The sequence below is a fragment of the Rhinolophus sinicus genome, linkage group LG02, assembly GCF_036562045.2.
Source record: "Rhinolophus sinicus isolate RSC01 linkage group LG02, ASM3656204v1, whole genome shotgun sequence".
NCBI classification, from domain to species: domain Eukaryota; kingdom Metazoa; phylum Chordata; class Mammalia; order Chiroptera; family Rhinolophidae; genus Rhinolophus; species Rhinolophus sinicus.
The window spans coordinates 85,697,472-85,769,560 of NC_133752.1; the positions used below are offsets into that span (position 1 = coordinate 85,697,472).

The 72,089-nt window shown below is 41.0% G+C and overlaps 1 protein-coding gene and 1 pseudogene across 3 annotated transcripts; one reads left to right on the plus strand and one right to left on the minus strand.

Annotated features, from left to right (window-relative positions):
* Window positions 1-543: 543 nt before the first annotated feature.
* MAP3K8 (mitogen-activated protein kinase kinase kinase 8) lies at window positions 544-22,984 on the plus strand. 3 transcript variants are annotated; one of them, XM_019731551.2, is made up of 8 exons: window positions 544-918; window positions 5,005-5,363; window positions 11,599-11,766; window positions 14,034-14,295; window positions 15,738-15,844; window positions 19,766-19,918; window positions 20,631-20,877; window positions 21,831-22,984. In XM_019731551.2, exons 2-8 carry the CDS (start codon window positions 5,028-5,030, stop codon window positions 21,959-21,961), a joined length of 1,404 nt encoding a protein of 467 aa, XP_019587110.1. In that variant the 5' UTR covers window positions 544-918; window positions 5,005-5,027; the 3' UTR covers window positions 21,962-22,984. The 3 variants fall into 3 exon arrangements, with proteins under 3 accessions (XP_019587110.1, XP_019587111.1, XP_019587112.1); XM_019731552.2 differs by lacking the exon at window positions 544-918 and adding an exon at window positions 1,172-1,275; XM_019731553.2 differs by lacking the exon at window positions 544-918 and adding an exon at window positions 1,191-1,323 and having other exon boundaries at window positions 21,831-22,815.
* Window positions 22,985-25,541: 2,557 nt separating this feature from the next.
* Window positions 25,542-26,383, minus strand: LOC109447286 (large ribosomal subunit protein eL6; annotated as a pseudogene).
* Between the last annotated feature and the right edge of the window lie 45,706 nt (window positions 26,384-72,089).

Consider the following 72,089-nt stretch of genomic DNA (forward strand, 5'->3'; position numbering starts at 1 on the left):
CCAGCCCCCCTCCAGGTGCTCGCCCCTCAGGTTCCCGCCTAGCCTGCGGCAGCCTCTCCAGAATCTTTAAACCCGAGTGCGTGGTGAGGACCACGGATAGTGGCACTCTGTGTGTGTAGATCTAGACCAGAATCTGGGACCGGTTTGAGAAGGCCAGACGCTCACTGTGCCTCCTGCAGCCCTGCAGAGACAGCACGCCGCGTCTCTGTCCCCTAGTGGCGTGGTGGCGCGGGAAAGGGCCGGGCCTGGGGCACCTGAGTAGCGCCGAGGGCGCGAGCGCATTAGGAAATACGATCTTTCTCCGGGGACAGGGAAGGGGTGCGGAGACACGGTAGTTCTTTCCAACTCCGCCATTGGGGCGCCCTCTACCACCAGGTTTTCCGGTCCCTAGGTCCAAAGGAAAATTCAAAGGTGTTCCAGGCCCTCGACTACTTTTCCGGCTCCGATAGTGGGGCGATCCCGACGCCAGCGCTCTGCCTAGTCCCCTCCCGGGGCGGCGCTCGCTCCTCCCTCATCTCGCCTTCAGCTCCGCCCGGGTGCCCCGAGGGCAGACGGGGGGGGGGGGGAGGACGGAATTTCCCAGCGCGGGGGCTCCGGCTTCCCCGCAATTCTTTCTGTTTACGGAGAGAAAGGGGAAATGGAAAAGGCGGGGAGGCGGCGGCTAGTGTCCGCGGCGCCACCCTTCGACCGGCTCAGACGCCGTGAGTCAGGGGCCGACGAGGGTGGCCCGGGCTCGCTCGTCCGCTCTGGTCGGGACGACGCGCCACGCTCTGGGGCCTGTCGCCCTGGCTCCAGCCTCTGCCACTGCTGGACCTTGGGGCCCGGGCGCGCCGGGCTCGGGAGGGCCAGCCGCCCGCTACACGCCGAGCTGTTGCGGGACCGCAGCTGTACGGCCTGCGGGGCGAGCGGAGGCCGCAGGTAACCCAGAGTTCGGGGGCTCAGGGGTGTCTTTCAGGTCTCAGCCCTCCTGGGTGCTGAAAGGGAGGGTGCCCCCGGCAGGGGGGAGACTCCGGGGTTCGAGAGGGTGGGGGCGTGCGGGCCGCCCGCTAGGCTGCGCTTCCGTCCTTCGTGCGGGTCGCGGCTGCTGCCAGCACAGCTGGAAAGCACCTTGCGCAAGGGTCTCACGCGGTGTGGACTCGCGACTCCGCCCCCTTCCTCCTCCTTCCTGGATCCCCAGCGCACCAGCAGTGCTGGGCCGGGCAGTGCGCGGGGAAGCAGGGACCCGTGTCACCGGGTACGCCGCCGGGGCGGCTGCACTCTCCCTGCCATCACCGGGTGAGTGCACCTCAGAGGCTGGGGGTCCCGCTGCCGCTTTCCTAAATGGTGGGCGCTTTTATAATTTACGAACCCTATAAAAACCTTCTTAGCCGTGAGGAATTGGAGGAAGAGGGTGGTGGTGGGTATGGGGGGGGGGGAGGTGGGGGTAAGGGGTGGTGGTGGTGATGGCAGAGCAGAGAGCCTTTTGAATAGCTGAAACTTAATTTCATGCTTATAACCCAGACGCTGTTCTGTGACTAAAGGGTGATTATAGCAGAACACAAATGCTGGGCTTTTGGTCTGAGAATATTAGAGGAGAAAAAGTTATTTCACAGACGTTTCCCTGTGGTAATGCGATATCAAGACTCCGGAATTCTTTTACCGGTAGTTCTAGGTGGAGAACAGGCTTAGAAGGCAGCGCCCCGTGCACTGAGCTTGTCCCAGAAGTTTACAGGGAAGGCCACGAGCTGTCTTTAAGAGAAACTTTGCAATGCCGGTATTTCACTTTTGGAAAGACAAACTTTGATCCAGAATACAGTACTCCTGATAAGAACAGGGAAAGAAACACGAATACAGCTGATTTACCTATCTGTGGCCTGAGTCTTATGTATTTGCCAAGTAGAAAATTAATCTGATTTCAGCAGATACCACCGCCCCCACAACTTTGATGGATTGAGTCTGTGTGCACTACTTCTGGCAGATGACCCTTAAGAACTTTGTCCCATAAGGAAAGTGTGATGGTCGTGGCATCTGGAGGTTTTGAAGCAGAGTGGCTGTGCTGCTATACAGCTAGAGTACATCCTTGTGGGGCTTTTTGAAAACACAAAATATGATAAGAGATGTGCCCCGAGGGGCAATGTACTGTTTTGGGAGAAAAATCTTTTGGGTGGGAAGTAACACAGGCATGATCATCTTTTGTTAGGCAGAAACTGATGCCTGTGATGTTGGCCATTTTCATTCAGACTTGCTCGGAAACTCAAATTTTGTTTGTGTAGATGGAAGTAGCAAAGCATATGACATTGATGTTTAGGAATAGGATTTCCTCTTGGTTTTATTGCTGATTTCTGAAATAATTTGAAGCAAATAGTTTTGACTGTGTTTGCCCATCTCTCCATTTCTAAAATTGGCATAGTCGTTTTGTTAAGAAGTAGGAATTTTATGAGGATTTTTATTGTAAACTGCATGTGGAAGGGTCTTTATTGCTAAAGTAGAATATAATCCACACTTTTTGCAATCTACACTTTTTCTACTGGGTACTGATAGTGAATAACTCAGAAATCATTAGCATATTGTTTACTTAGGCTTGAAAGTACTGAGGCTCTTTGCAGGGGCATTTAGTGGGCAGACTGGTTGGTCATCAAGGTTGCTTCAGGAGCACTGCTTTGCCTGAGAGGAGCCCTGCGTTGCTAAGGAATTATGCAGGGCTCTGAAGACTGTCTCAGTCCTCCACCTCCCCTGCCTTCCTTCCCTGCCTCCCTTCCTCCCCCATCCCCCTCGTGCCCTGCCCCACAGCACAGTTTAGGGGTATGTGTATTGAACCTCTTACTTAGATTTTACATATTAATACTTGAGACTTGCTGCAGGATTTAAAAACCATAACCTGTCTTTCCTCTCTGGGTCAGCTGACTGACTAGTAAACTATATAGACTTTTTCCTCTCCTTCTTGAGTCATATTACTACTGGGAAGTTGTTTGCTCTCTAGTCAGCCATTTGATAATTAAGTCCAGCAGCCTTGGAACTTTCCAGCCAGTGGGGTCCTAAATCAGGCTATTTTTGTTTTAACTTCTGTTTTTCAGTAAATTCTACAAGTAGAAACTGCAACTAAATGGCTCGATGAAACCTAAGTCAATGTTCCTCCCTTACCATGAGACATTCCTTTCATAACTGAACACTTCAAGAGCTTGAATCTCAATCTCTCTCAAAAGTGTACAAGATCTCTGAGAGGGAGCTGTCTTTGCTCTCTAGTTGTAACTGTAGTGATAACAGCCATCAAAGCATTTCATAGGTTTCTGCCTTTTTTCTTTGTCTCTTGTTGTAGATACAATCTTTAAAACCCTACTGTGTCAAGAAGCCGGGGGAATAGGTAGCCACATTTCATTTGCAGATAAGAAAGGAGGCCTAATGCAGTATCTGCAAAGGCAGGTGTCTGACTCAGTCTTTGTCTCTTTTATGCACACAATAGCAACTACAAATGACACAGCTTATTTACTGTGCACAAGACACTGCACTGAGCATCTTATGTACATGAACTCCTTTAATCCTTACAACCACCCTATGAGGTAGGTGCTGTTATGATTCCATTTAACAGACGGGAGAAGTTGAGGTGCAGAGAGGCTAAGGTACTTGTCCAAGATCATGCAGCTAGTAAAAAACGGTCCAAGATTTGATCCCAAGAAGTGTTGAGTCTAGATGGGATGTCAGACTGCAGGATGCTAGATTGCTTGCTTGAGACGCAATTCATACATCAGAAAATGAATGTCAAGTACATTAAGGACACTGAATGACGTGGTTCTTCTCGCAAATGAAATTCACTCAGAGGCCAGTGGCTGGACGGTGAGTTGCTGGATGTTCTGAGGTGGAACATTTCCTGGAGCCTCCTACTGGGGCTCCAGGTTGATCAAAGCCTTGGCTTTTAGCACTGACTGTTGAATGTGTTAAAGATGTGTGCTTTTAAGGACCTAAAACATCTTTCAGGATGTGCTTTCAGGAGCACAATAGTTTAAGTAGACATACATGCCTCCAAATTCTCTTAGGTCTCTTAAATTTTTTTTATCTTTAATTCTTTGGACTATAGTTCTGAAATCCTGAGCATCATTTTTCATCCTTGGTTTTCCCTTCTTTTTCTCACTTACAAGTCCCGAGGTTTAGCCCCTGATTTATATATAAGAACTGAAATACAATTGTGGCTAATGTAGTTAGTTGGCCTTCCTTATGATAGTAAGTAATTGGATCTTGCTTATGGTAGATTTGGCTTTCCTGGCCTCTTTCTAAGGCCACAACTTTTAGAAAGTCATTGATCTTATGTTAAATTAACCTTCTTGGAACCTTGAGATGTATGTTTTGTACTATAAAAACTTCTGGTCTCAAGAGAGGACAGCTGATTCACAGGTTAAATGAATCTTCCCCTTTCTCATACTCATTGCTGGCGGAAGGAGGATTTGAGGCTGTCCCCTGTCTAAACGTTTAACTCATTTGCATCAGAATTATTCCTGAACCTTGCTCTAGCATCATCAGTTTGCTTAAATTCAAATCCATTTTACATGCTTCTGTCTTCAGGACCGGAATTTTATGTGCCAAGTTAGCTCCTAAATTTGGCAAAGTATTTCTTTTGCTTCAAAGGCACCCAAGGCAGAGAAGCCACAGAGACCCATATGGGGAGGGTTGCCCCCTTGAGGGAGCAGCATGGTTGGAAGCTCAAGATTCCTGAGCTGCTCTTATTCGTGTTTATGTTTAGTGAAAGTTTGTTTACAGTGTCTATGGCTGCTGCCACCAACTCAGCCAGTAAGTGAGTAAGGAGTAAGTCGTCTGGATCTCAGGTTTCCCCTCTGCAAAGTGAGCAGGATGGACTAAATGTTATCTAAGGTCTCTTCACTGTCTGTCAACTTGAATTCACACACCCTGTAGACACAGAGACCTCATTTTTTAAACAAAGGCATTTAGAAGCCCAGTCGTTTTATGTCAGTTTCCCATTGATTTCAAATACAAATACAAATATAGTAAACATAGTATTTGTGTTTTCTTTTGCAGACTCTCTAGACAGTACCACAGTAATGGAGTACATGAGCACTGGAAGTGACAATAAAGAAGAAATCGATTTATTAATTAAACATTTGAACGTGTCCGATGTAATAGACATTATGGAAAATCTTTACGCCAGTGAAGAGCCCGCGGTTTATGAACCCAATCTAAGGACCATGTGTCAAGACAGTAATCAAAACGAGGAGCGTTCAGAGTCCCTGCTGCTCAGTGGCCAAGAAGTACCTTTGTTGTCATCCGTCAGATATGGAACCGTCGAGGATTTGCTTGCTTTTGCAAACCATATATCCAATGCCACAAAACATTTTTATGGACACCGACGACAAGAATCTGGGATTTTGTTAAATATGGTATGTTTTTTCCTGATCAGTTGAGTGCTGTGTGTTCAACTTTACCCCTGCAGCTTCATTTAATGCAGAGTGGCCTTTGAACTTGGTTTAGACTGGCTGCCAGGTATGATTTTTTAAAATGTAGTGTCTGTAAGAATCACCTTCATGTTTACCATGTAAATAGAGTCTTCTTTAAAAGTTCCATTTAAAGAATTTTAGTAGTAATTCTCCAAATGGGGAAGGAAGAAGAATGTATTTTAATTTAATAATTCATAGAAAGCTCGCTCATCAATTAGGCAGAAGAGAAAGGCTTAATGAGAATCCTTCATCTGAGAGGGGAATAAAGACTTTGCCTTTAATTAATATTTTTGAAAGCTGATTTCTTTGCTCCTCTCTTGTCGCATTTGGAAATGTTACAATATCACTACTGGCTAAATTCAATTTTTGCAGAAATGTAATCTGTAAGCAGTAAATAGCTATCTGCAGATTCACTCTCTTTAATTGGCAAAGTATGAATGACAAATGACATATGTGCTTAGTCATCCCAAGTATGCAAATAATCCAAAATATCGTGACAACATTTTGTTGCCACGGTAGGAGATCAGGTGATGTGCTTAGGATGTGTTTGAGAGTCTCTCCATCTCTTAGTATGTCAAAGGTGAGCACAGGTGAGGTGCTGGCTAAAGGTGATCTAATTTTTTAAAAAGAACAATTTATGAAGGAGTAGGTGGTAACTTGCAAAACATGTTTCTCCATGAAAGTGACTCCCTTGCCTTTGGTGCATCTAAATAGCACAATGGCTAATGTGGAAAGAAGGTCAGTGCTAAACAGTAAAAAGTTTGGACAAAGTACTTAATTATTTTGGTTTTTTTGCATACCACATTCACTCAATTCAAAACAACACAGTAATTTAGGTCAGCTATGTAGTGAGTTGTTTTGTTAGAAGCCAGTTGTGTACAGCTGGAGCTCAATTTGGAGCAAGGTTATGTTTTGCATAGTTGTATGACTTGCTTTGGTCTGGATCTACCAAACTGTACTTAATCCTTGACGAAGTACTTTACCTTGAGAATGTTACTTCTGTTTATACATGGGAAGTAAACATTTTCACTAGAAACAATACCTGATTTTCTTAGCTAAACTATAGCTGAAGGACGCTGGTTCAAAATAATATATATGTCTATAATGACAAACATAATTGTTAATGTATTTCTCTTTTCTTAAACATGTTTATTTGTTAAAATGGAAATTTTAAAGGAAAACATGCAGAATAGACAAATTATTCTTGTTTATAAATATGTAGAGACTTACGTATCTTTACCCTGGTCCATCAGACTGATGACTGATGGGTCATAGAACTTCATTGGGAATATAGAGAAGGGAATTCAGGGAAATTTAAGGAGTGCAAAGAAATAGCTTCCTAAAGGTTTTAGTAAAACAAAAACCAAACAACAAACAAAAAACTAAGACATTAAAAGGAAGTGAAAATTTTACATCAGCCAAGGGTAAGAGTGAAATGTTGTCAGTTCCTGCCGTGGAACCTGTGCTCTATAAATGAACAAAGGCAAATTTAGGAGAAAATTTAAGAATAGCACACATCATAAGGCAGAGATCTTGAAAACTTCAAAAAGCTTTTTATTTTAAAAATGATCAAGAATATCAAATATAAAGAAGACTTAAAAACAGAACAGAATAACAAGAAAACCTTAAAATCCCCAGGACAAATCAGCCCAGTGACTGATGACTCTGAGGGGCATAGCTGACTTCCCGTCACTGACTTTAAGGATCAGATACATCTCTGCGACTGCTGATAACCTCATGCAGCTCTGTGTTTCATATATAATGGCATGGGAATTATATCTTTTCATCCCTGATCATAGCTAGTCGGAGACAAGATGATACAGGAGGCAAGGTTTGCTTTGAGCTCCCTTTCATCCTCACACCGTGGTCTCCTTGGAACCATCCTGGGGTCCAGACCTTTCTCTTCCCATGATCCTCCTCCTAAAACCTTACCAAAACCTTTCTCTCCTGGGCTTCATTTGCTGCTCTCTGTCTCTCTGCTTTACAAAATGACAGCTGATTTTCTACCAAACGCGCTGATTCCATGCTGAAATCTCTCGCTGAACTGTATCTACATGTGGACCAGATGCTTTCATTTGAGTAGTTCATTTGCTCGACGTAGCTTGAATATCCACAGTGTATCAGGTGCTTGTGCAGGTGTTAGAGATACAGTATTGAAGAGTTTGTGCCCTCTGGTATCTTACTGCCTGGTGAATGCAGGAGACGAGTAAACAAGCAATTATAATACAGTGTGGAACGTGCCAAGACAACTAAGCTGTGATAGCTGTGGGACCAGTCAGGCAGGGTACTTCCCATAACCATGACGGTGGGTAGGGGGGACAGGAGATTGTCAGAGAGGCTTCCAAAGCGAGTTGATGGCCAAGTTATTGAGTGAGAGTCAGCCAGATGAAGCGGGTGGGGAGCACAGCGTGTTCCAAGTGAGGAGAATAGCATGTGCGAATGCCTGGAGGCCTAGGGACATGGTGTGTCCCAGGCAACCAACTACCCAAACACCTGTGGAGTTAATTAGTTAATTGGGGGGAAGACCAGGAATGACAAAGATATCCTGAAGCATAGGCATGTTAAATGGTGTTCTCTCTGTGTGCGTGCAAGTGTATGCTCTTTTCTTAAAAGTAATGTTACGTCAAGATTCCACCAACTTCCAGCAGGACCTGGGGAAGAAACTTTAGGAGACTAATGTAGGGATTGCTTTGTGTAAGAGTGCTACCAGTTATGTATAATCTAGACCAGTTCATAACCTGAGCTGGGGATGAACCCTTAAACCGGGTTCTGAACACTCAAATCTTTGGTGATTATACGGAGAGCTGAAGGGCCCAAAGGACTCACAGATGTGGGTGTGAAATGCCGCATGCTGTTTCTCAGGTTCGTCATTGAGTCAGCTTCTCAGGGTAGAAAACACCTTAAAGATACTGAGTCAAGCCCTCTGGCTAATGCTCGAATTACCACCTACATCATCTCCACTAATTGGTAGAGCATTTTGGTCTATGCTTGAAAATGTCCTCTAATGAAGAGTTCATCACGTAGTGGGACATTTAATTTCATATTTGGCCAATTCTGATTATAAGAGAGTCCTTTATATAAAACTAAAATCTATCTCTGACTCTTCTTAGTCCTATTTCTACTCTTTGACCATCAAAAGGTAAATACGATGAGTCGTGGTAAGGACTGAAGGGCCCATGAATTAAAGTGCTTTGGTATTTATCTCAGCTCTGAAATGGATTAGCCGTGTGACCTTGGGCTAGTTATCACACCCCTCTATGTCTCAGTTTACTCATCTGTAAAATGGGTAACATGATTGCACTTACTCGGCAGGTTGTTGTTTGGAACAAATGCATGTGCACGTGACCTATTTACGCATAGTGTTGAAAGAATGCAAGCCGTTGCAGTAGTTGTTTTATATATTTGTTACTCTCCTTCTTTACAACGTTCCTGCCAATATTTTAAAAATTGCATGCTCTCCACATCTTCTCTCCTCTTTCACAAATACTTCTAATTGTGCCTGCTACTTCTCTTATATTGTAATGCTAACTCCCATCATCACCTGGGTAGCGCTCTCTGAACTCTGGCCTGTGTCATGCCCGTCTTACAGCCCAGCACTTCCACATACGGTCCATTTGTTGTGTGGCCAGCAGAGTAACACAGGGCCAGCTTTGACTCTGTTCTGGATATAATACTCTTTTAACGTAGCCCAAGGTCACATCCATTTCATAGCAGCCATATCGCACAGGTCCCTTATGGAATTTAGTTTTACTGAAACACCTTAGGAGTTTTCTGAAGTGTTTGCTGTTCGTGGGCCCAGTGTTGTTCAGTATCTGTGACAGTGATCTGGATGAAGAAATCGAAACATGCTTCTAGTGTCTGTACTTGAAAATGGCTTTTGATAAGTGGAAGAATTGGCAGAGATAAGCAACACAGAGATGCACGGGTTTATTTGGTAGGGCCCTTACAAAGAAGAAGAAGAAGAGGGAAAAAACATCTCAAACCCAAATAAGGGAAGGTCTAGGGCAACGGGAAGAACCAGGGACTGCGCAGAACTGCAGATTGGTCAGCTCTTGCGTATTACACTGGACAGTTAGGGACTGTCATCACAGGTAGCCATGGAGAACTTCTGGGGCATTAAGGGGGGGTGTCCCCTGAATGCAGGAAATTGAAAAAGGGGGTAACAGTATTTGCAGGGTTTGATCAAAAGAGGAGAAGGCTAAGGTGTGCTCAGCGACATGTAAATGTAGGCTTTTAATAACTGGGTTTTGAGCATGGCTCAGCTTTAATTATAGCCTTCTGGAAGATAAAAGGCTCTTATGCGAAGAATAAGGGTGGTGGCTTTGGGGTCAGACAGCCCTGAGTTTGAATCCTGACTCTGTCACTCACTATGGAGTTACTTAGCTTCTTGAAGCCAGTTTCCACATCTGTAAAATAGAGATATAAATAGTACTTACCACGTAGGTTTGTTGTGAGACTTTGATGAGATAATGTGTTAAAGTACTGAGGACAGTGCCTGGCCCATAATTAGCACTCCGTACATGGCTGCTATTTTTATTCTTCATCCTTTTGGATAAAATAAGAGGACATTGGCTCACACTGTATTATAACAAGTTTTGGTTAAACAAAAGTAAAACTTTCATTGACCGTGAGTTAAACACGGAAGTGGATAACTGAGAGACTACAGTGCAATCGGATCTATAAATATTTAATAACAAGAAAGAGGCAATAGTCAAGTACAGTTGCATGCAGTGGGCATAGTTCTATGTACATGTGCAAAGGCAATAAATTCATCGCGTTCTTAGCATGCTGTAAAAAGAGACCTCCAGTAACTTGAGGTGACACACTTCTTGAAAGGAGGTCATATTTCAAACTAGGCAAGCCTGTGGTCTGTACTTGTTCATTTTCTCTCTAGGGCTCTGTTGGCATAGGATCCTGCACAGAGGGAGCGCTCAGTGAATATTTAACTTTTAAATTTAGTGACCTCACGGTTCCGAGTATTAGAATTGTTCTCTATTTCATTTCCTGACTAATAGTGAGCACATCTGTTTGTGGGGTGTGTAGCTAAGATGAGCAAGAATGAATACGGAATGAATAACCCTTACCGGTACGAGAACCATTCCTGTAGCTGAGGCCTGTGAAGAGCCCCCTCCATCTGCAGATGAACCTTTTCCCACGTGGCCCATAGTCCTTCGTCTGTACTTGAAATAACTTGATGTCACGTTGATCGTTTCATAATTCCCAAATTCATAGTCTGAGGTCATATTATTACTAATTACATTTAGGAAAAACTTGTCTGTTTGACTCTTTATCCCTTGAAAGAACACTGGAAACGTTCTTTCAAGTGGGCTGCCTTACTTATTAATTTGTTTTAATTTTAATGGTTTCACTTTTAAATGTTTTACTCTTTAAAAACTGAGATAGAATTTATATGCAGTAAGACACACAGATCTTAACTATACAGTTTGATGAGTTTCGACAACTGCTATCAGGGTACATCTCTTAATTTTTGAGTTGACTGGTTTTGAAATCTATTCTGAGTGCTTGCTCATGAACTCTTGGAGATCAGGGGTGATCTGCCTCTGGTTCATAGCTGCCCCCTCAGCACCAAACACAGTGCTTTGCACACACTACCCACTCCGTAAATATTAAATGAGTAAGTAGATGAGAAATAATTCTGCCCTTACTTTATTTAGGTAGCATTGTCAACTCATAGGTCTGGCATAACACGTTGTTTTTCAGAATCCTCCGTGATCATTAGTTTATTTCCACACTCTCTCTGTATGCCTCATGTGTGAGTAACAGCTATGTGGACTAACAGGTTAGCACATTTTAGCTGGAAACAAGTCAACATTTAGGCACAGTTTATACTTAGGCAATTTTTATTCTCAGCCTCTTGGTCACAGTCGTCATGGTCCCTGAGATAAATCATTTTTAAAGTTCTATTTGGCAATTAATGACTCCTGAGTAGATGGCAATCTGATCAGGTCTGACTAGGGATGAACGTGTCTCTGTTACATGCTTTCTCTGTCTTGCTGAAACTCTAAATATAGTCTCTGTACACTGTTATGATTACACACAGTGACACTAATTTCAAACAATGTAGGAATGCAATCTAAAGTAACCAGTTTTATAGGGCGGGACGTAGGAAAGGATTTTGCTGGAATTCTCACCCTCCTTCATTTTTATACTGTTGTAGGTAATCACTCCCCAAAACGGACGCTATCAAATAGACTCTGATGTTCTCCTCATCCCATGGAAGCTGACATACAGGAATATCGGCTCCGATTTCATTCCTCGGGGGGCCTTTGGAAAAGTGTACTTAGCACAAGATATAAAGACGAAGAAAAGAATGGCATGTAAACTGGTATGTACTTTATAACCAGATAACCGTGCACTGAATGTTTGGCATTGTGGCATTTGTTTGTTTATTTGCATTACTCAAAGCATGTTAGTCTTTGACTGGATCTTGTGTAAGCATTCCTTGTCCAAAAGCTTCTGTGTTTTATGGATTTGCTTGCTACCTGTTCAGCTCCAAATCTTCCTAAGTGCATAGTTCATTTTAACCTAGTTTGCCCTGATAAAAAAGAAGGTGCTGCTTGGGACTGCGTCTTCCCTCTTTGGATGGGCTGGGATGGAAGGGCACGATTTTGCAGGATACTGCTTCTTTAATTCCACCCAGTGGGGAGGGGTCCAGGCAGGGAAGCAGAGCTGGGAAAGTTGCAAGGCTTCTCAGGACTGCTGATTAAAGGGCTGAATTTAAATACAACAATTACTGAAAAGACCCCATCTCTTGTTATTAAACAATCATTGTTGAGGTGCCCCCACTTTGGAAAACTGTTTAGCAGTGTCTACCTAAGCTGAACATGCACACGCCCAATGACCCAGCAGTTCCACTCGTGTATGTACACACCCAATAGGCATGTGCACTTGGTCACTGAAAGCTATGTGCTAGACTGTGCATAGCAGCATTATTTGTAATGGTCCCAAAGAGGAAAGTTTCCAGACGCTGAAATGTGGGATATTGATTCACACAATGGAATACAGAACAGCCAAGAAAATGAGTGATTTACAATGATAATAGTGTAGGTGAATCTCATAATCATTAGGTTGAGCCAAAACAGCCAGACACAAAATAAAATCTACAGTATGAGATTGCACTGATAAAGAGGCCTAAAACAGGCCAACCCACTCCATGCCGTTGGAAGTCAGGTCCGTGGGTACCCTTGAGGAGCAGCGCCTGGAGGGGGTCTGCGGGGGGTGTCTGGCTGCTGGGGGAGTTCTGTTTCTTGATCTAGATGGTGGTTACGTGGGTATGTTCATCTGATAACTCACTGAGTTTGATACTTAACCAGTTTTACACTTTTATGTCTGTCTTTAAAAGATGTTTTAAGTGCAGTACAATAAAATAAACTCACTTTTGATTTAAGAAAATAAAAAATAATTGCTGGCTATCGTCTCAATCTCTGTTATCATAATTAAAAGATCGATAACTTATTGGCCTCATTTGTTCTGTCATAAAGATTTGCTAGAGTGTCTGGTGTTAAAAAAAAAAAAAAGGAGGTGTCATGATAAGCTATTTGAAGCTTGCATTTAGAGGCGAGGTGTTCAAGTTCTTTTTAAAAATTCTGGTGATGTTTTCTGAAGATCTTAGCATCAAAGTGTCCTGTGTTTCAGTTTCATCAAAAAAGGCACGGGAGAATGGTTTTGTGGGCTTGTTTTTTTTTTGTTGCACTTGTAAATAATTTTTAAGCTTTATTTTTTTCTTGGAAAAACATACAAGATGGTTAACAACCCCAAACAGATTCAAAAGAGTGTAGGCTGAAGAATGAGATCCCTTTCCTTGAGGGAACTACTGTTAATAGATTCTCATGAATCCTTCCATAAAAACTCTGGACATATGAATGTATAGTTTAAAATATTTTGCAAGTAGGAACATAGCATATGTACTTCTGCATCTTGGTTTTTTTTTTTATCTAACTGTATTTTGGGGACATTCCACATTATCTGCACTGAGAGATTTGCTTCTTTCTTTATTAACGACTTGATTTTTCTATAGAATGGATGGCCCAGTGCTTATTTTAAATGCATTGTTAGAGCATGAGCTGTGGGTCCAAAGACATTATATTATTTCATGACAAGATATATTGAATATATGACCTAAAATCTAGGTGCCATAGAAATTACAGGTATAATAGATAAGAAATTATCTCTTGATTTAATGAATAATTCTGATTAGATTTCTACTTTCTAACTGAAAATAATAATTTGTGTTATTTTGTTTCTTTATTTCCTTATTTTGAGTTGTTTATCTAAAGCTGACATGTAAAGGCAAATCTGAAGTCAACATTATTTTAACTCAGCAGTGCAGTTTCATACAGATCAGAGTATCCTTGAGGGCATTTATTTGTCTTCTGGTTTGTGGGTTGACCTAAATTATAGTTGTCCCTGGATATCCCAGGGGAATTGGTTCCATGAACCCCCGAAGATACCAAATTCTTCAGATGCTCCAGTCCCTTAGTTGGCCCTCCATATCAAGGGATGCAGAACCTGCAGATACGGAGGGCAAACTGTTTATATGTTTTTCATTATCCTGGGGTTATTTAGAATCCTATTGGCATTTTTGTGTTCTAGATCCCAGTAGATCAATTTAAGCCATCCGATGTGGAAATCCAGGCTTGCTTCCGGCATGAGAACATCGCTGAATTATATGGCGCGGTCCTATGGGATGAAACTGTCCATCTCTTTATGGAAGCAGGCGAGGGAGGGTCTGTTCTGGAGAAACTGGAGAGCTGTGGACCAATGAGAGAATTTGAAATCATTTGGGTGACAAAGCATGTTCTCAAGGGACTTGATTTTCTACACTCAAAGAAAGTGATTCATCATGATATTAAACGTGAGTTATCTTTGAATATGTGCCTTTTTGACTTAAAGAAAACTAGTTAGACAGGGGGCAATGGGCTCTTCCCTTCATTCTGAAAATGGTCAGTGGCAGGGAGGGCACTTTGCACCCTCCTCCATAATGCTCCTGAAACACCTTTTAAAATCAAGTGGGGTCATTAGAGTTTTCAAAGTCATAAGGAAGGGTGATTATCCAATTGTGGAGTAGATTAGTGCCACACGTCTGTTAAGTACTGCGTATGCCCTTGTTAATAAGGCTTTTAAAATGCTAATTCACTGAAAAATACACACATACAACCACATATTTTGGAGAAACAAATAGCTTTTACATTTTGAACATCAATTTGGCAATAGTCCATTCAGCAAGCCTTCACTGACTGCTTTTGGGAGGAAGGGATGATGAGGAAATATGCAAGAGAGCCCCAGTATGAACCCGTAATACCTAATGATAAATTGGACTAGCAAAACTTTTACTGAGAAAAAAAAAGGGCATTTTACTTTGTTTTAGAAAGTGGCTTGATAATAATATGCTTATATCTTAGAATCTGAAACTCAAGCTTGTGAGCATTATTATATTTTCTAGCTTTATTGAGATATAATTGACATATAGCGTTGTGTAACTTTAAGGTATACAGTGTAATGATTTGATATGTGTATGTATTGCAAAATGATTAACACAATAAGGTTAGTTAACACATTCGTCACCTCACATAGTTATGTATATATATTTTTTTTGGTGGGGAGAACTTTTAACATCTACTCTTTCAGTAACTTTTCAATATACAATATGGTATTGTTAACTGTAGTCACTATACTATATGTTACATCCCCAGCACGCATTCATTTTATAACTGAAGTTTTCACGCTTTGACCACATTACCCATTTCTCCCACCCACTGGCCCTGGCAACCACCAATCTGTTCTCTGTTTCTATGAGTTCAGTGTTTTTTGACTTCTGGTATAAGTGAGATCGTACAGTATTTGTCTTTCTCTGTTGACTTGTTTCACTTAGCATAATGCCCTCAAGGTCTAGCGAGGTTGTCACAAATGGAACACGTTCCTTTTTTATGGCTGAATAATATTCCATTGTGCACACACATGTACATACACATATATCACATTTTCTTCATCTATTTATCTATCTATCAATGGATGCTGAGGTTGTCTCCATGTCTGGGCTGTTGTATCTTGAGCATTGTTATCTATGGCTACAATCATTTATATCCACATTGGCTGAATTCTTAACAGACCTGAAGTGATTTTCACTTAAATTCTCACCCAGATTCATCTTCCTCTTTTGAATATATTAGATCTGTCTCAATAGGGGAAGCATTTCCATCTATTCCGATTTGGGGCTCCTTGTTTTAGATAACGTTTTCGTTTTATGTATGGGTGTATGGACAATTTTTATACCAAAAATTTTTTCTCTCTTTATAGCTAGCAATATTGTTTTCATGTCCACAAAAGCTGTTTTGGTGGATTTTGGCCTGAGTGTTCAAATGACTGAAGATATCTATTTTCCTAAGGACCTCCGTGGAACAGAGGTAATCATATTCCCATAAGAATGGTCAATATCTTAAGAGCAAAATTTTTAAAAATGTGGTAGCGTTATTCCAGAAAGGACGCAGAAGGGGAGAAAAACCATTGCATTACATTATTGTCACTGGAACATTTAATGAGCTCTGGGCCAAGTACTCATTTAGCACTTTAAATGAATTATATTATTTAATCCTCACAACAATCCTGTTATTGGTAAATACTGTTATTGTAGGCAAATACTATCATGATTCCTATTTTACATAAGGAAATAAGGTTGAAGAGGTAAAAATAAAGTGCCCAAAGCTACTCAGCTAGTTATAGTTCTGGGACTTGAACCAGTTTTTTTCTGAATCTAAAGTCTAAGGTCTAACCACTGGGTAACTTTTTAACGTAACTGATATATATGTGTATATATATTTTCTTAGTATAACTAATATTACTGTTTTGGTTCAATTACAGACATAATTTGCATGATCATTAATACTATTTATTGAGAACTGACAACATTTTAGGCCTATCTTTAATCCTAGGGATCTTATAATAAACCTCAAGTTTGTGATAGCATAAATGAATGTTACTTGAAGATAGAAACTTGTTGTAATATTTAACTCATTTGTGAAGCAAAAAAAGCCAAATCAAAACAAAACTTTCCTGACTCTCAATGAGATTCAGAGAAATGCATTCATGGGCTTTCAAATAATATATATTTAATTTAACATTCCCATTATTAGGCTGAATAGTTGATTCATGTTGTGAGTATCTGTTGAGCATCTACTATATGGCCGGCTGTTGTGGGTATGAGGGATGGAAACTGGATAAGACCTCCAAGGATCCTGCCCTCAGTGGTACTTCAGCAGTCCCCACTCTTTGGTGAAAGGACCTAGGTCAAATGTACCTGAATTATTAAAAGGCCAATAGTTTAGTTCCCAGTTGGTTATCATGGGCAATGTGGTTGGATACAACTGGGAAGGTAAATGGGTGTAGACGCTGCCTCCCTGACCCATGTTCACGATGGTGGGTTCTAAACCTCAGCCTCCCAGCCCCAGCACTGGAGGTGCCCCTAGCAAATGGAGAAAAGGCAGATCAGTGCCTTTATGGCTGCATCTTCGGCACAAGCGTACCAGATCAGTGTTGGTGTTCAACCAAACAGTCTCACTGGTCGATGTATTGTACTGAACTCAATCACAGCTAAAAACAAGTATCTTCATTTCAAACCAAGATTCTGTGAGCCTTTTCTTAACTCTCTCAAAGCAAAGACTCTCCTGGGCAGCAGAATAAATCCTTGTTTTTTTTCTGATATTATTGCAGTTATTCTGGAAAATACTTGAGAGAGAATTCTTGATAGTCATCTTTCAGCACAATAATATTCAGAAGAGAAAACTGTAGACTTTTTTTTTTTAAGAATGCTTTAGTCCCCAGATCTTAAGAACACTTCACCAAAGCCCAAAATCTAGTAAGACTTAATGCTTATGTCATGTTTTCTTTGGAAAACGTTCAGCGTCTTTTGGCCTTAGTCAGAAGTTCAGATATGTGGCACGTTACCCTTTTTCCTGGAGCCAGTTTGAGAAACAGACTATTTATGGTATCAAAGATGGAAAATACCTTTTTCTTCCTGGCAGTGTGATCAAATTGAACATTTTGCAATGGCTGGAGAAAGACATGCCTTTTCTGGGATTCTCTAGCAGAAAAAAAAAAAGTATGCTTGAGTAAGAGATAATAGCATAGTGTTTACTCCTGAAAAGTATTTAGATGGAGTTATTTTACCAAATGTAAATTGCTTTTTATGAAGTGCTAAACTGGCTTTGGTGTTTATAGTTATAAACTCTTCTAGTCAACCTGCATTTACTGTCTGTGTGGTGCTCAGGAGCTGAAGTTTGATAATGAGCAAGGGTGTGAGGTGACCAGCGAAAGCTTTCAGCAAGCCTGTGTTTACTCCTAATACTAAAAGAGCCAATAAGATAGAATGAGTCAAAGTCAACCATGCAGACTTGCTTTCCATTAGAACTTGCTCACTTGGCTACTTCATAGCCATAGGTGATTTTTTGATCTCTGCCGTATAGCTCACCACTGCAGACAATGGTTACCTGTATTTGGTCTCTCTCAGCATTCACGCTCAGAGCATTAGACTGTAACCATATAACACATATACGGGGTTAATCTGGCATATGTTTAATCTATTGTTTTGGAATTACATGGTGCAGAGAAGGAATAAATAATGAATTTAAATGGCTAATCAGAATCACTTATATAGTGTGGGTGTTTTCAAAAAGTTTTTATTTTCTTCTGAGGCTGTGTTTGGTCTTACTTTATGTAAGTGAACATGTAATCATCACACGCGCGTGCGCACACACACACACACACACACACACACACACACACACACCGAGTCTCTTTCCCTTTCTAATAAATGTGTTGCGAGGAGAGGGCCTTGACCCTGACATGACGCCGAGGTTGCCATGCTCCAGTACCCATGCCTGAGGTCATGCAGCATGCAGAGAGCCTCACCTCGGACCCACCAGGCCTGTTTCAGGCCTGCAGTCAGCTAGCCAGCCCGCAGAGTCCTTGAACACCACGCCCTGCTGCCCTGGCTCTTAGGGAGCTTGAGGAAGCAGGATCTCTGAGCCAGGCAGCTCTGGGCGATCTGTCTGAGGTCAGCAGCCAGGTCACAGGGGGACAGGATTCTGCTGTCCCCAAATGTGCAGTCGCATAGAGCCTGCAGAGCCGTGTGCACGGCTGCTGTTGGTTCCACCAAGAGTAAATACTTTGCCTAATCTTATAGTGGTGGGCCTCTTCTCCTGGCAGGAAATCCCACCCACTGCTTTTATTGTGTAACTTTGTGATGAGATTTAGTACGAAAGTCCTTCAGGATCTGTGTTCTTCAGGGGAAGTTTGAGAACAAGGAGCTCACTTTAGCCTGTTTGCTGAAAGAGAGAGAGAGAGAGAGAGAGAGAGAGAGAGAGAGAGAGAGAACGCCGGCCCAGAAACAGAAGTATGTGGTAGGAAGAAGCTGAGCAGGGTTTGGATGGGGAAACTGGGCAATTTCCCCAGTTTTTGTAAGCCAGTTCTTACTTATTTACTCTGAAATGTATTCTGGGAACACTTACCCTCTCCTCCACATTCAAATAATAGACAGTATAAAATTTTTTTTAAATGAAACATTGCTAATTGGGACATTAACTACTATATGTCAGAACCAGCCATAAATACCAGTGTTTACTCTGTTTTTCTCTTTCTTTTTTATTTTTAGAAACAAACACTTTTTAGAGAAGCTGTTTCTAAAACTGGCCCTACTTTTCCAGCATTGCCTCATGAAACCAAATAGAACTTACACAATGCTAATATGGCCTTGAATATTTAATCAGTGAGCTACATGGGAGGTAGAAATAAGAAATAGTTCGTAGAAATGACTAATTAGGATCACTTTTACAATACTGTACTTTTTGAGCTTCTTCTAAGTTTTGGGTATTCATACCCTGTAGACTTCTGCCACCTTTTATCACTGCAGATAATTAGAAGTTTAGCAATTTAGTGACAAACAGTTGAAGAATATTTGTACTGTCCATTTAAATATGAAAGGAACTGGTGTTTTAGTAGAAACATTAAACATAAACATCTATCAGAACTTTGCAGACCTTTGATGAGTGGGGCTCCCAGGTGGGGTCTTGGCTGCAGGCCCTTTCCTGCCAGGCCTACTATGTGGTCAGTCTGTGGAAAAAGCATTCTTTGTCAGGCTGCAGGGACACCTTGGGCCAGAGCTGCCTGGCTCCTGAGGCTATTACTCTCCTCAGCTTCAGGGAACACAGTGGTGACATGCTCTTCTGAAGGGATGAAGTGTGCAGTAAATATGGTACTGGTGGATGAGTCAGCTTCCATAACTGAATTAGGGAAATGGAAATGCAGACAAATGTTTCCTGCTTCTTTTTCAGATTTACATGAGCCCAGAGGTGATCCTGTGCAGGGGCCATTCAACCAAAGCAGACATCTACAGCCTGGGGGCCACGCTCATCCACATGCAGACGGGTACCCCGCCCTGGGTGAAGCGCTACCCTCGTTCAGCCTATCCCTCCTACCTGTACATAGTAAGTGGGGGTCCACCAAAGCTGAGGGGGGGAGGGGAGTTCCAGCTGCTCAGGAGAGCTATTCTCCTTCCTGTAACACTCATACCTGAGGGGGATGATGGTGAACTAGTGACCCATGAGAGGCAGCCGAAGGTTCTTCCTACATGGAAGGAGCCCCATTCTCACAAAGAAGGCATTGCTATTTTAGTGGGAACTTACTGAAATATGTGTTGGGCATATATTATATGCTATTCTGTTAGATGTATAATAATAAAATGCCACTTAGTAGCATCAGAGTAGCATACATTTTTGAGCCAAGGCAGTTGTATATTTCTTTGAACACTTTAGAGAAAAAGATATTAGATTACAGGTCCCCACGCCAGCCTGGCACATAGTGAGACATGCCACTCTCATCTTACCATTGAGAGATTTAGGAGCAGATGCTTCCCTGTCATGGCACAGTAACCCATGGGCCACTGTTCAGATATAAAGCTGTCACTCTTTATTGAAACCTAGTATGTATCCTTGACTGCACTGAACCAAAAGATGGGTTTGACTCCGTGTTCTTAGGAAATTAAAGGGAAGCTTGTTTCAGGGTGTGAATGTATGAAGTGGATTTGCTGCAGGACATGGTGGGAAATAAATGACTTTCCAGATCTCGTTCCTAGAATACTTTTGTTGTTGAGGGTATGTTTTTATCTCATTGATGCTAAGAGGGCTGGTTTGTTGACAGATCCATAAGCAAGCGCCTCCATTAGAAGATATTGCGGACGACTGCAGTCCCGGCATCAGAGAGCTGATAGAGGCGGCCTTGGAGAGGAACCCTAATCACCGCCCCACGGCAGCAGACCTACTAAAACATGAGGCCCTGAACCCTCCCAGAGAGGACCAGCCCCGCTGTCAGAGTCTGGACTCTGCCCTCTTTGAGCGGAAGAGGCTGCTGAGTAGAAAAGAATTGGAACTTCCTGAGAACATTACAGGTACTGACACCCTACTGTGTGCACCTCCCCTCGCTTCCCTTCTTTTTTCTTTTTTTTTTTTTTCCTACATCAAACTTCTGATGGAGTTCATGAATGCATTTGGGGGAAAGAAAAAAATGAAGTGACTTCTTCAGTGCCATAAGTTGTTTGAGAATTTTCAGCAAGAATGTTAGCAAAAGCATTACAAAAAAAATAAATAAATTAGCATATTTACCAGCAAATCATAACAGGTTTTCAGTGCAGATGTAGGTAACACAGTCATTGAGAATTGTCTCTGACTTGCTTTTTTGCAAGAGAATATTATTTGCCTTTAAAAACAAATCAAGCATGACAGTTTTGCTGTTGGTAAAGACTGGGGTTCTATTTAATTCAGTTACAGTAAGCCACACCAGTCCTTGGTCAAAAACATCATGGCACTGCTTGCTCTACCCAAATAAAATATTGAGTTTGAAGTCAATTTGCATTTCTGTCTTCCTCTGCTTAAAATCTCTTGGTCAGCTATGACTCTTTTCTGTTTAGGAGAATTAGTATGCATTCCAGGAGCATTGAAGATGCTTAAAGAGGGGTTTCTATTTTTATTATTAAAATCTGTGACATTCTTATCCATTTAGGTCCAAACCCAGATTTGAAGCCTGGAATGCTTGTTTGTATTTCTGTGCTTCTTATCTGACAGTTCCGTATTGAAAGAGAACCATCTGGAATATTGGAAAATATGCCAGGATTTCTAGCTATTTCCTGCCATCATTGACTCTTTTTTGAACTCGTTTGTGTATGGCATATTACATAAACTAGCCCATAGCATTTAACTCTATATCTGTTTAATAAAACCGGAGCTTGAATGCTGTTTCATTAGGCCCAATGTACTTTTTTTTTTCCCCCAGAAGAAACAGGTATTTATTTTTAACACATTCTGTAGTCACTTATTTTATTTTTTTCAATGTTTCTCTTTTCAGATTCTTCATGCACAGGAAGCACTGAGGAATCTGAGATGCTAAAGAGACAACGTTCTCTCTACATAGACCTTGGAGCCCTGGCCGGCTACTTCAACCTTGTTCGGGGTCCACCAACACTAGAATATGGCTGATTGATGACATTGTTTGCTCTACATGAAGACTCAGCATTTATTTCCTGGAAGCTGTTTTTGCTGACTCTGCACAGGGCCTCTGTCTAGTGAATTGTGCCATTTTTTAGCTGGCAGTGTGGGCTCCCATGACTCATGAATGTGACTGCACACATGGCTCCTGTATGTTTAATTTGTGGAGCTGCCCTGGTACCCACAAGGTCTAAAGGTTCTCATTTCTCAGGTGGTGTGACTCGAAGGAAGTTAAGTCTTCCTTGATGGACCATTTCTGGTGACTGATTTCATTCACTGTGCACTTTGCTCAAAATGTTAAAAAAAATACCAATCACGAGGATAATATATTAGCCTAAAATTACTATTCTTGGTTCTACTTTACGTATGGGAACTGCATTTAACTCAGAATAGTTGTTTTGTGTATATTGGTGTATATTTTATGATAACTCTTTGAGCCTTTGTAGGGAGATTCTAATATAAATTAAAGTCATTATAGTTTGGGTGAATAGAACAACTTGAATATTGTAGCAATAAGCTGAACTAGTGTCTTAAAAATGGCTAACTGCTTAGTTAGGAGCCATCTGACAGTAGGCCACTAGTGACAGGTTCTGTTATGTTCCTATGGAAACATTTTGTACTGTACATGCTATGCTTAAAACATTTAAAACATGATGTTTTGAATGTGGATAAAACTGTGTAAACCACATATTTTCTGTACATCCCAAAGGATGAGAATGTGACCTTAATGAAAAATAGAAACTTTTGTCAATTCTTAATAATGCCACTTTTGTAATTCCTGTGACTCTATTTTCTTTTAAGCATTTGTATAATAAAATAGCATACTATGTATGTTTTATATCAAATGCCTTCATGAATCTTTCTTACACACACATATATATTTATATTTTTAACATTGTAAAGTATGTGAATATTCCTACTTAAAGTATGTTTTTACATCATGCAAATGAAACCAACACTTTTATCCAGTGTGACTGGTCAAATCAACAGAATAAATTCAGTATTTTGCCTTAATTATTGTGAAGAGTATGATTCTCAGTCCCAATTAGGGGTAGGCTCTCGGGTTGGAATATAGGTTAGAGGGTAACACGTATCATGAGGAGGCAGAAAAACCTGAGAGCTTTGCAATATGTGTATTCCTGTTCTATTGCTGTTGTATCAAACAATTGTAATCTGGGTTGGGTTGTGTCCCTTCTGTACAGTGCGATAGAAAAATCATTGTGAGCTACTTGTTTGGGCTAAGTGTGGTTCTATTTGCTATCTTGTTTTTCTACATTTATACTTCCTTGGAATCTATGTTTGCATGCTCTGGTCCTATTAGTATTGGCAAATTAATAACTAAGTTACCTTTGTGTAAGGTGAATTTCAATTACATCCACCAAATTCTAATGAAAACTGTTGAATGGGAGTCTGATGTCATTGACTGAGTGAATAGTATTCCACAGTTTCACATGTGTTATGGAAAACACTACAGCCCTGTGATCTTCACAACACACACTTGAAAGATGCATTGCTACCTCCGGTTTGTTTCAGAGGGACGAACTGAAGCATGGTAATTTTATGTTCAAGATCACAAAGCAAGTAAAGAAGCAGAGCTGGTATTTGAAACCAGGCCTTTCTGACGCCATTGCTCGTGTTCTTTCTCGTACTATGCCGACGTAAGCGATAGACCATCATACATGATAGATCACCTCACTGCATAGTGCTCCCGCTGGGATTCAGGTCACTAGATAAGGGCAGAGGTGGATTTACCGTGAAGCTAATGAAGCTTCTTCCTCAGGGATCCTCACTTGCATGAGGCCCGGTGCCTACTTTTGTATTATTTCTCTCTGGTCAGGCCTAATAAAACCTGGATCTGAGTCAAGGTATAAAACTTGATGATTTTCACAAAAAGTGTAAACAGTCAATATGAACTGAGTTCTAGTTAACAAATTCTACTTAGAGAAAAACATTTCTGTCACGTGGGGCAGCCTGTGGGGTCTCTGCTCCCGCTCCCCACATAAGAACTCAGGATATGGTGAGGCCCAAAAGGAACACCCACGGAGCCACAGGTAGGGGAGTCATACCACTATGGTCTCACTGGAGGCTGGATTCACATGACATGCAACCTGCGGTCCGCTTTTTTGCCAACTGACCGACTCTCGACTCAACTCCTCAGCGCAGCCTTGGCAGTTATATTAGTGGCCAATGGCTCAAGGGTTACAGCTGACGGCCATCTACTATCCGAGCCAGCACCCTTCTCCTGAGGCCGAGCCTGGAAACTGCTCTCTCAGGCTCTGTCCCCACAATTTCTTTGAAATAAATTGGAGCTCTTGTGGAGAGAATTAGGGATGTTTGTTTTCCAAGTGGTTATTCACAGTGGTAGTGGCTGAGAAAGTGGCCATGAGCTCTGAGGGTATGTTTAGGGCTGGTCCTGTGCCCTGAGCACTTGCTGACCTGAGAGGCCAAGAGTTGCAGCTTGCAAGGGGTCACCTGCTGGAGAACTAGCTTAAGACAAGCAATGAGGCCCTGAGTGGGTTCTGAATGTGGATAAAGCTCACCTGCTTCTCACCTCCATCATTCACCTCCTGCTGAGAAGATGAGCAGTAGGGCTGCCAGGCTTCAGTGTATCTAGGACACAATAATCACATCCTGAACCTTATTTTGCTTCAGGCAACAAGGTTTCTGATCACGTGGTGGCGTTGGGATGCATATGGAAGACAGGTGGGACCTTTCCAAACTGAACCTCAGAGAACATTTGGTCTCAGACCTTGTTAAATACGTATGGAGACCTGCTTGCTTATTGAAGGTCTCAACACCAATCTAGAGTGTCTTCTTATTGTCACAACTCCCCTTGTGTTTGCCTGGAGATCTGCAAAATAGTCTGAAACATGATGAAGACCATATACCAGCAATTTGCTGGAGCCAGTGGGTATTTGCACAGCGTTGGAGAGATGGTTCCCATCTGGGCATCAGCCATTGCATCTTTGTCCCTCACATTGTTTCCACCAGCTGTCTGCCATGTCACTGAGCACTGCAGTGACATCAGAGGGACCGATTTCTGTCGGCCCCTTGTGTTCCCCTCTGGTGCATGCCCATTGTCACTGACTGAAGCCAACTGATCTTTTGTTGGTAGCAAATTTTTCTGTGGTGTAACTCAATAGGAAAGCCAGTGTTTTCTAGAGGGCCCAGGGAATTCTTTTTCGTGGTTTGCAACGTGATTGGGAATAAAGGTAGCTTGATGCCATGGGTCCAGGGCCAAGCCCTGTGGGCCATGAGGAGGGAAAGCACCCAGTGGGAGCAGGGTATTTAGTGAAAGGTTGAAGCCTTTTGGGGACCTACTCTGGGCAAAGAACTGTGCTGGTCCCTGCAGGGGAAACAAGTAGGAGAGGGTCCTAGCCCCTCTTCCTTACTCATCCCCTGCTAAAAGGAAAGCACATTCCATTTCGGAATTATTTGAAGGTTCTTTGTTTTAATATATGTCTCTGTTTCCAAAAAGACCTATTGGACAAGAAATTACCTTTTGCCTGTGAGCTAGACTTTTTTTTTTTTTAAACAGATCAGGCATTTAATTAGGTCTTTCGTAATAAATTTACAACACCAGTTTTTGAGGATAAAGCCCATTTGTGAGAGCAAACACGGAGCGCAGGTAGCCCTGGACCTGAGGAACAGCTTTGATTTTTGGCAAAATTTGAGAGTCCACGGCTTTCTGACCAACTTTGTGCTGCTCTGTTATCCCGTATTTCTCTTTCTCTGTGTCGAAGATCTCCCCCTCCTGGTGTCTGAGCTTGCATGGCTTCTTTTGGAAGTAAACATCAGTGACACGTTTGGGGATTTTCACACCACTGATACCAATTTTGGTGGAGGTGGCGATGACAAATTTCTGGTGTGTTCTATGCAGAGGAACTCGATTAAGGCACAGAGGTCCAGTCACAAGTCCCAAGCCACTTCCAGAAGTGCTCAGCTGCTTTCAGAAAAGCAGCCTCTTGCCTCTGTGACGCCCAGGGGGGCGATCAGAATAGTCCCTGGAGTGATGTGGGCCCCAGGTTTTCTCACCTGCTGCCTGAAGGGTTTCTTGCCGTGGCTCAGCAGCTTTCGAGGCACATCTTCCATAGGATCGTATCCAGGCATTTTACAAAGTTTAACCACTTAAGGGCCACCATGCTTGTCTCTAGCTGGTTTTGTGGCAGTAACAAGAATCTTCTCCTTTTTCTTTCAATCCTGGATTTAGCTGCTGAAAACTTCCTTTAGGGAACACAGCCGATCAGGAGCATCTGCCAATCCCTCTGACCAGGACAGAGTTTCAGCTGCAGCGGGGCTTCCCCTTCCTATGCATTTTGGCCGTGAGGTTACCCTTCTTGAATCAGCATCAGCCTGCTTGGCTTCAGGTTTCTTCTTCTTAGTGTCCGGATTCTCCGCTTTATCACCCACCATCTTGCAAGATGGGAAAGAGCTGAGCTAGACTTTTAAATGTCGATTTAATCTCAAATGCATGAGAAAATGATGATTACAATAGCATGGTTTGGGCACCCACATCAGGTTTCAAAAGTTCACTTTGGGCCAAAGAGAGGAGAGATGCAAAGCAGCTGTATAGAGAGCAGTTTAGTAATAATCTGTATGCACCCTCACTGGGATTTCTGCTCAGCTCTCTCAGGGGAGGGAGTGGGTGTGAAGAGGGCATCAAGCAATCATGTTACTGACTCAGGGCACAAAGTCCCTCAGTCCTGGGAGCAGCAGCTATCCCCTCCACATTTGGAGCTCGACTCATCCCTCTGTAAGAACGACAATTTCTCCCCATGTTATCTGTATTTAATCTAGATATGGGAAATCTCTTTCGTCTCGCTTCAAAATCAGAGTGAGCTACATCACTTAGAGCTATCACACATGAAAACAAAGCATGTGCTTCATTCATTTCCCTGCTGGGTTAAGTTCTGATTCTTCACCAAATCAGAGACACCTATTTAATCAGAAATTACAGAGATGGAAGTGGTGAAAACTGGCTTTCTGGCTGCTGATTTAATGAGATCCTGCTAATTCTGGTACTGTACAAGGGAAACCAACTGGAAATGCAAACACTGGAATCAGCTAGAGAGCACGACAGTCTCACGTTTCAACTCTAAGTCTACAGAAGTGCCCTGAGCTGGCCTAGTAATAGTGTCATTATACGAATAACACTAAAGATGAGAAAAGATATGGAATTGCTCTACAAACGTTGGCTATTATTATTTTCTTTAATTAATTCATACTAAATTTTCTCTCTATGAAGCTCTATCCCACATGAATGTAGAATTTCAGAAAGTGGAGATTGTCTTGTATTTCCTTGGTCCACTATAGTAATCCTTTTATAAATTCTGATAGACTTGACTGTCCTGACCCTAATTCATATTCTTCCAAGACATCAAGGAGATGAAAAAGAAGAATAATATTTTCAGGAAAAAGAGGGTTAATGGGCAGTACTGAAGGCTTGGAGTTAGGCGTGGAGTTGACTTCCAGTTTAGTCCAGACTGTGGAGACTGAGCCACCAGGCACTGATGGTAGTGGAGGATACAGGATGGCAACACCTGATGCCAACAAGGTCTTCTGTCAACTTGAGCTTGTATGAAAAGAAAATGGCATACCCTCACATTTACACACCTTCCCTCTTTCTGCCTAGGTATTTCTTCTGCTCAGAAATTTGGGTCTTGCCAAAGATCTGCTCCCAGATAGGACAGAGGGCTAAGTGGTGACTCAGGCCTAGGAGACTCCCCGAACCTCTCACAACTTCCCTGTGTGGACTTATTTGTGAATCCTTGCCCAGGCCACCGAGTAAGAAAGACCTAATTGTTTCTATCTTAATTAAGTTCCATAGGACAGAAAGAGAAAGAACAAGGTAATTAATTCAGATTTTCTCACTGAAACCCAAAGTTCCTTTTTCGGTCTGACCATCAGGCAAGAGCAAACAGAAAGATTTGGCAAGTGCTTCCTCATTCTCTTCAGCCTCTCACTCTCATTCCTGACTGCTCCCCACCCCCCACTAGTTCTGCTGCTCTCCGGAAGTAACTGCTGCTAGCAAAGATATCCTATGCATAGGAAAGCATATGTGATTATATAACACCCTTCTTTATAAAACAACAACAAAGTGCACACATGGTAGCATAATTTACACATAGTTTTACATCTTGTTTTTTTAACAGAATATTTCCCAGTGATTACGGAAGGACATGTTTTAATAACAGCAATCTTATTTAAACTGAGTTTTGCTTTGGTCTTGGACAAAGCCTTGTTCCCTAACCATTCCTGCCAGTGGGAGTGTGTGGGGGGGGCACTCCTATTTTTCTTTTCTCCTCTGGAAATTGAGGGGTAGAACCAGATAACCTCTCAGTTTCCTTCCAGCCACTGAAATCTTTAAGAATCATTTCATAGGAAAGGAAATGGAATGACGGCAAGTTTATGAATCTGCCTAAGGTCCAAATCTAATTGTGTGCAGAGCAGGGATGGAAACCAAAGCCTTTGACTTCTAACGTCAGATTCTTGCCACCAGACCACACTGTTGTTTGCTGCTTACTGTTTCCTTTTCAGCTATCCGGGGCCCAGGAAATTCCAGAGCAGGAACAAGACAGGTTCTTATATTCCTATTAGTTTCAGGGTGTGGGGAATCGATAGGAACTCTCTGGCTAGGCTGATCAAGTTTCTCTTCTATTGATACTGACAGGCTGGATCCTGTCTCCCATTGATGTCATGAGACGTGATCTTTGTGGGTGAGAATCGGCTCTGGGGTAAAGAATGAAGGGCGAAGAGATTCTCCACGTGGAGGCGAAATCAAAGAGAATTAATGGTGCTTCATACAAGGAAATAAAGTCATGAGCTGCTCATTAATGCTGACAATGACGAAGAATGTTGCTAGGTTCCAGCCATGTGCTCAAGAATGGTGGAGTGCAGTGGTGGGTAGGTAGTCACATTCCAATGAGCTAACTCTGTAGGCATCAAACTCCTTTTCATGTAAACTGTATTGTAGTTTTGGCATTATTATTTCTGTTTGGGATGAATAGAATCACAGTAAATTTTGAATTCAGCAAAGTGATACCAAATGTTCTAAAAGTAAATATCTTCCCAACTAACCTTTACCTTAGAGTTGGCAGGTGTGTTGGGCAGTGTTAGTCTCTTTCGTCATTTGCTTTGGTGGCTGAGGCCCAGAAAGCAAAGGTCAGAGTGGATCAGATCTGTCTTCTGTTAGCCAGAGCCAGAGTGTGGGCAGGGGAGGGCTGTGCTCAGGAGTTACAAAGTCTGTTCACTGAGAAGTGGCCAAAGTGTCACTGAACCATTATCATATGAAGTGTCATATTGTCAAGCAAGGGAACCTCAGAGGTAATGGAGACTAACATTTAACTAGGGAACTGAAACTCTGAGAGGTAGGATGAGTAATGTGAAGGCACACCACTAGCTCACGGCAGAGCTGAGATTGAAACTAGGTCCATCTGATTCCAAAGTCCACACCCTTCTCACTAATCTCTGCTGCTTCCCCATGTCACTGGAGAGGAGAGAAGAAAGAAATTTCCTTCCAAAGCTTGTTGCTGTTAAAATCCAAATCCTATGACTCCTACATTATTTCTACCTCTACAAATGAAGTTAGTTGAATTACTAAAATGTTCATTACTGGGGCATATCCTCTTCTTCAATACAAACAGAACTGTATAGAATGTGGTCTTAGCTCATGAAGAGTTTATAGTCTGGTTGTACAATAAGATCAGGGCACATAAACATAGAAACCAGGTCATTCAATGCAACTAAGGACATCATTGTGTGTCACAGAGTGCTGTATAAGGACATAAAGAATATAAAGTTGAAGGAATAGAGCTGGAATAAGAGCTGAAAGGGATTCCATCATTTCGGATCTTTCTGAGACTGGACTTCCTAGAAAATGGAGTATGAGACAAAGCTTAAGTGCTAGTGTTTTATGGGAGGTATCTCCCAGGGCAGTGACAGTGAGGGAAGAGGGAAGAGAGGGAGGAAGGACGTGAAACAGGAAAGGATAGAAAACAAAGAAAAGGAGATGTATTACTGAAGTGGTCACAGCTTCAGGAAAAGACAGCCATCAGGTTGCTTAGTCCCATGGGATATCTTCAGAGAGGCTGTATAGAACAGTGTCCCATTTTCTTTCTCCCTCCTATCTCCTGCCTCATTGGTCAAGGTTTTCCCATGAGTATTAGCTTCCCTGCCCTTCTGGGTTGTGTCTCCAGACAACTTTGGGCAAGAGACACCTTTGCTGAGGAAGCCAGTTCCCATGAGTTATAGCTTTCCACTTCATCCAAATCGGTAAGTGAGGGGAGGGACCAGACCTGCTGGGGTCCCATCAGGCCTGGGCATCAGAGTTGCCCACTGGAGCAGGAGCAATGGAGACCATGTTGGAGCTTGCACTCTCCTTGGTGGAGGCTTGGAGATGGTCAGTGCTGGCAGATGTGGTTGTGACAGTTGTGGCAATGTGCAGTGTTTGGGTGGGGGCGGAGTGGTCTCTATGAGTAAGCAACCAAGGTCACAGGAGACAAGTGGGGTCAAGTGAATCTGAGGAGGTGTGCAAATTGTATCTGATACAGAGTTTCAAGAGAAAAGAGATGGGGCTTTCAAGAGCTGGGATATTCTAGAGTATCCTGTTCAAGAGATAAGGTAATCTGAGAAAAATTTATTCATGGTGGCACTCTTTCCAGAGATAGCAGTGAAGGGGAACTGTGGGGCATAATTCGATAGCTCTGGGCTAGTAGCATCACAACCAATTCCAGGCTGGAGGGATTTAAGGGGGAGGGCTATTACTGAATTCAGAGGGACTTCTTCATGAAGAGGTCACCTTGAAAGGAACAATGACCTCAGAGAAAGAGTTAGAAGGTAAGAGCTCCAATCAGAAGCCATAGAATAAGAGTCTACTGAGGTAATCCCTACTGGTCAGCCCCTCCCTGGGCTAAGAGCCGGGTGGAGAAGACAGGAGAGCAGATCTGGGAGGGCATTAGAAGACCTCTGGCACAGGGAACACCTGGTCTAGGTCTTTCTACTGCCGCTTTTTAAAATTTCATGAGAGATATGTAGCTTGCTCAAGGTTCTAGCCGCAGAAGAAACTTTGCAGGGTGAGTAGAATGTGGCTGGGTAAAGGAAAGGGGGTAAGCAATTGTCCTGGGGCAGGAAGAGCAAGGAGAGTTTGTGAAACATTGAGGGAATTGTCCTGACCCATAAGAAGTTGAAGGATTGTGAGGAATTCTGGTAAATGGGTGGAGTCTCATACTTTGAAGAGCCTTGAAAGCAGGCAGGTCAATTTCCCCTTGGTGTGGCAGGAAAGAGGTTGCTATTGAAGGTTTTGAGATGAAAGCAGCACTAAGTAATTCAACCTAGGCAGAACAATAAATCCACTTGAGAAAAAAGGGAAATTGGATTTAGGGAGTTCAACTGGGAAACTGTTAAATAAATACAGAAAAGGAGTGATGCAAGTCTGGATTTGAATATGGTAGAGGGTATAGTCAGGATGTGCGTCAAATGGAAAACTGGTAGGAGTTGCGTATTGGGGGATGTTGAGGTGACAGGGAGGAACAAGCTGACGATAAGCATCATTTTTTAAGACTGGGTGACTAGGAATGAATGGCAATGAGTTTGACAGAGAGGAAGGTGAGATGGGTGATCATCGAGGGCAAGATGGGGACTGAGGTGCTGATGAGCTTTAGCTGAGACCAGCTGCGATTGGGAAAACCCACTGCTTAATCATGGCCGTAATCTTGGCACAGGTGACCAGGTTTATTACTGATGAAAGGGCAGTGGTGGCATACCGAGATGCTCTCCAGAGTGCAGTGGGTAAGGGGTGGTATTGTTTATAGAGAACTCACAAACAGTAATGAAATCAACCAAACAATTTTTTTTGTTATTGTTGTGCACTGGTCTGTGATAAATTTATTTTCTCCTTACTGAGAGAAATATTTTGCTGGTCTACATTCTAAAGAATTACTGTGGTTACTGTTGATTTTTATAACATATAAGCTTAAAGTTAGCACATTTTAATTACTTATCTTTTTTTTTTAGTTTTGTTTTTTTGTGCTAACGTATACCACATAAAATATAAAATTTATCGTTTTAACCATTTTTAAGTGTACAACTGTGGGAACAGAGCCAGGAGTGCAGTTTCCAGGCTCTCGGCCTCACGTGGAAAGGTGCTGGCTCAGGTAATAAATGACCCTCAGCTGTGATTGGATGGCCATCAGCTGTGGCTACTTGGCCGTCAGCTGTAACCAGTGAGCCATTGGCCACTAATCCACTAATATAACTGCTGTGGCTACACTAGCAGAAAATGGGGGCTAGCAAGAAGACGGTGGCTGAGCTAGCAAGCAGCAGATTGCAGTTAGTACAGCGGATTGTGGCTAGTGGGTGGGGTTGGTTGGTTGGCAGAGAAATGGACAGTAGGTTGCGGATCATGTGGCTCCTGCTTCCTGTGTCTCCAGCCCAGCTGCCAGCGAGAATATGATATGACTCCACTATCTATATAGTTCTGTGGTGTTCCTTTTTTACCTCACCATATTCTGCGTTCTTATGTGGGGAGCGGGACTAGGGACCCCAGAAGAGACCCCGCGTGACACCTTGCCTGACAGCATCCATCACCACAATCCATCCACAGAACTGTCTTCATCTTGCAAACTTGAAACTCTGTACACATTAAACATTAATTTTCTATTCCTCTCTCCCAGCCCCTGATGACTGTCATTCTACTTTCTGTGTCTATGAATTTGATTACTCTAAGTATCTCATAAAAGTGGAATCATTTCTTATCCTTTAATAAACAGCTAGTTTATTAATAGGTAGCAAGTTTGCAGAACTAATTACAATAAAGATATCCTATAAAGATATCCACTTGGAGAGCTTCGATACATATATTTGATTCAAGAGTAAGTTTTTTAAAAATTGGATTTATTGAGGTCACATTGATTAATAACATTATATAAATTTCAAGTGTACAACATAATAATTTGACATCTGTATACTCTGTTGTGTGTTCACCACCCAAGGTCTAGTCTCCTTCCATTACCATATATTGGACCACCTTTACTCGCTTTGTCCTCCCTTCACCCTTTCTTCCCTCTGGTAACCACCATTCTATTGTCTGTATCTATCAGTTTGTTTTTGTTTGTTTTGTTATTTTGCTTGTAACTTTTTGTTTTATATTCCACATATGGATAAAATTATCCATTTTTTTTTGTCCTTTTCCGTCTGACTTATTTCACTTACCATAATTTATAATAGCCAAGTCATGGAAACAAACAAAGTGTCCACTGGCAGGTGATTGGATAATGTGCTATATATATATATATATATATATATATATACAATGGAATACTACTCAGCCATAAAAAAGATGAAATATTGCTATTTGCAACAACATGGATGGGTCTTGAGAGTATTATGCTAAGAGTAAGTTTTTACTGGCACATAATTACTGAAGTTCTCTCAGGCATTCCTGGTGTCTATAGCCCCTCTGTTCTTACACATTCCTATGTTCGAACAGGAGATTCAAAACAGACCATGATTGAACCCAGTGGTTTTAGATAAGAAAGAGAATTTGAGTCACTTCAATTCTGTCATTCTATGTGACCACTTGGAGTTCCTATTTGTTTTTAAAATTTAAGACAGCAAAATAGAGTGTAAACTGTGAGGTGAAATATTTTTATTGGCAATACATAAAAAAAACACACCACTTAAGTTGGAATTACATTCTTTAAAATTAAAGTTAACTTTTCTATGTAATTACCAATTGTTGGTTTTAAAACTGAAAAATGGATCAAGAAAATAAAACTTTGGAGTGGGGGGAGTTGCATATGACTTGAGGAGTAACCTGGTTAAGAGGGAAAATGAGCCTCTCACAGTAAAGATGGTTCTTTATCTGCTGTTCATCAGAGAGAAAAAGAATGAAACAGGAAGTTGACGCTTGACGACAGCATCATGGTTTCATAAATGTTTAAAGCACCAAAAGTGCAGAGAACACAAATAGATTATTCAAAATTTTAAAATTTGCTTGTTTTGTTTTTGTTGGAGATTGCTTGCCGATGAGATTTTAAAAATGGAGCATCCAACTTCATAACCGGCTTTAAAACCTGAAGAAATTTAATCTTGAAGTCCCTGAATGTGACCTAACTGAATCACATCTCTCTTGCTTTAGATAAACAGAAAATCCTGGCAATGAAATGGGAAACTACTAAAATCCATCAAGTGAAAATAGATTAAGAAAGAAAAAATGTGAGAAATTTTATGTCATCATTTGGACCTAATTATGTTTGTAGCCAAACAAAACCTTTCTGTGGTTAAAGAGCAGATAGTATCATTAGGAATCAAAATTTGTTGGCACTGGTAGATAGAGCCTCACATTGCAATCTAGTTTTGAAGGAACATTTTGTAAAAATTAAACATATTATTCTTTTAGAAGAGAGTTTTATTTCACACTTATCCAAAATTCAAAGTTAATTCATTCATCTTCTGGGAAATGACATCAAACTGAAAATTGGTGTTGATCTCTTAAAAAGCTAAATACATCGGCTTTCTTCTTATAGTACCCCTGGTATTTTTTTACAGTTATTAAGTATTTGAAGTAATCAGATGTATCTATATTGAAGATGGTTAAGTTAAAATAATCAGTTTGGGCCTCTGTTTTTGTGTCTGGGAAGATTGCTGCTGAATGCTACAAAGAAATCTTGGAACAATTAGATAGGAATGAACTGAACATAAACCTCTGCCATAGTCCAAGGAATGACAACACTGCAACTCTGACGACTGTTCACGGTGGTGTACAGCAAAGATCTAAGAAATTGATCTAGTCCTTAATTGTGATTTCTGCAAATCATTCTCTGTCCCTTTGCAGAATCTGCAAATCGTTCTCTGCACCTTTGCAGAATTTATTCTTTCGGATGTTTTTCTTCATGTGACATTTTTGGAATTATGGATAAATTTTATGCATTCTTAGTAATCTCACCTCATCAGTGAAAAATGCTGCAGACTGTATGTAGGTAACAAAGCAAAATCCTTTCCCAGAGAAGATGGAGGGCTCAGTATGAAGTCCTGCATACCACAAAGGCTAATTTTGAAAAATGAATACCAACTTTGAAGTTGGGAGGCTCAACTTGGATTTTATGAAGAAGGCCTTTAACTCTGCAACAACGAAATTTGAACCAGTGACGCTGATATAGAAAATGGAATTAAATGTTGAAGAAGTACGCAGAAGAATAACAAAAGATACTGGCCTTACATTGCCAGAAGAAACCCAAAGGGCAGTATTTGAATGCCTCAGTCAATTTCCCCAAGAACTAGACACTTGTCCTATTTGTGCTAAAGGAATAGATCAAATAATGTCACTGTTTACTCTCTGATGTTTGTAGGAGAAAAACTTTGGAATTTTTAGCAAATATAGAAGAAATTTACGGTGAATTTTCTGGAGAAGATATTTGGAAGATAATGCAGATTTTGGGAATGTGATGGCTTTTGAAAACCACTGGGATCAATCCCTAAGAAAGAAAACCATTGACAGTATTGTAATTTCTGAAATTTATTGTGAAATGGGATTCATGTGAAACTCGGCTAAACTATATTCTTTTCCTCACTATTTGTATGTCTGTTCGCTCATATATAATAATTTTTTTTGAAATGAAAATTAATAAACATTATTCTTCAGTCAACTATGAGTGAAGAAAGAGTGTATTGCACATGAATATGCAAAGAAGATCAATTAAAGACCAATCTGTCATTGACAGATTTGCATGAGTTACAGCTACTAGGCAGAAACTATAATTTATTATTCTTTACTGCAACAGAAAAATACATAATCTTTCCTCTTTCAAAAAATACATTAATACTATTAAAATATTAATCCTTTACATTTTTGTTTTCGCACCATAACATTAAAATTCTAATTTTCTTACTGACATGATTATATAGGTGAATTTCAATAAAAGAACATTTTCATTTCTTGTGCTTCTTTGCTGGTCATAACTATAATTCATTTCATTTCATAATTATAATTGAAAACAATTTTGTCATAGAGAGAAAAAGAGTGTCAAAAACGGTCTGTTCTGGGGGTTATGTTAGGTGTGCCACTGTGATAGAGACACCTTTGCCAGTTGTACAAAGATGTCCTTTTTTGTTAAGATATTCAGAGTATTGAATAACTTCTTACGTCTTGATCAAAATTTGAGACTAGGACTGGAACCCGGGTCTTACTTCACTTTAGCGAGATCCTGTTAGAGTATCATAAAGCCCATGCATACTGGGTGCTTTATTAAACATTTCTTGAACAAATGAGTGAATGAGTAAATGAATGAGGACTCTTCTATCTGGCAATCTCTCTTGTGCACAAAGGAGCATGTGGAATCTTAATAGGACTTAGAAGGGATTTATTAATAAAAATACACTAAAAAGGTACTGAAGATGTGTGATAGTTTATTAGTCTGAGGTTTCTGGAAGATTTATAAACTTTGGTGTGGCTTTTAATATCTTGGTTGTACATAGCCTAGTTAGTGAGAAATTATGAACCGTGAAAACAGGGTGTTTCCTTAATGAATACAATTTAATTTGAGAGGAAGCTAAGCGGTCAAGATGACAAAATAACAAGAGAAGTTACAATGTATAGAAAATAACGCGGGAAAGGAAGGATACCACCTTACCTAAATAGTTACAGCCAACACATTTTGGCTTTTTGACACCCAAACCAGAGAAATGAGGTTCAGTAATTTATGATACTGATATAAAGCTTGATAGAACTTTTAGTTCAAAGCTTAAATTGTGGATCCATCACATCTGACCTAAAATAATCCAACTACACAAGAAGAGTGTTGTTTGCTTCCTTCCTCTTCTATAGTCACTGATGGTGACTACGAACGAAGCTGGGATAACTAAAAAAAGCTCTGAAAAAAAGAGGAAGTGTGCAAAAATGGTTGATGTGAGTTTTCAGTATATTTTTGGTCAGTGTGCACATAGTCAATTTATCAGTATGTTTTCCTCCCACTAGGACTTCCAACTTCTTTCAGCAACACTTGCCATTCCGTCCATAGGGCTTTCTTTTGTGAAATGCGCTCTCTGCTGCCATATGAGTGTTCCAGTGGAAGTTTGGTCGTGACTGTGGGTAGGTAAATATGGCCACGTCCAGGTGTGACCTCCTATTTAGCTGCTCTAACAGGCCCTGCCAAATTTGTAGGCCAGTTTGGAGCTTGGATTGGAGGCATGAAATATGAACTAGAAATGGAACAAGAAAAAGATAGGGTTCATTACACAGAAGAGGCTATGCAATTAACATCCAAAAAGGGTTTTTGTTTGTATAGAGGACTTACCTAACTTTGGTTGGGGAGAAGAAAAGTTAAATACCGCAGAGATTTTTTCCATCTGTGTTTTCTCCCCATTCCCCTTCCCCCATTTCAGGATGTCCCCTGATGTTTAAAGACATAATTTACAATAAAATAGTTTAAGCTGATTAAAAAAGGTTGGGCACCTGTGCACCTATCACTCAGCTATTAAAAATACATATAGAATATTTGCTTCGGATTTTGAAAATAAAATATTTTAGACATAGAAAAAAGTATAAAGGTGAACAGAACACTCAAGTTACCAAACCAAAAGGTGATCATAAAACCCTGCAGTTCCACGCAGGGTGAGAAGTTCCCTGTGTACCGGTAGTTGGAGTCCCTCTCCCTTTCTTCTCCCGCGGAGATAATCACACTCCTAAGTTTGATGCCTATTATCCTTCAACTTTTCAATTTGCTGAAAACTTTTCTGTCTCACAAATCTTGATTTGCCTTCTTTGGTATTTCTTTGAGTAATTTAAAGTCCTGTTTTCCTAAAGCCATGTTTCCTAAATGAAACAAAACTTGAGAAGGATCATAAAAACTGAAGTCATCAAAGAGCCATATAGTTTCATTTTAAATATGCCACATTTCGTGTGTATGTGAGAGCTATTTCAGAAGGCAGATAGAATTATAAATTAAAGTGAAAATAATTACAGTTTCCCACTAGACCAGTTTGTTCTGTGTTTTCCAGAGAAATATGTTTACTGCAACATTATTTAATTATAAAATACCAGTAATAGTAGGGAAATAAGTGAGTTAGGGTACATTCACTTATAAATCTTATATTATCAATAAAAATGTATATTATAAAGAGTTAATAATTATACAAAGACATTGATCTACATACCCCAGTACTATAGCTAGAGGTGTCTGATCAGCGAACCTGATTACGGTCAAAAGGAAGTTTCTGTTGCTCTTACAATAAAATACAAGCGCAGTAACCTAGCTTACACGATCTCTTAGCTCTACAATAAACCTTCAAAACTTCTCCTGTCCCCTTCCCCTCTATGCTGCACACATGCCGTTCTCTTTGCTTAGCAAAGCCCTTCCATTTTGCCCAAGTAACTCTTACTAAGTCTTCAGATCTTGTCTTGGCCCTCACCTCAGTAGGAGAAACCTTCCCTGACCACCTCCTCCAAGACCAGATGGGGGGGGGGGGGCATGGGATTTTGTGTTTCCTGTACAGTATTGTAAATGCCCCATTACTTCAGACAAAAGACCATAAGCTCAGTGAGGGTGGGGGGCACTGTATCTTCAGGGCCTGATACAATCCTTCACACAAAAACACTTAATGATTATCTGATGAATGAGTTTTAACGGTAAGTGAAAGTAGAAGGCTTGATAACTATATGTGTGATATAATTACAAATGTGTATATCTAGGTATGTTCTAAAGTACCTTTTAAGCAACAGAAAGGAAATACCATATAACAAAATGTTAATATTTTAATTGCCAAATTTCGATTGCAACCATGACTTATTTTTACAATAACAAAAAGTGACTTTCTTGCTTAAAAATGCAACAATAAAAAAAGAGGAAACTATCTGACTTCAACTGTACAGTTGAGAATAGTATTCAAGCATAGTGCCTATAGCTGCAATTTGAATTAAAAAACAAAAGAAACAAAGGCTGAGGTAGTCTTTGGGTGAAGGGAAGTTACATTTCTGTAAGCGACCCATATGCAGGCCACAGCCGAGGTGGGCCCAGAATGAGAAGGAAATGAAACACAGGGCTGGTAGCACCTGCACAGTGGGAGGACAGGGGACCATCTCCTGGATGAAAGAGAGCAAGAGAGGTTTTAGGCAAGAATGGGGGTGGGGAGAGAGAAGATGGCTCAGTGGTTACTGAGGAAACGGGAAGGAATGCTGAAGAAGGACCTGGGGACAACCCGAGGAGCAGGAAAGGACAGCCAGGAGCAGGTACTTCCCACTGCGACAAGGTTGGCCTTGCTTGGTTTGGATCCATAAAGTGAAAGAAGGAAAGGGACAGGGGATTCTGCGGACGTCATGTGGTAGTGATGATGGTGGTGGGGTGCGGAAGGCTGTGTGTGTGAAGTCGTAAGTCAAAGGGCATATAGGCCACGTGGTCCTTGAAAAAGACCCCAAGGGAAATTCAAAGAAGGGTCCATGCAGCTTGACAAAAGGGAGCATCAGATGCTATTTGGGAAAAACAAACAAACAAGCAAACAAAAAACCATCAAGGTGCCAGAAAGAAAGGTGCCAAAGGTGAAGGCAAGTTGGGAGAGTTCAACTAAGACACATAAATCGGCCCACATGGTGAAACTCCACTGAAAGTTGACATGCATATGACTAACCCATTAATCGAGGGACATAGCCTGAGCAAGGGAGGGACCAGAGAGACACGAGAGGGGGTGGAAATGAGAAATTGTTTGTTGTGCTAGAAGAAACTGGGTGGAGGTGAGTGTCATGGACGATTTCTGGCTTGTTTGGTCGTAGGCTGGGGCAATTATGTAATGACAGCTTGCAAGGAGCTTCCTAAAATAAAATAGCCTCACCAGAAGCTGATAATAACAAATAAGATAAAACAACATGAAAGAAAGCTAGAGTGTTGTGCTGATAGAGTGTTTCATGCTTAGCAGGAGACAGTGCATCCCCAGGAGTCAGGAGGATGAAAGGTGAGTGCTACCGGATGGGCTTCCTTAACTTAGGTGGGCAGTCCTGGGGATCCGAGAGATGAGTATTGAGGAACCTCTGGATCTCCCAATCCAGCGAGTCCATCCTTCTGGAAACTATCCCTGCCCTTCTCGCTCCGGTTCTGGCTGATTCACTTAGGTTTTGGGAGTCAGAATCAAGCTGGTTTCTGCCTGGACTTTTTTGGGCTGGAGACTCAGGGTCATGAAGTTACTTACGTCTGTGCCAAAAGCACTAAGGTGTGCCGACTTTCGCCAAGCACGTCTGTTAAACAAAATAAGAAGTTCTTCCTTACCCGGTCATCAACTAAAACTGGCAGAAGAATCTGAGCTGAGAATGCAACAGAAACCACCATTATACGCAGACCACCAAGAAACCTGTATCCTGCCAAGGCCTCAATAACAAGCAGTTAGGATATCTCTCCCCTGTATCCATCAATACTCCAGGCAGAGAATAATATGCCTGGACCTGCTGTCCCCTCCCTACTCAGTGTGACCTCAGGGGCCCCTGGTTGTCATGCCCCAAGTTCATACCTAGGAATTGATGGAAATATACCTGTGGCTAAACAGATACACACACACACACACACACACACACACACACACACACAACTGAGGTACAAAACTTGGGAGCTCAGAAACCACATTTCCTAGCATATGGTGATGTCATCCAGGAGAGAGACTCAAGCTGACATTTCCAACTTGACAAGAGATACAGAGTCTGGGTTGCACTCAGATGTCTGGTTCCAGTCTTTCCTCTGCATCCCTGTCCCTGCCACTGTCAAAAATGTTCTTAGACCCTCGAGTCAGTGAATTGCCCTTTTCCACTAAACCAGCTTGAGTTGGGGTTCCGTCTCTTACCAGCAAAACAATACGCAGAGGCTAGGGAAACCATTGCCAACAAGGACCTCGCTGCGGAGGAAGAGGAGCACAAACCTCACCGCAGAAGGAGGCTAGCAAGGGTCTGGGTATTTACAACACAGACTTGTAGCTGTCGACTTTGGGACTGTTGTGAATGTTGCTGTGGTTGACAATGGGAGCACTGCAAGACCATTAGATTAAGCTGGAAAGTTGGGACAGGGTGGATAAGGGAGGTAAGAAAGAAATGGGGGGGGGGGGGAGAAAAGGCAAGGATGCAGCTGGTGCTGTTATCTGAACTGCAACTTCAGGACTCTGACCATGAACACGATGGCAAGTTTAATCACCCACTTAGGGATCTTGTCATATAGAGAAGGACTTTGGCTGATTCAGGGGACTGTCAGCCATGCATGTGACTCAAGAAACCATACAGTCAGGAATAGTGCTTTGAAGATGCAAGATGAGGACATAAACACATCTCATAAAAGAAAATGATACGAAATTTCAATGGTACTGAAGGTTGCTATATGTGTGCAAACCAAAAGGTGATCATAAAACCCTGTTTGGGACAGTCCTGGTTTACACCTATTGTTTTGGCATAATTGTTAACCTCATCTTTCACACTCAAGAGTAACCGGTTTCAAGGATAAATTTTATGGTGGCCCTCGTGAACAGCTAACTTGCTACTGTGTCTCCATTGAAAGGAGGGTTGGGTTTTCAGGTTCCAGCATAGAAGGGGAAGGGTAATTTCTGCCCAGAGGAATACAGGGAAGCCACGGGAGCCAGCGAGAAGAAGGGAAGGAGGGATGTGGCAGTTTGGGAAAGAAGGGGGAGACAATGAAACTGTTGTCCAGTGTCGGCAGGAAAAATGAAGATGTAAGACATAAACAAAATGGTATGAAAAAAAAAAATCAGCAGCCAGAAGAAAACTGCTGAAGACAGAATGGGTGGAGCTGCTGGTGAATTCTGTGAGCTCAGAACCTCAAGGACATGTGATCCTAGGCAGAGCGGGATGACCTTGGAGAATACTGAAGTGCCACAGATGGAGATGACTAATTTACGGAGGTAGAACCAGACTGGGCAGAATCCGGGGTTTGCGTAATTTGCTGCAGGCAGTTGGGTCAGCATGTGTCACTGCCAGGGACCAGAACTGTGCAGAGCTGATGACAAACAAGTTTAGGACTAAGATCTGGGTAAAGAGGGAAGGATGGCACCAGGGAGCACTCTGAGGAAGCTGGTGCTCTGAGCTTCTCTGAAGGCTTTTTCAAGTAACCTTGTAATTTCAAGAAATTCAAGGTTCCTGGTCAACCCTGACTCTGAGATAGAATCCTATCTCATATGAACATTTAAAATCAACTCCTTAACTCGGGCAAACAAGAAAAATGATGTCCAAGGGAGTTGCGTGACTTGCATTGTCCACACAATCAGGCCATGGTGGAACTGAATTCGACAGCTAGAACTGCAGTAGCGTAGTTATCAGGGCAGCACTCAGGTGTATTGCAAAGGCCACATTGGTCCGTGAGATGCTACCAGGAAGCTCTTTCTTTTGGAAATTAACTACATACACTAGACCAATAAAGGGTTTGAGAAACCCTAGAGTGAAAAATTAATTTAACCCAGGATTTTCTAAACTTACTTGACTCTAGTGCCCCCTGTTTTTTTTCATGTAACACAATTTCTTTTCGAGAGACACATCTAAGAACATACTTTGGAAACATGTTCCATGTGGTCCTTGGCTGCTTAGATCAGACACAATTTCCCTGGGGTTGAGGGTGTTTCCTTGTCTACCAGGAGCCTTTGCAATATGGTCCAAACATACAGGCATGCCCTTTGGGTTGGTGAGAGTCTCGAGCAGAAAATTGCATGTTTTGGGGGTGGGGTGGGGTTATTGGGCCCTTTGATCCCTATGATATGTAGTCTCCATTCACCGCTCTACCTCCTTCTCTCCATCAAGCTTCTAGTTGTATTTAGGCAAAGGGGGCTAGTAGGACATGAGAGAGAAGCATACTGTCAGTCAGTTAGTTTCCAGATCCCAGGTAATGCCACATGGCCCTTGTCACCTAGCTTGTTCTCTCTTCAGGCTTTGGTGATCACTCCTTCCAGGTCCCTTGGGCCTTGGGGTGGTAATGGAGCACAAACTGCTCCCAGCCTGAGGTATTGCACTGTGCCTTGTGGTTTGTCTACACTCTTCTGCACCTTGGTAAGCAGCCCCTTTATTAAGCTCTCCTCAGTTGAGATTTGTCATGGTTTCCTGCTGGGGCCTACCTGATACAGTCCTATTTGTGGAGAAGATTTTGGATGCATTATTTATTCATTTATTTAGCAATGTTTTGTGTCAGGCATTGCACTAGGCTCAGGGATACAATGGTGAATAAGACAGACCAGGCCCTCACCTGCATGCAGCTTAGTGAGGGAGGGAGACAGAAAATGAAGAACTAAGTAAGTGAGATAACGACAGATATATAATGCCTACCTAGGCAGGGAGGTCAGGGAAGCCTCTCTGAAGAGGTCTAAAGGATGAGAAGGTAGAAAACCAAAAGAGAATTTTCCAGGCAGAGGAAATATCAAGCACCTGATCTTTAGGCAGGATAGAGCTTGGCATGTTGGCATGTTGTTTTGCTGTGTTTTATGGTTTTCACTGTAGAAATGCTTTCGTCACGGTGTCTGTACAGGATGTGATTTCAAGACAGGAAGAAGGGCAAGTGCGCACCTGGTGACACATGGCTGTCAGAGAACAGGTTGTGAGTGAAGAAAGAGTCCACACGCAGCCATACTTTACCGGGTACCACACAGCTCTAGGCCACAGCCTCCTTCTCTGCCCCTCTTCAAACCCACCTTCTCCTAGGCCATGGTGTCCTGGGACTGGTGGTCCTCAGATACCAGATTGTTCATGTTGCTTTCAGCCTCAGGGAAATCTATCTCCTCTATGCTGTGGCCCTGGCACCGGCGCAGAAAGGCCTTGCCGAAACATGGCCATCAACTGCTTGGAGATGTGCTGTAACAGTTCCTGAGGACCCATGGTGTTGCCAATAAGGGGAGGAGGCACTTTTAGCCCCCGGGGTGGGATGTCACAGATAGCTGTCTTCACGTTGTTGGTGATCCACTCAACAAAATAGCTGCTGTTCTTGTTGCGGATGTTAAACATTTGCTTGTCCACCTCCTTCGTGGACGTGCAGCCCCTGAACACAGAAGCCACGGTCAGAGAGTAGCTGTGGTGGAGGTCACAGGCTGCCATCATGCTCTTGGCATTGAACATCTGCTGGGGGATCTTGGGCACAATCAAGGCCCAGTGTTGCTGGGTGCCCTTGCTGATGAGAAGTGACAGCAGCCACTGTGGTGATATGCCAGGAGCAGTTAGAGGTGGGTAGGGGCCAGGACTACAGGGCTGCCAGCTCCAGACAGAAGAGCCCTTGGCTTGCACATCTGTACCCACCTACCACCACGCATCCTGGAGACCCCCCAGAATCTGTCCCTCCTGAGCTCCATTCACTCTACCCGGATGCGCCACGTGCAAATCGGGGGCCGGTGAAAAGGAAACTTTTCTTTTTTCTCCCAAGCCTCCTCCTCCTCCCACACCTTAAGGAACCTCATCGTTTTGCACTCTGCTGCCCAAATGTCAAGAACCATTCTCAACTCTCCTCTCTTCTGCACCTCCCACTCGCTCACCAAATCCTGTGTATTCTATGTCTGAAACGCTTCACCTCACTCCCATGGTGCAGCCTTTCTAAACTGCATCAGCGTCCCCTGTATCCTCCTGCTTCCCTTCTCCCGCCAGGTGAGCTCTAGCATGCCTTGCCAGGGTGGTCTTTCTCAGTACTCCACTACTTAAGCGTGATGGCTCTACATCCTTTTAACATGAAATGAGCCCTGTATACAGTGTACAGTGACCTCACCTCGGCACTTTTCCAGGCCCGTTTCCTAATATTCTCCCTTCATATCCTATTCATTCCAGCAACATTTAGTGTACACATCCTAGTGCATGCTTTCTCATCTCCCACCTTGACAAAGACTATTTTCTCACTTAGAATGTGTCCTTCCCACCTTCTAGCCCCCTTCTGTGTCTGGTTAACCTCTGTGAATTCTGGTCCTTAAGGAATCAGCTCAAGTATCAGCTTCTCTAGGAAGCGTCCCAGCCACCTTCAGTCTGTCCTCTGTGGCATATATTCTCCTGCTGTGTGACAAAGATTGGTTTACTTACCTGTCAGTTGCTTAAGGAAAGCCTCTGTCTCTCATTTCTGGCTCCCTTGTGTTCATTACTATGCCAATTATGTCGTGTGGGTTCAGTGAATTGATAAAGAAATACATATCTCAAAATTATGGGAGAAAAGCAACAGTAAGAAGTAGAAATATGGGCAGTAGCACTGAAGCAGAAAAATGAAGCAAAAACCTAAAAACAAAACAAAACACAACAAAAAGGGGTGGGGGGAATAAAAATAGAGACCCCAAAGATGTGGTGAAAGAAGAAGGAAACTGAAAACAGGACTATAAAACATGGAGGCATAGGCTGCGGGATAGAGAACCTGAGAAACAGTATGGGGGGGAAAATGAAAACTGTAGTTTACTGAGTAGTAGGAATTTGAATGAATCAGGCGGTGAGGACTTTATTGTTTGGTGGGAATGCTGAAGACAGCATCTTCATTCCGCATGTATAAAAGAGAAACAGGAGAAGTCTATTTCCTTTAAAAGTACAAAGTACCATGTAAAATCGAGGAGCTATTGTCACACTGTATTAGGTAATCAGCTTTGTGCAGTTAGAGCACTTGTACATGAAACGGCACAGAAATGTTTGCAATAGTAAATAATATACAGGGAAGTGAGCGCTATTCTAGTGTGTGCTTTGTATGCGAGTAAAGTTGAACCTTGAATAATGTGGGTTTGAACTGCAGGGGTCTACTTCTATGCGGAGTTTTTTTCAATAAATGCCTGTATTGTTTTCTATTCATGATTGGGAATCCACAGATTCAGAGGCCAATCTATGCCTTGATCTAAGCTTTTCTATATATGGGAGTCTTGAGCATTTGTGCATTTGGGTATGGGGTGGGGATTTCCTGGAACCAATCCTCTGCAGATACCAAGAGACAACTGGTATAATTAAGTTTTCAGGAGTCAAAAGTTACTGGAGGATTTTTGACTGGAGAGAGGTGGAAGGGGAGTTGGTGCCCCGACCCTCCTGTGTTGTTCTATGTGCAACTATATTTTTTAACCTCTTTTGTTTGCTGGCTTTCTTTAATTCCCACCTCCAATTAAACTGTCCCCTGGAATCAGCCAAGGCTATGTTCAACAGGTATGAGACCCTGCTGATATCAATGGTAACAGTTCCTTCTTAAATATCAATTTCTTATGAAGTTTGTTTGGAATTTCTGGTCATTTTAGACACAAAATCTACACTTCTAGGGCATGTAACTCCATGCGGAAGAATTAATCTAATAAAGACACTGCAGCATTAGGAAAGGGAACATTTATGTATTAAACACACATGAAGTGACAGGTGCCAGGAGAGATACCTTACATTGTTTTCCTCTTTGGGTGTCTTTCCTTTGCCATAGTATTTTCAAATCTAGGCCACCTTGGGAAGATGTTTTAATGATTCAAGAAAACACACAATGATCTCAGATTTTTCCACGTGGTGTGAGAAAAGCGTGTGTCATAAGGATAGGGCTGGTCCTAGGCAAATTTGTGCTGTAGGAGAAGGTTTTTCCCTGACTGAGACATCTCCCTCTCCTATCTGATCTCTGTCATCACTGGCTTGTCCTGCTTATGGGCACCACTTAGCAGAGTTATTCATAGTAAAGTGCCAGGGAGTGTGATATATTTCCCAGGAGTATTTATAATTTGAATGAAAATTCTAGAGAGGGCAATGCTTAACGAAAGGGAGTAAATTATGGATGGTTAACTTTCAGGCACTGCAGGAAAGGTTGTTGTGTAGGAAGAATGGAGGAATGGTTATCCTTCTCAAGTCCCTCAAAGCACACTGTGCAAGCAACGAGGTCCCCGCTCATCAATAACTTTGGTCCAGGGTGAAGGAGGTGTTGCTGTGGTCTTTTTGCATCTCAGACCTTTGCCAGGCCTAACACATATCAGTTAAAAGCAGCTTCCAGATGCCTAGAGGACATCCAGGCACTGGTAGGCTCCTGTTGGCATCTCGTACTTGGCTGCCTTGATACCATTGTCTAAAGTTCCATGGATTAACATTTTTTTCATCTTCTTCTCTGGCCTATGTCCTCAAATTTCCCCAAAGAATAAAATATTGAACTTGGGTGTACTTTGGCAATAGTTTTGCTTGATTAGCCAAAGGACAAAAAAAGGTCCCTGAAACAGTTCAACTCCAAGTGGTCCTGCTGTACCAAGAAATGCAAGCACATCCATGCATAGTTGCTCTGGAAGTCAGATTTGTTTGCTTTTTTATTTTATTTTAATTAGTTTTTAAAATATTGAAAGTTTATATGTAGATGAGTTTCAGGATTTGTGCCAAATTTTGTTCAAAGTTTTATTGCTTGAAAAGCTGCCATTCTATTTCGAAAGGAGAGAGGAAGAGAGAGAGCGAGAGCAGCCCCCTGGCTGCCTGTTGCAAACCAGCTGGTCAGTTAGGGTCCACTATCCCTTCCCAGCACAGGGTACTTCAGGGCACTTCCGGGAGGGGTGTCGGGGGAGTCACTCTAGCGTGCAGTCCTGTTTGCAGGGCCAGAGAGAAATTTCCCCAGACCTACACTGACCACTGTTTACTTCTCTGAGTGTGCTCCAGGAGGCTTGCCTTCACCACTTCCTTCCCACGCTTTCCTTGCCAATCTAAAAACCTTACAGTATTAACACACAAGTGTTGGAGAAATGACTTTTTCTAATCTAAAAAGCAGTGTTGATTCTAAAGGGCTACATTTAGAATTAGCTGTTTACAACTAATAGCAGTATAGAGCGAAATACAACAACTGAGCCCCATTTTTTTAGTCTTGTGGTTACAAAACCCTGAACAACGCATTGAGAATATATTATAAGGATCACTTGAATTTCAAAGCAGAAGGAGACTTTAAAGAAGATTTAGGAGAATTCTATTAATTCAGAGCGGTAGAGATGATATTCCGAGAAGGTACGTGGATAGTCTCAAAGACCCAGTGCTGTCAACAGTCCCAACCAGAACAAGAGCCTACGTTTTTCTGATTACAGGCCCCATCCTATTTCTACAACAAGGTTCAAAAGACACTGCACAAAAGCCTATCATATCATAAGTTAGAAAGGGAGGATAAGGATGGATGGATTCAAATTATAGATAATTTCAAAAGCAAGACATAATTTAATGTGGTAAGAGGAAAACTGTGAAGCTTTCTTTTTTGTTAAGCTGTAAATTATTCATTTTTTTCAGTTACAGTTGACATTCAATATTATTTTATGTTATTTTCAGGTGGACAGCATAGAGGTTAGACATTTATATAATTTATGCTGTGATCCCCCCGATTAGCTTAGTACCCAACTGGCACTATACATAGTTATTACCAGATTATTGACTATATTCTCTGTGCTGTACAAGCCAATGCTAAGTGCTAGGAGGAGGTAAAGTTAGACAAGCAGGAACAGGGTACAGGGGAGATAACACAACTTTTAAGGTAATTTTCCTTAATTTATTACCTTTGATGGAGACCAGTCTTGGCTATGTCCTAATCCAGACCACATTAGGTGAAATTTTGTATAGTGTCTAGGGTTGGGCTTGTCTTCACATTTTAAAAAATTAGCCTCTTTATTTCTTTACTTGTAAAAGCTATACTTTTGTTCATAATGATAAGAGAATAAGGTTTGACAGAGTTTCAAAGCCAAATTTTTAAAAAAGATTTTTACGAAAATATAGCTAACATAAAATATTATATTAGTTTCAGGTACATAGCATATTTGTTCAACATTTATAGACCTAAAGAAGTGATCACCATGACAAGTCCAGCAACCATCTGACACCGTATCACACTATCACCATATTATTGACTATATCCCCATGCTGTACATTACATCCCCATGACTTACTCGTTTTATACTTGGAAATTTAACAAATCCCCCCCCTTTAACATTTTTCAATTATAGTTGCCATTCAATATTATTTTATAATAATTTCAGGTGTACAGCATAGTGGTTAGACATTTGTATAATTTAAGAAGTGATCCCCCTGACTAGTCTAGTACCCACCTGGCGCTATGCATAGCTACTATCATATTATTCACTATATTCCCTACGCTTTACATCCCTGTGACTATTTTTAACTACCAATTTGTATTTCTTAATCCCTTCACCTTTTTCACCTTGCCGCCCAAACCCCTTCCATCTATCACCCCAACAAATCTAGTATCCATCTGCGCCATACATAGTTATTACAATATTATTGACTATATTCCTTATGCTATACCTTACATTCCCATGATTACTGTGTAACAACCAATTTGTACTTCTTAATCTCTTCCCCTTTTTCACTCATTCTCGCACCCCCCTCCCATCTGGCAACCATCAAAATGTTCTCTATATCTATGAGTTTTTTCTGTTTTGTTTGTTTATTTTATTCTTTAGAGTCCACATATGAAGGTCTGACAATTAAGTTCGCAAACTTGTTGCAACAATGTTGCTAACCTTTTTTTGATATCAGAGGGATTATTCACTATGAATTTGTACCAACTGGGCAAATAGTTAACCAAGTTTACTATTTGGCAGTTCTGAAAAGGTTGTGTGAAAAAGTTAGATGACCTGAACTTTTCACCAACAACTCATGGCTCTTACATCACAACAGTGCACCAGCTTACACGGCACTCTCTGTGAGGGAATTTTTAGCCAGTACACAAATAACTGTATTGGAACACCCTCCCGACTCACCTGATCCGGCCCCCAATGACTTCTGTCTTTACCTAAAGATAAAGGAAATATTGAAAGGAAGACATTTTGATGACATTCAGGACATCAAGGGTAATACGACGACAGCTCTGAAGGCCATTCCAGAAAAAGAGTTCCAAAATTGCTTTGAAGGGTGGACTAGGCGCTGGTGTTGGTTCACAGTTTCCCAAGGGGAGTACTTTGAAGGTGACTATAGTGATATTCAGCAATGAGGTATGTAGCCCTTTTTCGAGGATGAATTCTGAACTTAATTGTCTGAACAGTATAAGCAAAATCACATTGCATCTGACTTTGTCTGACACTCCACTCAGCACAATACCCACCACATCCACCCATGCCACCAAAAATAGCAAGAAAACATTCTCTTCCCTGGCCAAGCAATATTCCATTGTATATATATATATGTGTACCATCTCCTCTTTATCCATTCTCTCATGGCCAGACACCCAGGCTGCCTCCACATCTTGGCCATTGTAAACAATGCTGCAGTGAACATACGGATACACACATCCCCTCAAAGTAGCATTTGGGTTTCTTCAAATAAATACCCAGAAATGGGATTACTGGGTCCTTCTTTGTCTCTTCTTATACCCTTTATTTTAAAATCTATTTTGTCCAGCATAAGTATTGCTACCCCAGGTTTTTTTTGTTGTTGTTTTTTCATTTCCATTTTCATGAATTTTTTTTTCTCCAATCCCGTTACTTTCCATCTGTGTGTGTGTCTTTCAATCTGAAGTGAGTCTCTTGTAGGCAGCATATATAAGGGTCTGTTTTCTTATCCATTCAGCTCTCCTATGTCTTTTGAGTGGAGCATTTAATCCATTTACATGGAAAGTAATTGTTAACATACTCATATTTGTAGCTATTGCCATTTTATTATGTATATTTTCAATCTTTTTTTTCTTTCATCATACTGGTTTGGTGATAATGAACTCCTTTAGTTTTTTCTTGTCTGGGAAGCTCTTTATCTGTCCTTTGATTCTAAATGATATAATAGCTTTGCTGGGTAGAGTAATCTTGGTTGTAGGTCATTGATTTCATCATGCTGAATATTTTGTATCAATGCCTTCTGGCCTGCAAAGTTTCAGTTCAAAAATCAGCTGACAATCTTATGGGGGCTCCCTTATAAGTTACAAGTTGCATTTCTCTTGCTGCTTTTAGGATTCTCTCTTTGTCTTTAATATTTGCCATTCTAGTTATAATGTGTCTTGGTGTGGGACTATTTGGGTCCATCTTGCTTGTGACTCTCTGCACTTCCTGGACTTGTATGTCTGTTTCCTTTGCCAGGTTAGGAAAGTTTTTGGTCATTTTTTTTTTTTTTTTTCAAATAAGTTCTCAGCCCCTTGCTTTCTCTTTTCTTTTGGTATCACTATGATGTTATTACACTTGATGTTGTCCCAAAAGTCTCTCTCTTATACTATCCTCATTCTTTTGGAATCTTTTTTCCGTTCCCATTGAATGTTTTCTGCTAACTTGTCTTCTAAATCACATATTCAACCCTCTGCTTCATCTAGTCTGCTGGTGATTCCTTCTAGTGTGTTCTTCATTTCTGTTATTGTATTTTTCACTTCTGACTGGTTCCTTTTTATGGTTTCTATGTCCTTTTTATGCTTCCTATCTCTTCGTTGAAGTTCTCGCTAAGTTCCTTGAGCACCCTTATAACCATTGTTTTGAACTCTGTATCTGGTAGGTTGCTTGCCTCCATTTTGTTTAGTTCTTTTTCTGAAGTTTTCTCCTGTTCTTTCATTTAGGACATATTTCTTTGTTTCCTCATTTTGGCTAACTCTCTATTTGTTTCTATGTATTAAGTAGATCTGCTGTGTCTTCCAGTTTTGGCCTGGTGGCCTTATGTAGTAGGTGCCCTGTGGGGCCCAGTGGCACAGTCTCCCTGGTCACCTGCACCGGGTGCTCTAGGAGTGTCCCTTGTGTGGGCTTTGTGTGCCCTCCTGATTGCTATTGGCACATCAATTGGTGGAATTGACCCTGAGGCTGATGGCTGTGGGGTTTGGCCATGTCCACAGCTTACAGGCTGCTGTGCAGGATTCACCCCAGCAGGATCTGGTGCCTATTGAGACTGTCCTTTGTGTATGCCACTTGTGGGGCTAATTGAGCAGTGCTCTGCTATGGTCTGAAGCCAACCTCCAAGTATGTTGTTCTAAGACCTCTTGTGAGGGGCCCCAGTGCAGGCTCAGGTCAGCCACTGTCTGTGACTGGCTGGAGACTAGTTGGTAAGAGCTGCAAAGTGATCCACAGTTGTTTGCTGCTTCTGCTAACCCTGGAAGCATGTGAAATAGGCCACACTGTGAAGCAAGGATGTCTGCCACCAATACCGGGCCTACAGTAGCCCCAGAAAATGTCAGGAGACACCCTGATACTTGCTGCCATCTGCCAGCACCATTAAAGTTCAGCCACTGATAAAGCCTTGTGCAGTATACAAGTTGGATGAGGCAGGGTCTCAGGGAGTCACTAGAGTGGGAAGAGCTGTGGTCACCAGGTTAATGTAAATTCTGGTTTGGTGCCAGTGCTGAGACTGAAATTACTCAGCAAAAGTCTCAGAGCACACAGAAGCAAGTCACTGCCCACCTGCGGTCTGTCGGACCCTGATAGTTTTCCAAGGAAGTGTGCAATGTGAGCAGGGCTGGCTGCTGTTGGAGAAAGTGCCTTCAGTGTTGGAGGAGTGGGGTGGGGTAGGGTCCCAGTGAGTCAGCAGGATGGAGGTGAGGAGCTCACCAGACCAATCAGATATAGATTTAGCCTGGGGGGCGGGGGCTCAACACAGGAAAGATGGTGTCTACCTGCTGGCTGATGGGAGAAAGACCATCTCACAGGGAAATGGCAACTGTTCTCCAGCCCTCAACCCGAAGCAACTCAACTCAGTCTGCCCCCCGCACATCTCTGACAACACCAGAGTTACTGTCCCTCCGCTGGAGCCCAAGGTGAGTGCCTGGGAGTGAGAGAGTCTGTGTGCGAACACTTTAGGAAGACGTCTGGGTTTCCCGCTGCCCTTAATCCCACCTGGATGGTCAGAATCCCTACTGTCTTTCACAGCCAGATGTAGGGGCTCCTCTTCCCAGCACCAGTACTCTGGGCTGGGGAGGTTGGTGTAGGGCTGGGGACCCTCACTCTTCTGGGGGAATCTCTGCAGCTGAGATATCCCTCCCGGTTCTCAGTCAGCACACAGAGGTTTGGGGCTATCCAGTTTTGCATCTCCGCCCTCCTACGAGACATGGCTCCTTCTTTATATCCTTAGTTATAAAACTTCTGTTCAGCCAGACTTCAGATGGTTCTCCAGGTTGATTGTTTTATAATTCAGTTGTAATTTTAATTTGTTCACTGAAGGAAGCAGGCACAGTGTTTGTCTACTCTGCCATCTTAGATCTCAAAGCCAAATTTTCAATGTTGAACCTTATGCACTTGAAATCCATTTTGAGTTAATGAAAATGCTTTCCACAGATATTGTAGTTTAATAAAGTGTTGATGTCTGAAATAGTTCATTTATTAAAGGAATAAAGAAGGAAGAAGGAGGAAAGGAAAGAAGGTAGGAAGGGAAAAGCAAGCAAGCAATTAAGGTGATTTATTTAATTCCCCGTGTCAAGCTAAGGAAGTAGTCAAATGAGAAACAAATGGGGGACAAAGCCCCAGGGAAAGAAATGGAAGGTGAACGTTCTGAATAGGTAGGCTTTCCTCTGGAACAGTTGCAGCCTAGAATCATCAGGGAACCTCTGGTGCTAGAAACAGATTTCTAATTTGTATTTCTACGTAGTGTTTTTCAGACTTTGGGGTCAAAACAAATTAGTGGGTTGTCTTAGGCTGCCTGGGCAGTCATACCATGTTTCCCTGAAAATAAGACCAGGTCTTATCTTAATTTTTGCTCCATTATGGCTTATTTTCAGGGGATGTCTTATTTTTTCATGTGCAACAATCTACATTTATTCAATTATAGTCATGTCATCTTCTTCTGGAACACCGTCACAATGTACTAAATGCATCCGTCTGGCTGAGATCTTAACTGGGGCTTATTTTCGGGGTAGATCTTATTTTCGGGGAAATACGGTAACAAAATACCATAGACTAGGTGGCTCAAACAGCAGAAATTTATTTTCTCACATTTCAGGAGGCTGGAAGTCTGAGATAAGGGGGGCCAACACGTTTGGGCTCTGGTGAGAGCTTTCTTTCTGGCTTGCAGACAGCTGCCTTCTCACCTTCTAGCTGTGTGGTGACATGGCTTTCCTAGGTGTGTGTGCGTGGGGCAAGTGGAGTGAAGTACTGGGGAGGAGCTTTCTTATTATTATAAGTCCACCAGTTCTACTGGATTAGAGCCCCACCCTTATGACCTCATTTAACCTACATTACCTCTTAAACACCTACCTCTAAATATAGTCACACTGAGGGTTAGGGTTTCAACATCTGAATTTTGGTTGGGGGGGACACAATTCAATCCATAGCATGAATCATGAAGTCCATTTAGTTGTTAGCAATGAACATTTACAAAAAATTAAATAGAAAAATATAGAACAAAGTGCACACAGGGCTGCTAAGTATGTTTGTGCATGTTGTGCACTGCACACTCTAGAAATGTCATTTGCATTGTAGTCTATGTGGATGGCACACACCCCTGGTGTTTTTCATGCACCACCCACAGGGCAATAGGTGGTGGATTTGATTAGTAATCATAAATAGTATTATGTGAAACTTTCATCCATATGCACGTGCGTGAGTGTATGTATGTGTGTTGATGTATGCTGTAAAATATAATTCTTATAAGGAGTCACAGTCAAAAAAGTTTGAAACCTATTATGGTGGTCATATGTTATTTTTTGGTTGCCCAACATTGGAACTCCCTTTCTGGTATTGGGGAACACACAAATGTGTGAATCGTGATGGGGGTGGAGTCCTGTCTTCCTCTACAGAACCTAAAGTGGAAAAAGTATTCTGTTTGCCCTCTTCCTGTAGTACAGAGTATGAGCTCATTAGCAAGACTGGACCGACTGGGTGTTCTCACCTAAAACTTTGCATCTTGAGGGGGTAAAGCAGAGCGTCAGGGCAGTTAGAGATTAGTCTGGTGGCAGGATATGGTTGAGTGGCAGAAGGATGACCAAAAGTAGAAAGTGACCAGTACTTGGTAGTGAAGGTCAGTGGCAGCATTCTAACTAGCATGAACCTGTGTTGTGCTCAGCTGTCTGGCCTCTTTGTCTGCTACCTAATTTCTGATGCTATGAGCCATTCAGTAGGTTTCCAACAAATTTCTTATTTGCATAAATTGGCTGGAGTCAGCTTGTATTGTTTCCTACCCAAAATTCTAACAAAATACACAGATTTTCCTGAGGGTCTGAACTTTGGTTGATAATTCACCCATCCCCTTAGCCTCAATTTTCAAGCAACCAAAATATATGGATGCAAATGAGGAAATAAATAAATGAGAAGAGAAAAATACATGTTTCTTTAAGTTACTTGTTTCTAAAACACTGCTTCACATACGTTGTTTTGAGACAGGAAAAATAAAAGAAGTAAGCATTTCCTTTTATTCCAGCAGATGACCCTACAAACCGGGGCTATGTGGTCAAAACCACTGTTCTGTGATTTTCTGATGCCCTATTGAGTTAGCAGTCGTTATCATTAAACAGTCTTCTCCTGAGGCGTTTACTATTTATTTAGTATACATAGCAATCAAGGCAATATACACAATATATGTCCAGATACCTAAATGGCCCTTCTAAAGACCAGAAGAAACTAAGCACACTAATCTTCATTGAGTTTTTTTTCTTTCTTTTCTTTTTTTTTGCTAAAGTAAAATTTATAATGCTTTCTCATTAGGTTTTCTGATGTTGCTTTATTAAGACAGTGTGTAGAGATAAATAATAATTGATAAGCCATTTCAGCAAAAGGATGATTATTTTCAGACATTTAAAGTGGGCATTCCAATTTGGCATAATTTTATTCAGTCACCCTTTTAAGATGGCTTGTTTTTATATCTTGCATTTTACCTGAGTAGAAAAACAACTCATTTCTTGTACTTAGGAAGTGGTTTCAACAGTTGGAAAGACCTCAGTCACAGAGTGTGATAAGCAGACATGACAGAACCAGAGGCTTTAACAGTACATACTCAGGCCACCCACTGATAGGAGGGACCATCCAGAAATGACATATGTCAGTGGCTAAGGTTAAGCCATAGGAGAATTTGCATCAATCTGCTCAAATGAATCATGAAAAGTCAAAGAAATCACACAATCTAGTCTTATGAATGTGTTGGTTACAACTGTTTTTCACCTGTTAAAGTAGGTCTCAAAACTCCCAGAAGTTTAGCTAATTTCTTGTTTGTCACAGTGGCTTTTTTCCCTTGTTCTCTTTTATTTTTCTGCATCATTTGAGCCTTCTTCTGTGTCTCAAGGTGGAACCCAGTGGATCTTCATGTGCCTTCCAGCACACACTCTACTTGTTCCTGTCCTACTACTCTCTCTGCTTCTTCTCTGTCTAAAGGAGATAAAGGGATTGCTGCTCCAATACTCAACCTTTAAATTGTGGAGTTCCATAGCGCTCTGCCCAAGGTTGTTTCACTCTCAGCTCTCTTCCTAAACCATCTCACCTACTCCCAGGGATTGTAACTACAATTGTCTACATGTTAATGACTCTTACATTTGCATGTCTAAGTGGAACTTTCTGTGAAGTTCATGACCTGTCATTGTAATTGCTTACTTGACATCTTGAACTAGATGACATCAGAAACCCATCTTAACTAAAACTGAACAGTCATGTCTTTTGTCCCCAACTCTGCTACTCCTCAGTATATACTTACTTCGTCAGCAATTCACATCCATCCCCGTAAAGCCTGTCATCTGAACAACACTCTCTTCCCTATTCCGCAGCTCTCCTATCCTCTTCCAAAACCTTCTCATCACCCTAGACAGTAATTTCAAATATTAATCTACAACATCCTCCCACTGACCACCTTTCAGAGTCTTCCCATAGCTTCTAGGTCCCAAAGTAATGTGGCTGACAAGGCCCTACCTGTCCCCACCTGTCTGTCCAGGCTCATCTTGTGCCTTTCTCCTCATTGCTCACCACACTCCAACCATGCTGACCTTTCATCAGTTCTATTTCAGACACAACATGTGCTGTTTGCTCTAGCTAGCAGGTCTCTCCCCCACCGCCTTCCCACTCACCTAACTCTTCCTTCTCTTTCACTGTGTACTTCGATCTTTCCTATTTCTCCGCACTTAGCTTCCCTGTAATGCATTCTTTTGTTTTAATGAAAGATATTGTTGTGCATAGTTTGAGCTAAGATGTTCTTATGGTTTTTAACTCAAAAACTTCAGTTCCCTGAACTACCCCCTTCATTTTCTGCTCCCTATGGGCAACTACTTTGAACAGTTTTAACTGATTCTTTTGGTAACATTTACATTATAACTAAATTATATACTAGCTACTTCCTTATTTTCCTATGGTAGGTGTTATCTACTGATTTCTCAATACAAAAGATGAAGATTTACTTCTCTTTTACAACCAACCACTACCATATTCTCGGACACTTCCTGTCTCTATTCTTCCAACTCAATCTAACTCTAATCTTAGTTAGATTAGTGTTCAATGTTTACATTATTATTATTATGCTATTTAGACCTGAGTCCTATATTAAAGTAGGCTTTTCCTCACTAGAGTTAATCATTGCCTTTTGGGGGGGGGAGCAGGCAAGAGGCTAATTGTCTATGTATTTACCACTAATTATCCCCAACTCTCCTCCACTTATGTTAATATTGTCCAATAAAATAAAACATTGGGTATCCTAATAATTTGGTCTTCTTGAAGAATTTTTTTCCAGGAGGCTTATGACCTGAATTGTTTTGGATTTGTGTCCGTTCAGGTCCTCCAGAAAGTGGACACCAAGATGGTATTTGAAGGGCAAGAGATTTGTCGGGAGAACTGCCTGTGGAAAGACGAAAGCGTGAGGGAGCAGGAGGAGGCAGGGAGAGCCTTTAGACCAGGAGGCAGGTCTATCACCTGTGAAGGGAGAGGGTGAAGAAAGGAAGACGGGATAGGAAGAGGCTCAGACTGTAGTGCACTCTGTGGAAACCTCAGCATGGCCAGCTGGGCACCTCATTAGACAAATCCCATGTTGGACAGAAGTGACCAACACTAGTACCTCTGCCATGCTCAAGTATTGGCTGGGAGCCACTTGGGGAGAGCACAGTCAAACATGGCGGCTGAAGGCTGTCATTGACTGCTTTCCTTCCAACAATTTCTCTCATGAAGGAAGGGCTGAGGGACTTGCCCATGTCATCACAGACTGGTTGATCTCTAGGTTTTCTGCTCAACTTTGTGCCGTCTGCTCCACAGAGCCACAAAATAAGGCTGGAGCTGGTAAGAGCTCTTTTCATGATAACATCCTGGTTTCCATGCCTCTTTCTTACCTATTTACTTTTTCATTTCAGGGCAGTACTTTCTCCATAGCTTCCTGAGAAAGAGTGCATGGGAGGCAAAGTTTCTGAGAACTTGCCTCTCTGAAAATGTTTTTGTTCTACTTTCATGCTTACTTAATAGTTGGTTGAGTATAACAGTATAGATAAGAAATAATTTCTCTTCAAAATTTGGCAGGTATTTTTTTCTATTTTGTAGTATTGCTCTTGACTAATTTAAAGTTATTCAAATGCTTTGCCCTTGACTCCAGTTTTCTGAAACTTCATGATAAAATATCTTACCACATTATCTGGAAACCTGGGACTCTTAAGTTGGAAACTCATTTTCAGAACTGGAAAATTTATGTGTGTTAATATCTTTAATGTTATTCTATTCATTTTCTCAGTTAGTTTTTTTCTGGACTCTTAATTGGATTCTATAATTTTCTTTTATTCCTCCTATTTTTCCTCTTAAATTTCTGGATTATTTCCTCAATTTTAACTTCAAAAGTTTCCACAGATTGAAAAAAAATTCTCTTATTATATTTTAATTTTAAAGCACATTATTGTTCTCAAAAAAAAAAAAAAACCTCTTTACAACATTGTTCTTATTTCATGAATAGAATATTTTGTTCTGAAGAAATTAATGATAGGATTTTTTTAAGGTTTTTTTTCTCTTTTTTCTTTACATTTTTATTCTTTGTTTTTTGCTCTGAGCCTGTTTTCCCTGTTAAAAGCCTTCTTCACATGTCTGCTGATCCTTGGCTGTTCACTCATATTTAGCAGTTGGATGCTCAAAACTGATTGGCAGCCATATGGACGTAGTTTTTAATTGTGGGGTGCATTTCAACATGCTTAGGACACGCTGTTTCATTGAAAAACAAAAACAAAAAACATTCAATGTTTATATCTTTAGTATAAGCCTGGCAGTCGGCCTTCTGGTATCCTGGTGTGGAAGATGATTGGGGTCTCAACATTTATTATATTTTCTCTTAATCCTTTTTTTCTTGTAATTTAAGCATAACTCTCAATTATGCTTAGTTTCTCCCAGTCCAGAGGCCCTCTGTTTTATTCTTTCCAGAGAATAAACCTCCAGTCTTGCAGCAGGGCAGGGAGGGACAGTCTTACGAGTAAGGGAGTAAACATGGAGTTCCTACTGCTGCTTAAACAGACTTTTAATCAAATTTCCAGTTTTTAGTTCATCTGGAAGTATCAGATGATGCCATTTCTTCAGCTTTTTGGAGGTCTGCAGGTAACTTCAGGTTCTTTCTTGGTTCTTCCCAATACTAGGTTAGTGTTCAATTATTTTGATTCTGCTAAATGAATTACCATATATCTCTCTGCTTTCCAATGCCCCCCATTTATTTTTGTCTTTATAGTTTATGCCTTTAAAAAATTCTTTGCTGTTATATTAGTGGTCCTTCAGGAGAGTGTGGAGAATAAAATACCTGGGGTCCCAAAAAAATGTATACACATTGAAAGAAAGGAAAAAACTGTATTAAAATTGTAATATTCAATAAATACCGATAACAAAAGATGAATACAAGTCATGTGTATATATGTTTTTTGGCATCCCCGGTATATGCTCAGCTCACCATGTTTAAGCGGAAGTCAACTGTAATGTACTTGTATAGCACAATTACATAACTCTATTTATAATTTCTCTGAAATCCAAAAGAAATCCTTATACATTAAAACTTGTTTGATATGCAGGCAGGTTTTATTTCCTATCAATTTCATTTCACGATAGTAAAGGAGGTATTTGGTATAAGGTTGAAAACCTTGTAGCTATAGTGTGTAGAATATTCTGTACTTATTATCTGTGCATTTCCACTAAATGATTACTCCTACGCTAAGCGTTGCTGGACACACAGATGATTCAGCAAATAGTTATTCGTAACAATTTAATCTTCAGCCCGGAATCCATCTTAATTGCTACGAAAAAGTAAAAAGTTCCATATTCCTATGCTTCCTCATATGCTGTCTGTTCTTGTTTTTGTTTTTAAGCATAGACCAGACACATGTCACTATAACAATCTGTGTGCATGGTGTTAGGTTACCTGAATGTGTAAAGTACACAAAATCCAGGTGTGTATTGGAGCACACTTTGGTTAAGAGCCAGGTTTTATTACAGGATACACCTGGCTTCAAACATTGACCTAGCTCTCTGAGCAGACTTGGATCATCAGAATCTCACATGCAAAATGGGGATGATGATGGTACCAATTCATAGGGCTGCTGAGATAATGCATATCAAGTGCTGAACGCGATGCCTGCCCAGAAAAAGCACTGGATAATGCTAGCTGTCAGAAAGGCGCAGTTAATATGGACTCTGGGAATAATAGCCTGGGTTTCAGTCCTGTCTATTCCACTCACAGCTCTGTGACTTGGGAAGTTACATAACTTCTCTTATGCATTGGTTTTATTCAGATGTAAATTGGGGATTATAATATTGCTGCCTCAAAGCATTGTGAGGATTAAACGAGGGCATGCACATAAAATAATGCGAATATGGCCTGATCTCACTCAAAGTTAGCTATCCATATTATATTGGGTGTACCCTCACCAAATCACTCATTCATTTCCTTGTTTGGGGATTTAAGGAGATGTGATTGGAAAATTTATTCTTGGTTCCTTTAGAGCAGAGGTGCATCTGGCATATGTTTTTGTTTAGTCATTAGAGTTCTGCTCTTCAAAACAAAATCTAGATTGTTGCTTAAGGGTGTATTTTTAAAATAAATTCATGGTCAGTATTGTCTAAACTTCAGGATACAATCTAAACTCCAAATCCTCATTTAAATTCTTGTTGGCCCTTAATACATCCACCAGACAAAATGTTCCCAGCTGGTCCACAGTTCAGGAGAACCAGAACACAGCAGTGAGCAAGTGTTTACTAAGCTCAGGTGAGAAGAAATGTCTGATTATATCCTTTGGAACAACAACAACAAAACTGAATTTACACTTAGTTTTTTGAGGGGGAAAGGAGTGAGGTTTGAATGGCTTTGACATTCCATTTTAAGGAATCATCATGAAATGACCCTCTACACTTTGGAAGCAAACATCAATGATACAAACAAGGTCTTGTCACCCATAAACAAGGTTCATTCTAATATTTAGACTTTTCCACAATGCCTTCCTTCCTGCTTAGATTCCTCCCACCCTCCCCACATTCTCCTTTTGAGCCACTGGAATGATAGATACACATCTTAGACTCTTCACAGAGGAGAAACCATGTTTTATCTGCCTTGTTGGAATTGATAATTTTACTGTAACTAAAAAGTATCTCTGAGTAAACTGATGTTTTCTAGGTTGTATCCAGGGAAAAGCTAAGCCAAAATAAAATTAAAAGTATATATGATTTGGCAAAGATACTCAGAAAGCTGACAATATTTAGCTCTTATTTTAAAAAAGTAACCATGACTTTTTAAAGGACTCTTTTGGGTTAAATCTACATTATAGGAAACCATTCACGAGAACATACTAAACCCTAAATTACCTTAAAATATGCTTGTCATAGATGTTTTATTGTTTAGAAATATATTTTAAGTAGCTTATGCAAAAATAAATTCAAGGAAACATCCTAATTACCAAAAATAAAGTAAATGTTTTTTCCTTTTGGTACACTGAAAAATTAATACATTTTTTTTTCAGAATTTTTCATTCTTTTACATGCAGAAAAAGTGCTGTATTGAAAGAGTGACAGATATTTTGCTTGAGAGGCCTCAGAATATAAGACTTGAATGGTTAGCTTTATAAGAGTCTCAGAAGGAGTGAAGATGGCAGGAAATGCCGCGGCCTTCTCCTCTCATTTCCTGTGTGCAAGGAGAATGGTGGATGAGACTCATAGAATGGTGATAGTGAATGTTTTCCCTGAAACTATAGGAAAAGTAATTTCAGTGCTTGTATTTTTTTCTTGGCCTCTTGAGATTCCTTTATCTCTTTCATTGTTTTCTTCCCTCTTAATTTTGCTCCTCAGATGGACTTCTCAGTGTGGCTTTATGTTGTGCCTCACATCCAAACACACCCTTTTCTCCTGGGGAAGGGGCTGGGCCACACAGTGTGGGGTGGTTAGGGCCTAGCTGGAGACCGATTATTTTATAATAATTCAGAATTTCCTATAGGAGCTTTCCTTTAGGAGCTCTCATGTTCTCTAGAGCACATTTCATCGTCTCAGACTTAAGTTTATTTCCACAGCATGAATTACTGGTACAGTCATCACAAGATGAGCCCTTTAGATACCCACAAGTAATTATAGTGAGTTCAGGAGTTGATACTCTATTTACTCTCGTTCAGGAAAACTGCTCACTGTTTATAGAGAGGAAGACACATTACTTACATTTGTACAATGCTTTTGAGTTTTCCAGACACTTTTGTTGATATCAACACAGCCTATATTGGAAGAGTTGTTCTTGAAATCGGAGTTTGAGACCTCTTACCAGTGAATGTCTGAGAGATTTAGTTGGCTCTTCTCAACTTTAGCTTATTCCTTCATAAAGTATGTGCGACAACTCTTAGAGGGCTATCATGAAGTTTAAAGGGCTTTGTACATTGTAAAACACTATTTGTGTTTAAACGGTTATTCTGAAATAGCAGTTGCTTGAAAAAAAATATTCGTTGAGCCTATTAAGCAAGTTAGCAGCTATCCTCCACATTCAGTATTTCTTATTAGAGATTCACTTGCAATGTGATAAGGGCTCCAAGTTTAAATAGTTTATCTTCTGGCTTGAGCTAGACTGCCTGGGTCTACCCATGTGACCTAGGACAAGTTGCCATCTGTAAGAGGCAGATGGGTGATTAATGTTGACAGAGCCAACTTGCTTGGCCATAGCTTGTTCAACTCGTGGAAGCCAAGTTCAAAACCCCCATTGAATTTACTAATGAAATGATATGATATGTGGGATTTACTATGAAATAACCCAGGGGATCAGATGGGGGAAGGAGACGAGGGTGGAGATGAAACATGAGTGTCCATGAATTCTTAACTGCTGAAGCTGAGTGATTAGTACATGGCAGTTTGTTCTATTATTTTCTCTGTAAAATTTTGAAATGTCCCATAATGAAAAGTTAAAACAAACAAACAAAAGATTCTTTCAAAGGAATTCAGGAGGTAACAATTTGGAAATTAGCTTCTGAAATCTTATTTGGTGTGTTGGTGCTTTTTAAAAAAAAATTTTTTTTTAACAAAAAAAGCCCCTCAGTTACTTGAGATAAGTGGGGGAAATATCAACACAGAGATTCTCAAGAGTAGCTGTTGTTTGACTCAACCCCCCACCCCTGCCGCAATGAGGTTTTTCTCTAGTGGACAGGGTATTCCCCTGTCCCATGCTGGCCTACGGTGACTCATATACCAAATCAAAGTTTCACATCTAACCGTTATGGGCATTGATTATCATAGTTGGAATCCAAAGGCAGGGCTGAAATGAGAAGAGGCTATTTAACCCCTCTCTGAAAGGTCAAAACTTTCCTCCAGAAAATATTCTTCTCTGTCTGGAAGCCTCTGCATGACATCAGTTTAGATATGAACTTAAAAGGGGACGTTTCCTAAAAGTACACTCAGCTCTTGTGACATTCATTTTGAGGGTGAAATCAGCCTAAACCATAAACTGAGTTGTTTATTTAGGGTGAAGTATTGCTAGATGAGCAGGGAATTCATAGAGAACCTCGCTTATTTAGACTGGACAGTTGATCAGCTGTTTCAATTTACCTCTGACTTCACAGGAATTTAGAAGAGGGCAAAAACTGCTGTCCTTGCCGACTGATGAGACAAAAACTGGTCGGACCTTCTCTCCCTCAGAGAATCCCACAGATTCAGAAGTCTTCCTTGCTTAGTATGCCAGGCAGCCATTGTCCATTGACGACAAGTGAGGTGAAATCTACTTATCTACCCCTGATTCAATCTTCCTTCTGCTTTTATTGTGAAGAAACGGAGGCTCAGGGAGGTGAAACAACTTGCCTCAAGTCATATATATGTCATGGCTGGGTTGGCCTTGAGGCTGGCCACCTTCCCTCTGACCTTGAGGAAGCAATATCTGTTCTACATAGAATTTAAAAATAAAAATAAAAAACCAAACCAAAGATAAAAATCAAGCCGTTGACAGAAATGTATCCTGAGACTAAGAGAGCTAACACTTGTACACATTTTTCATGTCTTGAAATAACTGTAGTAGTTATAGCATCTCCATTTTTACGTAGGAAGATGAGGTACAGTCCAAGGTCATAGACTGGTGAATGGTGGAGCTGTGATTTAAACCACTTTTCTCTACACTCAAAAGTTGTGTTCTTTCTATTTCAATGGAGACCATGAGTAGACCCTGGATATGGCAGAGATTGTTCTAAGGAACTGGGGTAGTAGGAAGATCTAAGCCATAGAATCATGTACCATCTCCTCATTTTCCCAGCATCCTCTGCAGATTCTAATATGCTGTCACCCTAAATGGTAACTTTCTTCCCTCTCTACTTCTTAAAAATTTACTTAACGCTCTTCATATGTCACTGACTTTCTCCCATTTTCCCAGTTATACTTAATTGCTTTTTCTCTGAGGCAGTTTTCTTATACATTTTATATTAGAGTTTGTTTTTATATGCCGACTTCCCTCACTAATGTGTGAGAAGCTTGAGGCAAAAGATTGTGTCTCTAAGTTTTATTTTTTCTATAAAAATTATGAACTGTTAGATGTGTAGAAAGGAATCTGGCACACATATTGTTCATGCGGTTGATGTGCTCTCTTTCGGATCTCATGGTCTCCTCTCCACCCAGAGTTAACTGCCATCCTGAATTCTACAGTCATCATTTTGTAACTTTATAAAAACAATGTTATACTGTACATATTCATCAGCAAGTTGCTTTTCAATTGTTCAGGATTCATTCGTTTAACTGTAGTTCACAGCCATTACTGAGAAGCCCAGTGAAGGTTATATTGTGTAGGCCAGGGCTGATGGAAGGACTTGTTGTTCCAGATTTGTATCCTCAGTAGCCAAGGGGATGCCAGGCTGCAGCATTTAACCTGCAGAAGCCAGGTGTGTGTAATGACCAGAATGAGCCCCAGAGCTAGAATAAGCCTCACCCACAGAGGTCTACAGAGATGGCTAATAGAATATGCTGGTCCTAGCATAAGAGAAATGGGCAACCTTCAAGGGGATTATTTAATATGTAAAATTAACAGACCTCAAAAATAGGTGAGCAGAAGGCTGAGATCAGTCACCATAATGGAAAGTCAGAGACCCTTGCTCTATTTCTAGACATGAAATAGCTCTTAGATCTAAGAGGAAAGGATACATGTGGAGTACTGAGCAGTGATGGATAACTTTCCTGATTGTTCGTGGGCTTTGAAAAACTTGTTTGAAAGATTGGAGATAAGCAAGTCTGGAGAGGAAGGATGTGGATGGATGCATGGTAGGGGGCACCAACTGTGAGAATCTTTGTGTCACTTGTTAATGCTGACAAAAGAGCATCTACCACAGGAGAGGCACCAAGTGGATAGGATGACTTGGCCAGACAATGCCAGTGGTTCCTGTTTTCAATCTCCCTAATACTGTGCAATAGACTTGTAGAGTAGAGATGGTGGAGATATGGAGGCTACATGTTGTTCCAAGAGCATGGGCTCCCTGTCAAAAAAGGCTGATCCATCCATGTTCACTGCAGAATGTCTGGTCTGACAGTCCCAGAAACCAGAGCTGAGCTGGTAGACTACCATTCTTTGAAGAGATCAGCTAGTCACCTGTTGGCAAGTTGATTAAGCAATCGCATTTAATCCTGGAAAGGACAGTAATTCATCCTGACTGGGACTGACATTTGGTTTGGGCATGGAGTTGCCTTTCTTGCCATTTTACAGAATGCCTGATCTATTCATATGGGATTCTGCTTAACATTGCCTTGGACTAAGGGATGTCATGAGCTCTCAATCCCCCTGCCCCCACCAGGGTAGCCAGTAGCCAAAGATTGAGTAAAATAGGAGCATAAAGACTTGCCCCCTAGGCTAGCTGAACATGGGGCCAACTCTCCTGCAATTAAAGCGCTAAAACTTCCTATGGGGTCAGAAAAGCTTAACTCCGGGGAGACTATATTCTTACTAGTTTCTTTCCCTGCCATATCCTGCTTCCCTCGCACCCTCTCACCTGAAAACTATCTCAGTAAAATACATGAACCTGAATTCCTGTCTCAAGCTTTGCTTTTAAGGAAACTTGACCTAAGGTGTGTATTATGTTGGTGCAAAAGTGATTGCAGTTTAAAAAGTTAAAAATAATTGCAAAAACCGCGATTGCTTTTGCACCAACCAAATACTATCTCATTTGATTTCCCAATATTATGCCTTTGCTGTTGCAAATCATTAAACTGTTCTCAAATTATTTCATTTGAATAATTTGTTCTGGGGTACTTACAAATTTGCTTAGAGGTTTTTTTTTTATGAATTGCTGATTAATTTTATCAAATGCTTTTACTAAGATCAAATTCTTTTTATAAAATAAACGTAAAATGTTTTCTTTTAATCTATTTAGTGGTGAAATATATTAATAGATTCTAAAGTTAAGCCATTCTTACATGCATGAAGTAAATTAAGTAGTCATGATGTTTTTTCAAATGTGCTCTTGGATTCACTTTGCACATATTTTGTATAAAGCTTTTGCATCTGCTTTCTTGAGTGGTGGTTTCTTTTTCATACTCTCCTTGTGTGGTTTGATGAATCTTCAGGACATTTTGCTAAGTGAAATGAGCCAGTCAATAAAAGACAAATACTGTATTATTTCACGTATATGAAGTACCTGGAGTGGTTATATTCATAGAAACAGAAAGTGGAATTGTGGTCTCCAGGGGCTGAAGGGATGGGGGGATGAGGAATTAGTGTTTTTGTTTTTAGTGTTAGAGTTTCAGTTTTTCCAGGTGAAAGGAGTACTGGAGATGGACAGTGGTGATGGTTGCACAACAATGTAAGTGTACTTAATAACCCTGAACTGTACACTAAGAAACGGTTAAGTTGGTAAATTTTGTTGTGTGTATTTTGCCACAAAGCAAAACAAAACAAAACAAAAACAGATGTGTTGAGTTATCGAACTAATTTCTTAAGATCTGTGATATGGTGCATTATTGACTTCAAGTTTTCACTTCTGTCTTTATTCATAACTTTTGCCACATGACCTTACAGTTCCTCCCAAGCAATAGAGCATGTATCTCTGTCCCTTGTCAAACCCAGCCTAGATTAGCTGAGCCCCAAAGGACCTGCAGATACATGAGTGGTTATAAATGATTCTTTGTAAAAGCCACTGTGTTTTGGTGTGGTGTGTTTCTCAGTAATAGCAAGCTATTTTAAGTATAAACACACTTAAAATTTTAGCACAATATCTATAATTCTTATATACATTTTAAATAATAATAACACAAAAAACTAATAAAAGAGCATACATGTAGAACCTCAAGTTAAGAAATAAACATTACCAAATATCTTTTCACACTCTTTTTCCATAGCCGACTATATCCTGGTCTTGTCAATCATTTCTTTGTCATTCTTTATACTGTTACCAACTTTTTATGTATTCCTGAAAATAAGTGTATTGCTTAGTTTTGCATATTATAAAAACTTTATATAAATTAACTTTTACAGTGTGACCTTGGTTTGGCACAAAATTATGTTTTTCAGATTTAACCATGTGGATTAGGGCACTTTTTCTTCTATGTATTTTTTTCCCCTCCATTGGTAAGTTATCTATTATTAGTTGCCCTTGATGATTTAACATGAAGACATTATGATATCCAAAGTTAATGAATAAACTTTATTTTCCTTCCAAACAAAGACCCTTAAAATATTTTAACACCAAACTATTTACTCCCAGTTCACTGCTGTTGTTCAGTTAATTCTAACTTCACATACTAAACATTACATTGGTTCACATGTCTGTTTAAGAGTCCCCCAAGTGATTTCCCTATACTTTATTTACTCACTAAACTTTCTTGTACCTTAGACCTTCTCTCTATGATCATCTCCTTTTTCTTAAAGTCTATTTTTTTAAGACTTTCTTTTGGGGGATCTGTTAATGGTAATCATTCTCAGTACTTTTTCTTTTTTTTTAAAATGTCTCTATCTTACTATTTTCCTTGAAAGATAGTTTCACTGGGGATGACCGGTTTGCTTGGTTGGTTGGAGCGCGAGGTCTTGGCACCAGGGTTGCCCGTTCAATCCCCACATGGGCCAGTGGGCTGCGCCTTCCACAGCTAGAGTGAAAAAACGACTTGGAGAGGGTGGGTGCTGGAAAAACACACCTAAAATAAATAAAAGATTTTTTAAAAATAACACAGAAATATAGTTTCACTGGGCAGGCAATTCTCAGTTGGTATTCATTTTCTTGCTGCATTAATATTGAGGATGTAAGTCTATAGTTTCTGACTTACACTTTTGCTATTGAGAAATAGCTATTCGTTTTATTTTCATTCCTTTGAAGATAATCTGTCTTTCCTCTTTGGCTTCTTTTAAGATCTTTCAGTTTTTGTTATTTTGAAGTTTACAATAGAGTTTCTATAGGTATGCAATTAAAAATTATTCTTGGGATTTTTGGACTTATTGAATATGTTATATCAATTCTGGAAATTTTCAGACTTACCTTTTTTAATATTGCCTTTCCCCTACTTTATTTTTGCTTTCTAAACCCTGATTCAATGTATGTTGATCCCTTTCACTCTACTATGTCTCTTAGCCTTTCTTTAATATTTTCTTATTTTCTTTTTTTGTCTCTCTAAGGTAAGTTTTGAGTAATTTATTTCAAACAATCTTCCAGTTCACTAATTCGCTCTTTAATTGTGTCTTATCTGGCATTTACTCTTTAACTTTTGGTTACAGAAATTACACCTTTATTTAATTGCAACATTGAAGTGCTTTTAGGGAAGTTCCCATTGTTTTTTTCTTTCTTCTCGTTCTTGCTCATGAAGTCTTGTTTCCTTACATGTTTTATAATTTTCAAAGGTAAGCCCAAGCTATTTGTCATTCTACTATGAGAATTATTTAAGGCCTAGTTGGTTTGAGTGTACTTATTTTCAGAAAGAATTTGTGTTTGCTTCTTCCTGGCACTGAAGACATTGTCAAACCATGCCCACTTTAAATAAAAAATCTCCAGTCATGGCTTTTTAGGCTGTTAACCCCACTGACATGAGGGCGGCAGTGGCCATAAATACTGAGAATTGTGAAAACTTATTCCAGAGCCAAAGCAGAAATAGATCTATTCTTTGGTCTGTGCTTCTGTGAAGTAGACTTTTCCGTCTCACTTTACTCTTTTTTGAGTACCTAGCTTTTTCCTGTGTGTGTCTCTCTCTCTGTTTCTCTCTCTGTTCTCTCTCTCTCTCTCTCTCTCTCAGTGTGAGTGTGTGAGTGATGGTGTTCATTGATTTAACTCCTTTCAAGTCATGTACAAGTCTCCTATGTCCCATGAACAAGGCTGTTCAAGCAGAGATCAGGCCACCCGGTGTTGGGAGATATCTCTGGAGCAGCCACAGCATCGTTGTTTGGCTTGCCTCCCTGAACTTGTGTTTCTCCTTTGTTCTTGTGGGAGCTTCCTTAGTTTCTTACACACTTACTCGTTCATTTAAAATATTGAATTTTACATTTTATCTACAATTTTTAGGTTTTGTAGTAGGAAGCTTTCAGGGTTTCTAGCCCCCCTCATTCCTAAAAGCAGAACTTTTATTCAATCATATAAACTGCTCTAGAGTCTCGCATGGTGCCTTTCGCATGGCAGGCACTTACATGCATGTTGAATGAGTACGTGATTGCTGCTTTTTACATGTGTCACATGTGAATTCCATTTTTCCTAATAGTCTCTATTTTGCATTTCCTTTTTGTCTGCTTTAGCACCCAGCTTAGTGCTATGCCCTTGTTAGGGGCTTATTATAATGCTTGTTGAATGAACATACAGTGCCATGTTTCTAGTGAGGTTTTATAATCGTTCTTGGAAGTCTGCTTCATATATTAGTCATTCTTACATTAAAAAGTTTCTGTTCAGGCTATTCAAAATCTATTTTCAAACATGTTGATCTATTTCCTTCTATTTTGCCCTTTGTGAATATGAAGAACATTTGACTGGCCATTTTCTCGTTTTAAAAGCAATTAAGTTTTTAAATACCAAAATTACATTAACATGGCTCTTTTAACATCTCTTTTCCAGGGCAAATGGCCTCATTTCTCCATTGGTGGAGAAATATATTTCTGCATGAAGTTGAGTGTGGTATAATAATTAAGACTTTATTCTGACAGTTCTTTGTAACTAAATATGTTCTGATTGAAATAAAATATTTAATGAGGACTTGGACAGATGGCTTGCCTGCCAGGTGTTCTTGCTGAAATTCTCTTTGTGAGTCACTGACTCCTGGGCATGATGTTCCAGGTAACACGGGCAAAAAACTCAAGCTTGTGTGGCTCTGTGGTCGGCCCTTACGAGAGCTGCATCCGCGTTCTGTGAAGTCTGTGAAATGCTGCAGACTGGAACTAGCGCAGCTCACCACTGCAACTTCCTGCCTTCCTGCCCAGGGTGCTCTTCTCCAAGGCCTCACATGGCTGGGTGTGCCTGGCCCCAGTCCTCCACCCAAGGAAAATAGGAACTTAGCCAGACAGAGGCTGAGGAAAGAGCCAGATTGTCATGCCCCTTCCTGAGGAGGTTTCACTCTGGCCACTTTGTCATGGTCATTCATCAGTGAGCATTTGCATAATGCTCATGGCATTATCTGGGCCCTTAGCAGCTATCACGTGTACAGAAACCTAAGTAAAGAAACAGCAAGTGAGACTTCACTGGATAGAAAGATAGTCTGTTGACTTTTGTCTGTTTGATCTGATAACCAATTAGTCTGAGAATGAGCTTGATTCCTCCAGAGTGCTCAGCTTTGTGCGTAGTTTCAACAGGAATAAGAAAAAAAGATCTAGACCCTGCCTTCTCAATAGATGCATTTCTGTATAGTAATTCATTCATTTATTCAACTAATAGTTTTTGAGCACCAACTATGTGCCAGGTACTATTGTAGGCATTTGGAATAATTTGGAATACAGCAGTTGCCAAAACAAAGATCCCTACCCTGGAGGATATTCATGCTAGGTGTGCTTAAATACATTTTTATTCTCAGAATCTGGTTTTTAAATGCCCTCAGTGAGACTGTTACTTAGGGAAACCATACTGAAATCTCTTGTAAGACAGTGGCTCTTTCCTAGCCAGATGCAATGGCAGGCCAGCAGGCCACAGGCCTTCTGTGGCTCTGCACAGCATTTGGAACAAGGCATAATTCACAGAACCAGGGCCACATACCTAATTTGCAAGGCCCAATGCAGAACGATAATGTGGGGCTTCATGCTCTAAAAGCAGGAAAAAAGGTGTTTCCTTCTTCCGGACTCTCTATCTAAACCTGTCATGGTGTTTTTTATTTCCTCTTTAATGTATCACTTCTTTGGACATGGTGTACATGCAAGGTAAGCACAGACCCTCACCGACACTGGGGGCCCTACCTTGCAATTTGGTGCATGAAGCATGTGTATGAAGCAGTAACAGCAGGGGAGAAGGTGGCCAAGAACTTGGAGGCAAGAAGGCCCAAGTGGCAGGACCTGTGGGTGAGGACAGATGCTAACCCCCGACACATGTTCCATTGTCCTACAGACTTCACTGAGAAAACACAAATTTAAAGATCAAAGTAGAAAAAATTTAATTAATCGTTAATTAAATCTCCAGTTCTGAGACCTCAGAGTGTGGCGCTCTGTGACTACGCTGGTTGCACACCAGTGAAGCCAGCCCCGCACAGAGCTATTAATTTGTATATCATATCACATCACCTTTCTTTCTACCTTACCACTATGTTGTGAGAACCAAATGAGGAATGAGGGGAAGTATTTTGAAAAGTATAAAATGTGCTATATATATATATATATATATATATATATATATATATAATGTGTAATATGTAACACATACTACATAATATGTAACACATAGACATAAGGCAGTCCGTTACTTAAGTCCAGTTTCTTACATCTGATATCATGTTGGCTTAATGTGAATCACATGGCTAGTTAAGGGGCTCCACGCCCAACAGTAAATATTCCATT

Excerpts from the sequence above, each read along its gene's own strand:
- MAP3K8 (XM_019731551.2), top strand. The coding sequence starts at position 5,028 with ATGGAGTACATGAGCACTGGAAGTGACAATAAAGAAGAAATCGATTTA. Across the intron at positions 15,845-19,765 it reads AGGACCTCCGTGGAACAGAG|ATTTACATGAGCCCAGAGGT; the intron begins GTAATCATATTC and ends CTTCTTTTTCAG. Across the intron at positions 19,919-20,630 it reads ATCCCTCCTACCTGTACATA|ATCCATAAGCAAGCGCCTCC; the intron begins GTAAGTGGGGGT and ends GTTTGTTGACAG.